Raw genomic sequence first — 72,089 nt, 5'->3', positions numbered from 1 at the left:
ATGTCATGAAAATAACAATATTTAAGTATCATGATGAAAATCAACTTAGATATTTTAATTTTCAATTTAATTAAATGTATTAAATTCAAGAAATAAATAATTAAGTATAGAGAAGGCTTAATTATTAATTTCTAATTTAATACTAGGAAAAATACTCTTAACTTGAATTGTACCAAAATTAATTATTAAACAATTAATTTCACAATCAATGATATTTTCCTATTTTAATATTAGAAATAATAATTAGTATAAAAATAACTATCTAGAAAATATTTCAATTTAACTAAGTATCTTTTCAAGATTTGGAAAATATCTAATTTAAGTTGTTATAGAAAGAATCTAAAATAACCAACTTAAAAAGTTTTCAAATGAAATTTAATTAAATATCAAAATTAAGTGGTAGCTACCTAATTTAAGAATATTCTATTTTAAGTTTAAAATCAATTTAAAAAATATTTTAAGAATCTTCAATAACCAATTCCTAGAATTCCTCAACTTAATATTAAATTCAAAAGATATTCAATTAAGTTAATAAGAAAAATTAGTTAGAAATAACTAATTTATAACTTAAATAGGAATATTTAATGAAATAATTAAAGTAAGTTTCAGAAAGAATCTAGTTAGTTAAAATTCTTTATTTAATTAAATACAAGAAAAATACAAATAGTTTATCTAGAAATAATAAAATTAACTTTAAAATATTAAAATGAAAATAAATTTCATATATTTTAAAAGTTAATTATGTTGCTAATCAATTTTAATAGGTTAAACTAATTTAATTAACCTAATACAGTTATTCAAATCAGGCAAATGGGCCTTCACAATTGAGGTAGTTCATGTGAGGGGGAGCTGGGTTCAGTATGTCGTACCCACTTCTATTGGCCCCCATCTCTCACACAAGACCCAAAAGAGAGGAATTTAACCTTAAAATAAATAACTGTTATTAATTGAATAAGTCCAAAAACTAAATGTACATAATAAAATCTATCAGGGTGTGACATTTTATTTAGCAACAACCTATATGTATCTATAATAAAATAAACATATAGGCTCACACAGGCACTCAGATTTGGATGGACCCTATCATGTTACTAGGTCATACACAGATGAAAGAAGAATGTAAAATTTACCTGTTACAAATTATTTACTTGACCTATTGACAATTGAACCATGGGTTAAAATCAGATCATTGGATCTGTCAACAAGTTAACCATGACAATTTAGATCAAGCAATAATAGGTTTTAGAAAAAACTTACAAACAATCTAAAACACATACTCCTGCAACAAGTTAGATTGGATAGTTGGATGTAGGATTTATTTAATTTTAAATTAATTAATAAAAAGAATTCGAAAAAAAAATTCGATTTAAAAAAAATTAAAATTAAACCTACAATTTTTAAAAAATTAGGTTTCAACTAACCTAAAAATCATTTGAAAAAAAATTGCTAACCACCTTTTAAATTTCATGTTATTTTATAAATTAAATATTCAATAAAATAAAAGGATAAATACATACCCTTTCTCATTTTATAATTTAATTTAAGTAAAAATAACAAAATTTAAAAGTTAGCAAAAATATCTTATTTCTATTTAAAATACCATGATTATAGTAATCTTATTTTAAATCTAAATAAGGTAAAATTACTTAAAATAAAATATTTTATATAAAAAAAAATATTATCTGACCTTAGATTTAAAATTAAGATAAAATAATCAATTTTAAAAAATAAGAAAAAGAAGTAAGCAAAAAATAGATTTTTACCTATTTTCAAATTCAAATTACACTAATATCTAAAATTAATTTTTTAAAAAATCAAATTAATTTATTTCTGATAATTAGATTTGAAATATGAAAAATAAAAATCAAAATACAAAACTACACAAAAAAATCGAAAGTTAATTCCATGAAATAGCATGAAAAATCGAAGAAAATGAAAAAAAAATTGCAAGTTGTACGGATGGTATGCACAGCATACCACCCGCGCGCGCACAAGGGGAGGGGAGCCGAGATTTCACGGCGCTGGAGGCTGCAAGCATCCATTCCGCGCGCGTGGGAAGGGTGATCACCATCCTGATTTTTCTGATTTTCAAAAATTCATAACTAATTCAAATAAAATCGAAATTGAGTTCTGTAAAAAAGTAAATTGCTTAATTATTTTTCCAAACTATCCAATAAAAATAATTCCAGGATCAAAAATTCAATTATTTTTCCTAGAATTTCACAAACATCAATCAATCATCAAATAACATACAAAACAACACACTACAGGAAAAGGACTTTTTACCGGCGCAGTTCGTCAAATGCGCCGGTAAAAGTTGTCGAGGTAAAGCAAAAACTGAAATCCCATTTGCATTTATGCTTTATTTTTGCCGGCGCATTAATGCGCCGGTGTAAGTTTGTTTTGCCGGCGCAACAATGAATAATGCGCCGGTAAAAGTGATGAAATGAAGCGCCAACAGGCGCGAAAAGTTTGCCGCCTTTCATTTCATTTATTGTGGCACTTATATACTTTTACCGGCGCAGATATGCGCCGGTAAAAGTCCCAAAAAAAAAAGAGGGAAACTTCCCGCGTGGATTTCCTTGGTAGGTGGGGAAACTTTTACCGGCGCAGACTTGCGCCGGCAAAAGTATTAAACAAAACGTGTGGACTTTGACGTGGCTAGTGGGTATACTTTTACTGGCGCAATTGTGCGCCGGTAAAAGATGTAAATGAAACGCGCGTTTGACTTAGGTCAAACTTTTAGAAGAACTTTTACTGGCGCATCCAAATGCGCCGGTAAAAGTGTATATATGTTTCAGTCGAGCACGAAGCCCCCCTTCTTCCCCATTTTCATTTTTCATTTCTGAAAAAAATTTCCTCTCAAAACCTCTCTCAATCCCTCTCCGATTCCTCTCAAACCCACTCTCAATCACTCTCTTTCTTTATCAATCTCTCTCAATCCCTCTAAATCACTCTCAATAACCCTTTTTTTTCTTCAAAAAAACCACCACCGCCACTTCGTCGGCCACCACCGCCACCACCACCGGCAGGCACCGTTCCCATCGTCGACGGCTGAGGATAGAAACCACCACCGCAGACCACCTCCTCCAATTTATTTAAGGTATTTTTAATTTTTTTAATTTTAATTTTTTTAATATGGGTATAAATGTATGTGTATGTATAAATACATGTATGTATGTATATGTATGTGTATATATGTTGGATTATGTATATATATGTGTATGTATGTGTATGTGTGTGTGTATGTGTATGTGTATGTGTATGTGTATGTGTATGTGTATGTGTATGTGTATGTGGATGTGTATATATATGTGTGTATATGTATGTATGTGTGTATGTGTGTATGTATTTATGTGTATGTGCATGTGTATGTGGATGTGTATATATATGTGTGTATATGTATGTATGTGTGTATGTATTTATGTGTATGTGTATGTGTATGTGGGTGTGGGTGTGTATATGTATATGTATGCATGTATTTGTATGTGTATATTGGTGTATGTATATATATTTGTATGTATGTTCGTAGGCATATATGTGTATGTATGTATATATGTATATATGTATGTAAATATATATGTATATGTGTGTGTATGTGTGTGTATAAGTGTATGTGAGTGTGTGTGAGTGTATGTGTATGTGTGTGTATATGTGTAAGTTAGTGTAGGGTAATGGATATGTGATTAAATTTTGAAATTTTTATAGGTATTAATTGAATGTTTGGTTTTACTTTTTTATGGAATTAGGTTCGTGTTCGACCGCTTCGGATTACCGCTAGCTGCAAGCAATTGTCATTTTTACACTCGATTCAGGTATGTTGTTTTGCTTTCGCTTAGTACATAGTAGGGTTTGTTACTAGTTAATATGTCTATGCATGTTAGAGAAGTAGGTTCTGTGATACAATTGACTGCTGTTGGATGGGTGAATTATTTTTTTGTTTATATATTGTCTGGAAATATTTGTTTGTGTTATTTTTAGGTATTAAAAATTTTGGGTTTACACTTTTTAAGCCGTTATGCTGCCGAAATTTTAGTAGAGAAAATGTAAAATTAATTGAATGTTTAAATGAAATAAAACTGAAATTGAAATTTAAAACATGTAATTAAAAAGTTAGTAAAATAGTACTCATTTTTTTTAAAAAAAGAAAAACATTTTCAATTTAAATAATAAATAATTAGGAAAATATTTAATTATGAAATGTAATGTATAAATTTAAATATAAATGATTCAAAAATGATTAATAAATTATTAATAATTAATAAATGATTAAAAAAAATTAAAGAATGTAAGATATAATTTAAAATGTAATAAAGTGGTATTAAATTTTTTTAAAAAGTTAGTACTTTTAATTTAAATAATAAATGATTAAAAAATAATAAAAATGAAAAAAATGTAATGTATAATTTAAAATATAATAAAGTGATATTATAAATTTGAAAAAGTTAGTAATTTTAATTTAAATAATAAATTATTAAAAAAATAATAAAAGTAAAAAATGTAACATATAATTTAAAATGTAATAAAGTGGTATTAATTTTTTTTTTAAAAGTTAGTATTTTTAATTTAAATAATAAATGATTAAAAAATAATAAAAATGAAAAAAAATGTAATGTATAATTTAAAATATAATAAAGTGATATTATAAATTTGAAAAAGTTAGTAATTTTAATTTAAATAATAAATTATTAAAAAAATAATAAAAGTAAAAAATGTAACATATAATTTAAAATGTAATAAAGTGGTATTAATTTTTTTTTAAAAAGTTTGTATTTTTAATTTAAATTATAAATTTAAAATATTTGTAATTTTAATTGAAATAATAAAAGTGAAAATGTAATAAAGTGATATTATAATAAGTATAAATGAGCATAAGATATTGTAAAGTATGTGATAAGATATTGTAAAATAGCATAAAATTAAATTGTTTTTTATCTTTTCTTCATCTCTTTGGTTATACACCAAAGATAGGATAGAACAATTGTATTTGTATTATCACATAGTGATAATTTAATTTTTTTTTCAATTTTACACATGCACGAAATACCTTAGACCCGTTTGGAGAGGCTGAGTCAGTAAGGACTCTTAAATACGCTTCTCCAAATTATCCAGGACTGTTTGTCCGCATGGATAGTTTGGGCTTGTTTTATACTTATAGTATGATCTATTGCTTATTTGATTATTTCATTAGTAGATATTTTGGTACAAACGTCTTCTTACACGTTCTTGTAAGTCGGCAAACTTAATTACTACAAGTTTGCTAACTTATAAGAACTGTGGGGAGGTACTGCCGAAATTTTTACAAAAATGAAATAATCTTAAGAGCGTAGATTGCACTATATGTATATTACAAACCTGAATGGGATAGGTTCTTTACCCTTTTAGTAATGGAGTGAGAAGGTGGATTAGGACACTTGCACATTTTTTTGTTTGTTTTTAAATTGTTTTTGTTAAATACTTCGTAGTGGAAGATGCCTGCCAACCGAAGTTGGATGAAGGCGCACCGGCGCTGCGAAGTTTCGATGTGGCGTTGACGAGTTCGTTGCGGTAGCAACGAACCACGTGAACGCTGACGGATTAGCTCGATGCCCATGCATGCGGTGTTTGAATGTGAATTTTCACACACCTGCAACTATAAGGGTTCATTTATTTCTCAGCGGGATCCAACCTTCGTACAACCCCTGGTATTTCCACGGGGAGACTTTCTCTCAGCCCGCAGTTGAACTTCCTGAAAATGATGAACAGGAAGTGGCAGATGTGTTGGCGGACATGTTAAGAGGGGACCCTGGGTTTGACGAATCTGCTAACACTACTGATTCTTTCAATGAACCCCCTATCAACGACAACAACAAGTTCGATGACTTGTTTAAGGAGATGGAGGCTGAGTTATATCCAGGTTGCAAAAAGTCAGCCCTTAATGCACTGGTAAAGCTTATGCACTGCAAGGTTTTGAATAGGTGGAGCAACCACTCTTTCGATATGTTGCTGTCCATCTTGATTGATCTATTTCCAGAGGGGACAAAATTACCGAAGTCGCATTATGAGTCGAAGATGCGATTGCGCAATCTAGGTTTGGGTTACGACTCAATAGATGTGTGCAAGTATAATTGTGCTATTTTCTGGAAGGAGAATGAGAAGAAGGAGTTTTGCCCTGTATGTGGCGAATCACGATGGGTGAAAAGAAAGGGTAAGGGGAAAAAAGTTCCTCACAAAGTTATGCGTTACTTCCCACTCACACCTAGGCTGAAACGATTATATTGCTCAAGACACACTGCGGAGGATATGCGGTGGCATTACTCGCAGAGACCAAAAGAAGACGGTGTGCTTAGGCATCCTGCGGATGCTGAAGAATGGAAGCAGTTTGACCGCCTTCATCCGTCTTTTGCTGTTGAACCTAGAAATGTCAGACTGGGATTGGCGACTGACGGTTTTAATCCATTTGGCAACATGAGCAACTCTTACAGCCTGTGGCCAGTTATTTGTGTCCCATATAATTTGCCACCGTGGAAATGTATGAGTTCTGAATCGTTGTTGTTGACCTTATTAATTCCAGGTCCATCATCTCCTGGGAAAGACATAGATGTATTCATGAGACCGTTAATTGATGAACTGAAACAGTTGTGGGAGACGGGTGTTGAAACCCGAGATGGCTACAACGGAACTGTGTTTTCAATGCGTGCGGCAGTGTTGTGGACAATAAATGACTTTCCTGCTTATGCTCTAATGTCTGGTTGGAGCACAAAAGGGTATATGGCGTGTCCCACTTGCAATGAACATACTCCTTCCATTGGCCTAAATAGTAAGATTGGATATGTTGGCCACAGACGCTTTCTCGAAATGAGTGATCCGAGAAGGAGAAGCAAAAAGTACAATGGTAAGCCTGAGAAGAGAGCACCACCTCCTGTATTGACGGGGGATGATATTTTATCTCAATTAGACCGAATTCCATTGACTTTGCCTGGAAAACACAAACAGTTCGGGGGTGTGAAACGGAAGCGTTCTAGTGAAGAGCTCAATTGGTCTAAAAAAAGTATTTTTTTTTAGCTTGAGTACTGGAAGTCAAAGTCCTTACGACATAATCTTGATGTAATGCACATTGAGAAAAATGTGTGTGATAGCTTAGTAGGTACTCTTCTAAGTATCGACGGGAAGTCAAAGGATACCGACAAGGCGAGAATGGATTTGCAAGACTTGCAAATACGACGAGAGTTGTGGTTGTATGAAGACCGGAATGGGAAGTGGAAGAAGCCTCCAGCTAGTTACACACTTAGTGGTACCAAAATGAACCGTTCATACTTGCATCTCAAGCAAAATTGATCTACTACATTCCTGATTTAAAGAACGGTAAAGACTGGCTGATTGTAAATGAGTACATACCGCGCAATGTTTGGGACTTCCCGGACACGGATGGGGAGACACCCTTTGTACAGGAAAACAATTCAGCTGAAACCGAGTTCGTTGTTCAACTTCCACAGTTGGATGATGTTGACTATGTTCGCCATGATGTCGACCCAACTGAAGTTGCAAACATCCATCGTGTGAATTCACAGCCTCAACAATTAGATGATTTCATTGTCGATGATGACAACGAGGGTCTAAATACCGAAGAAGACAACTCCTTAGAATTAGAGAGTGACAGTGATGATAATGCTGTATATGTAACTGATGATGAGGATGATGAATTGTAATTGACATAGTGTTTTAAATAAAATAAAAATTACAACCCTTCTTCTTTAATATGTTTGCAATATGTTAGTTTATTTTAAATAAACAATATGTATTGTATATGTAGTATGTCTACACCAGGTGGCAGCAGTTCGAAAAAGAAAGGCGTCAGAGGTAAATACAAGGGAAAGAATGTTGAGGAGGAGCTCTCCAAAACACAATCTGCCAAGTTACCGATTGAGGTGCACGCAGAGACTGGCACCCCCGTAGGCAAGAACGGAAAAAAATTCAACAATATGGCCAAATGGATGACTCGGATGTCTATCCCCATTAATAAATTCAAATGGGAAGATGTCAGTAGAGCTGACATCAACGCACTCTGGGATAGACTTGAGGTATGCCTTACTAATTTTTTTAATTTCTAAATTACTATACTCTTATTAAATTGTAATTAATGTATTAATGTGTAACTTTTTGCAGACCAAGTTTATCCTCCCACGAGATAACCCTACATTCGTAGACTACGGTGAGTACGAGATGTCAAAGGGTTTACGTGACTGGAGGGCAGACTGCAAGAAGAAGTGGATACAAAACATTGAGGAGCTTGGACAGGAGAGGGCCGACATGTCACCTCCTGAGGGAGTAACTCAAGAGGTGTGGAGTGACTGCATCGCTTATTGGAGCACAGACAAACAAAAGGTACATTTTTTAAAATTTTAAATTTTGGTAATGTTTAATTTATATAGTCAATAATAAATAATTAATTGTTACAAAAATTATTAATTTCAGGCGAGAGCAGCGAAAAATAAAGAAAGTCGGGGTAAGATGAAATTTTTAGGAGGTCAGGGCTCCAAGCCCATTGTTTCACATGTTGTCGAAGGGGTAAGTTTATATTTAACTATCATTCATTTAACTTTTTCTATTAAAATAACAGTACTAATATATTTTCTCTTGAAAATAGGCTAACCCCGACACAGAGAATCGCTAACCGCGGTGGAAACTTTTCAAAAGTTTCACCATAAAGGCAACGATTGGCGCAACGAGTTTGCGCAACAAGCTTACGTAAGTTTACGTTTTAATTCAATTTTTATTTATTTCTTTCAATTTATTTTGTGTTAAAATTAACCATTTAACTTACTTGTTTAATTGTTTTAGGAGCAAATGGTTGAAATATCGGCAACTCAACCAGCGCCCACTGCAGATGAGCCCGAAGAGCCCGCTCGTCGATCCTACACGCACCCCCGAGACTTACCCGTTATGACGCAAGTACTCGGGGAACGATCTCGGCATCTTAGAGGCTTTGGTCATCTCCCACATCGAAGGGAGTTGGGGCCAAAAGAGCACCTGCCACGCATCCTTCAGCCCAACCGACCGTTACAATGGAACAAGACGAGGCTTTACGAGAAAAAGTGGAGGAAGCGGAGCGAACAACTCAACATACGAGGCGAAGATGAGACACAACAACTCTACCTCGGACGATTCCAAGATCGGTTTGAGTATCTTTCTCGAGCCGTGCCGGGTTTCAACTTGCCTCCCATGGATCTTCCACCATTGCCCACTCCCCGGTGCCGGATCATCGGCCGTCGTCAGTGCCGGATCGTCATCGCAGCGTTTCGAGACTCAGAGAAACAACGATGACGACATTACCCGCCTATAGAACTGTACTTTTTTTATTATCCAGTTCGAACATTTAACATTTTGTTTATATACTGATTTTAGTAGTAATTAATGTTGGTTTATCTTGTAATGTAAATTATATTGGTTTATTTTGTTAATATAATATTATAATTATTTAAAAAAATATAATTAATTATATTTAATTAATTAATATTAAAATTAATTTAATATAATTAATTAAATTTTTTTAAAAATAAAATTTAATACTTTTGCCGGCGCAATAGTGCGCCGGTAAAAAGTGGCAAAAACAATTGGCGCCAACGTGGCGCCGTATGTGGCGCCTGAAAACTATTGGCGCCAATTGCGTTTTGTTTTGCTACGCACTAATGCGCCGGCAAAACCTAATCATAGCAGGTTCAAGGCGGATAAGGGCATTTTTTAACACCGGCGCTTATTTTTTGCCGGCGTTATTCCTCGCCGGTAAAAGGACGTTTTACCGGCGCAGTTAATGTACGCGCCGGTAAAAAGTCCTTTACCGACCAAGCTTCCCAGATAAGCTTTGCCGGCGCACAACTGCGCCGGCAAAGCTTTCCCGGCGCAGTCAGTGATCACCATCCTGATTTTTCTGATTTTTAAAAATTCATAACTAATTCAAATAAAATCGAAATTGAGTTCTGTAAAAAAGTAAATTGCTTAATTTTTTTTCCAAACTATCCAATAAAAATAATTCCAGGATCAAAAATTCAATTATTTTTCCTAGAATTTCACAAACATCAATCAATCATCAAATAACATACAAAACAACATGATACCATCCAAATCACAAACAAATCGTTTTAAGTCCAAATTTCTTGCAAAGAAATCAATTACCATGGCTCTAATACCAGTTGTTGGAATTATTTTACCAGGATCTTAGATCTACTCACAAGTATGTTATTTAACATCCTAATTATGAACTTCTAAAACGATTATAAGTAAACACATATAAAGTATGAGAAACCTTACATTGGGTGCAGCGGAATAATATGTCTCCTTCCACTCAGATCTCTAACCCTTGTATCCTTTTTGTTGCAGAGTATTATCCAGATCTGAGTCCGAATGTCCTTCTCTTGGATTTGGATCCTTCACAATTTTCCAAACTATGATTGAGGTACTACTTGCTGTGTGTGGGCACTACTCATTCACTGGGGTCATTCGAAATTGGAAGAGCAAGAGAAGAGAAAAGGGGTTCAGCTATGGAGAGAAAAGGAAAGGCTCAAATTTCTGAAAGATGCAGTTTCCCGATTGCTTAACTGCTTGATTTGGTGTGAGCCATCACTTTCTATTTATAGACAACTGCTAGGTTTAGGTTAGTAACTAATTGGCATTAAAATAATGAAAATAATAATTGGAAAATGCATCCACAAGTGCCCGGCCTAGGGTGTTAATGGGCCTCACTTGGATTTTGCAGTTTTCACAATATTTATTTCTATTTTCTCAAAAATGCCAACTTTCCAAATTTAACTATTTGAATGTCAAAACTAATTATTTAATAACTAAAATAGATTATTAAATAATATTATCATTTAATATAATTATTAATTAGACATATAGAGTCTCTTAATTAATAAATAAACCTAGAATCTCTTTTCTTTACAATTTCACCCCTGCTTAGTGAAAATTCACAAACTAGACATAGTCTAACTTTAGAATTATAATTGATTAATCATAAATCAATTATTGAGTCTTACAAGCAGTATGGTCTCAACTAGATTGGGGACCATGGATCTATATTACTGAGCTTCCAATAAGTTGAACTGAATTTACCAAGTAAATTCCCTAACTTATTAATTCCTTGTTGAATCCACTCTTAGAACTTGGAATTGCACTCTCAGGCTTATATAGAGCATTCTATACGTTCCACGATATAGATATGCTATCTAATTTAACCATCGTTATAATCTTCATGTCATCAAAGATCCTCTATATAGATGATTTACATCGAGATGGGATAAAATTTACCGTTTTCACCCCTCAATGTATTTGGCCCCTGAAAACACTTAGCTACCTGTAAATGATGTTTTAGTGATCTAAGATATAGTCACTGAAACAAGAGCTCATCCATTTACTTCTATTTAGCTAAGCTCGAAGGAAATCATCACTTGACTTCTATACACCAGTAGAAGCTATAGATTCCATATTTATGTTTAGCGCTCCCACTCAGTCATACTATCATGTTCCCAAAATATACGTATCACCCTGACCCAAAAGTAGGCTTAACTAATAAATAAAAGAACATGAATAACACTCCTAAGATTGAGCCTAAGCATATCAAGATTTAGATTCTTTTAATCTAAGATCAACTAGTGATATTGACTTGGAAAGATACAACGGTAAGTTTATAATATCTTGTCTAAGTTCAATATCGGTCCAGTCCAATGTATACTCTATACATTCAAAACTAGTATACTTTACTAATGTTCTGGAAAGAACATAACACTTACTCCAAGTGTAAGTATACTTCATCGCTGATTATCACATCAGTGTAAATCCGAAACACTGATGAAACATGGACTTAGTCTTTTGAATCATATAATCACAATCACATTCCACTGTGTTGACAACACTGTAATTGTGAATAAATATATGTTCTGGACTTAACTGATTTTGTGCATATATAAAATATATATATATATTAAACCATAAACATGAAAAATATATGTTAACATAAATCACTTCAAATCTCTTAAATTGATAACTAATCAGATTGTAATGGGTTTTATTTAGTGCACAAAACTCAACAGACGGTTCCCCAAAAAAAGCATTTTTAGGATCGTCGCAAATTCTGACTTTTGTAGTAGTGAAGTAAACTACATTGTAGATTATTCTATCAGTTAAACCCTGTGTACTGATAAATAATAGGAATACATTTAATCACACAATCTTGATTACTTTCCACTGTGTTGACAACACAATAAACAAGAATATCAATGTGATAAGAATTTGGATGAATTTATAAATTAAATAAATAAATAAATGATCACATGAACCAAATAACACATTAAATAAGTAATGAAAATAAATCTGTTTCTTTATTGATAAATGAATATAAAAGATTACATTGAAATATAATTTTATTTAGGGCACAAAACTTAACAATTGTAACATTGACAATAACACAATTTTTACATAGCTAACATTTAAAGTGATGTGTTTTCTCAACAACTGTTTAAAACTGACAGATAATCTCAAATATATGTGTCATTTTTAAACACTCTCTTAATTTGAGGATCATAAGAATAATACTTTTTGTAGTAGTTAATTTTTTAATTTAAGATTTAAATATGTTTTGAAATTAAATATTATTTATTTTTATAGAATTAATTAACTAAATAATTTTTTTTTTAAAAGAAACTAAATAAATTGTTTGTTTTGCTTGGTTTGATGTTTTCTTTTTGTAAATTAACATAAGGAATATAAAAAATTATTGTTAACTAAAATTAACATATATTAATTAAAATTATTTATGATATATAGTTTCTAACTCATAATAAATATTAAATTAAAATATTTAAATAATTTATACACACCTAATATAAATTTAAATTTGTATAATTGATATTGTCTTCCATTTTTTTTTTTAAATTAAAGTTTTTATAAATCAAACGTATCATTTTAAGTTGATTTGTACTAGTAAAATTTTCTTCTTTTTACTTTTTATTTTTTATTTTTATTTCTGAAAAAAAAAACTATGTTGTCTTAGTTTCTATTAAATAATTGATATGACATCAATTGGTTAAGAGCATACTATTTAAATACATGTACTATTTTAAAATTGGTTAACAATTTTTTATATTATTTATTAAATTGATTTATGTAGAACCCGATATTAAAATCAATGTACCAATAACTAAGGGTGTACATAAATCGATCAAATCTAATGACAACCGACCGATTTAATTACAATTGACCGCCAAATATTAGATATCTAATTATGATCGAATCAGATTGGGCTATTTTTAAATATCCAATTAGATTTGATCGGATGTCGGAGGTATCCAAAAATCTAATACATCCTATATCTAATGGAACTAATAATTAATTATTTTTATTACTTTGGATGAGTAATTAGATTTGATTTTGTTATACGTAAAATAAATATGTATACATGAAAATTTACATTAAAATTTTACTCTTTTTTTTTTGGATTGGATGGATCCAATCCAATCCAATATATATGGACCAAAAATATTAGATGATTCCGATCCGATTCAAAAAAAAAATACTATAGCTAGGTCTAAAATTTTGGATAAATCCAAACTAAATCAATAAATATATATGTAATACATCTAACAAATAGAACTAATCTAATCCAACATTAAATGAATGTTGAATCGATTGAATGACTGAAATTATTTAAATCAGATCAAATAATAAAATTTAACATTCAATATATAATTAGATTAGATGTGGATATGAACTACCGTACTGACAATAACAATATATCATATGTTATAGTGTTTGACACATTAAATTACTTTTACTATTTCTTCATGATTATGTAGATGAAAAATTACGGCTATGAACGGTGAAAGCAGATATAATAATACACCAAAAAAAAAAAAACATTTTCTTTTTTTTTTAAAATAAAAAGTGGTAGAAGGTGTGTTAGCATACAGTATTTTATAAATCATATTAAAAAAAAACATAGTGGCATGTGATTATTATAAATTAAAATAATAATAAAGAAATGTATTAGCTTAAATTTCTTTTTTATAAAGTTAAAAAGATAATATAGTGTGTAGATGAAAAATTACTTTTACTATTAATTTCATCTGTTATAGTGTTTGACACATTAAATTACTTTTACTATTTCTTCATGATTATGTAGATGAAAAATTACGGCTCTCAACGGTGAAAGCAGATATAATAATACACCAAAAAAAAAACATTTTCTTTTTTTTTTTTAAATAAAAAGTGGTAGAAGGTGTGTTAGCATACAGTATTTTATAAATCATATTAAAAAAAAAAAAACATAGTGGCATGTGATTATTATAAATTAAAATAATAATAAAGAAATGTATCAGCTTAAATTTCCTTTTTATAAAGTTAAAAAGATAATATAGTGTGTATAAAGTTATAGCTAGCCATGAAGTAGTGAAGTACTTTCAATAAGTGAAGAAAATGTTGTCCCAAACATTGTTAGCCATTTTCCTAATCATCGTCGGAACTCTATGCTTCATTCTCAACCGACGTGGCTCCCAAAGCCACCACAAACATCCACCAGGTCCATGGCCTCTCCCAATCATCGGAAACCTTCACATGCTGACCTCACTTCCTAACCGAGGCCTCCAAAACCTAGCAAAAAAGTACGGACCAATCATGTCCCTCAGGCTAGGCCATGTCCTAACCGTCGTCGTTTCAAGCCCGGAAGCGGCAGAGCTTTTCCTAAAGACACACGACACTGTTTTCGCTAGCCGACCCAAAGTGCAGGCCTCGGAGTGCATGTGGTACGGCACCAAGGGCATGGCGTTTAACGCCTACGGTTCGTACTGGCGTGGCGTGAGGAAAATTTGCACGCTCCACCTGCTGAGCGCGTCAAAGATCGAGTCCTTTGCTGCGCTAAGGAAGGAGGAGGTTGGGTCTATGATGGGGAGCCTTAAGAGGGCTGCGGCGGCGGGTGAGGTAGTTGATATCAGTGAATTGGCGGGGAAGACCATCGCTGATATCTCGTGTAGGATCATACTAGGGAGAGTTAGAGACGAAAGCTGTGACTTGAAGGGTTTGGTTAGGGAGGCTTTATCCTTGTTCGGAGCTTTCAATCTTGCTGATTACATACCATATCTTCGGCAATTTGATCTACAGGTTTGTTTGTTATTCTTTCATATCATTATTATTATTATTATGTTAACATTATGGACTTTTTACACCAAGCACCTTTTAATCGATCTATTTTTGCAAAACGGGATTTTCATAAATATTGGGAAAAAAAAATTAAAGTTTACTCTTAAGTGGTATATAAAAAATTATACAAAAGAAAATAAACAAAATTTAAAATATGAAAAAGGTAACAAAAAGTCCTAAATAAAATTGACAGAATTCTGAGGACAAATATCACTGAAAAAGTTGACGGAGTAAACATATATACTGCTCACAGAATTCTATTTCTTCGATTTGATCTGTCCCAAACACACATTTCCTTCTTATAATTTTAAGACCTATTTCTCCAATATGTGCCAATAACCCTTCTATGCCACTTCATGGCCCCACTCTTAGCACCTTTTGCTTGATTTCTCATTGTATTTCCTTACAGAACATAAAACCATTCACCTTTACCTTTCATGACTATCATAGCACAATTAGCCACTTTCATGATTTCATTTTCAATTCTGACCAAGTAACCCTCTTGATCCAACATTGCCACAGATATCAAGTTTCTCTTGATCTCAGGAACATGTTTCAACTCTACAATTGTCCCTCCATCAATATACAACTTAATGTTCCTGATTCAACAATAGGACATGCTCGATCATCACCAAGTCTCACTATACTACCCTCTAGTTTCTGGTACTCATGGAATTGGTTTCTATCAAGACATATGTGAAAAGAACACTCAGAATTCATGACCCAACCATCACTATTGTACCCCTTTGAAACTACCTAGTACATCATAGTCCTCACTTCCTTTCCAATTTGAGACCACATCTGTTATGACATGTGTTTGATTGTATTCTTTTAGTACAGGACAATATCTCTTGAGATGATCTCAGCTTATTTGCTCAAAATGAAATGTTGGACACCACAACACGTGAAAACGTAATTACTTTATTATTGAAAAAGTAATTACACCAAGACTTGAACACTTTTTTTTATTAGACCACAATACACCAAACACTTACTCTTTAATTTAATCACTAGACACCTTTACTACACACTTATATATAACTCACACTTTTGGGACACTTTGTATTTAGACACTTATTAAGAACACACACACACACTTGTGTATAGATAACTTAGCACACACTAAGACTTCACTTGTTTTGTGCACCCACATCCATGAGACCAAGGGTCTATTTATAGTGCCTCATGGTTGGTTGATGAAGCCTCTTCAATTTGCTAGAGAATTCTAGCATTGGGCTTGTCCCAAATAACTAGAAACATCTAGTGACTATTGTTTCTAAAAATTTCTAGAAAATTATTTTCTACTCATTTCTTACATTTATCTAGACTTTTCTACTAATCTTTGGTAATTACAATGGGCTTTGTCTTAAATTAACTAACAAATATGTAATAACTAGAAATTTCTAGAAGTTTAGAGGAGGTGATGACTTCTAACACTCCCCCTCAGCACCGACTCTTCATATTGAGTTGTTCTCTGAGTTTTTGAAATCTCGTTGTGCTGAGTCCTTTAGTGAATAAGTCTGCTACTTGATCTTCTCTCTTCACTTGGTGCATCTCTAATTCTTCCTGAAGTACTTTCTCTCTGAGAAAATGGTAATGCACCTCCACATGCTTTGTTCGAGCATGAAATACTGGATTTTCTGCCAAACGAATAGCAGACTGATTATCACAATAAAGTGGCACTGCAGAATCTGTGGATTGGTGTAAATCCTTCATTAGTTGCTTCAACCACGTACTTTCTTGAGCCGCCATTGCTGCTGCTCTATACTCTGCTTCCGTGGTTGACAAAGACACTGTTGGTTGCCTTTTGCTACACCAAGACACTACTCCAGATCCAATCTTGAATACATACCCAGTAGTTGATCGTCGGGTATCATGATCTCCAGCATAATCAGCATCGCAGTAGCCAATGATCTTAACCTCATCCCCTTTCTTATAGAAGAGACCATAGTTAATGCTATCTTTGACATATCTCAGTATTCGTCGTACTACTTCCAAATGTGGCTTCTTTGGTTGCTGCATATATCGACTTACTACTCCAACTGCATAAGAAATATCTGGTCGAGTCAATGTAAGGTAGATTAGACTTCCCACCAGTTGTCGATACATTGCTCCATCTTGCAAGTCCTTTCCAGCATGAGCACATAGCTTAGCATTAGCTTCCATAGGTGTTGAGATGGGCTTGCACTCGAGCATTCCAAATCTTTGCAGCAAATCTTTAGCATACTTTTGTTGACAGAGAAATAAGCCTTCCTCAGTTCGATCAACTTCTAATCCAAGGAAGTGTTTCAATTCTCCAAGCTCCTTCATTTGAAAGCGTACTGATAGGTTCTCTTTTGTTTGATAAATTTCTGCATCATCATCTCCAGTGATAATGAGATCATCGACATATACCAGAACAATTGCGATCTTTGCTTCCTTTACTTTGACGAATAAGCTTGAATCTGCATGTGCCATGGAATATCCGCTTTCTACTAAAAACTCAGCAATCTTTCCATACCATGCTCGTGGAGCTTGCTTTAATCCATAGAGCGCTTTTTTCAGTTTGCAAACATAGTCAGGATGTGCTTTATCCTCAAATCCTCTTGGTTGCACCATGTATATCTCTCGATCCAGTTCTCCATGAAGAAAGGCATTCTTCACATCCATCTCGCCATAGCCTCCGCCTTTACTAGCCGCAAGTGCTAACGTAACTCGCACCGTTGTAATTTTAGCGATCGGGCTAAATGTCTCGTCATAATCTAGCCAATATTGTTGAGAGAATCCTCGAGCAACTAAGCGAGCCTTGTATCTCTCAATTGAACCATCAGGACGAGTTTTTACCTTGTAGACCCATTTGCACGAAATGGGTTTCACTTCCTTCGGCTTTGGTACCAACTCCCATGTCTGATTCTTTGCTAGCGCACGTATTTCTTCTTTCATAGCTCCTAGCCACTTGGAGTTTTGGTATGCCTCTTCATATGACTCTGGTTCTTTGAACTTTTCTTCTTCAGCTACAAGCGGCATTAGCATATTTTGGATTTGGCTTTCGCGCTCTTGTTGATCTCCGAAGTTCTGGTTGAATATCATCATCTCCTTCTCTTTGATGCACCCCTCGTTTGCCGTGATTCGAGGTGCCTCATCCTCGTTGTTTTCTTCTTCATCTCGTATCTTGTGTTGTAGGTAACTCAACAATTTGCTCCCCCATTTTCTTCTGCAATTCATCTTCCATTTCTTTAGAATCTGGTAATGCTTCCTTTTGCGATGACCACCATGATGATGCCTCATCGAAGACCACATTCCTTGATGTATAACACTTTCCAGTTGTAGGGTCGCAACATCTCCACCCTTTTCGTTGGCTGTCGTATCCCACAAAGATACATCGTATCGCCTTCTTGTCAAATTTGCTACGTAGGTGGCTTGGCACGAATACGTAGCACACACAACCAAATACTCGAAAGTGACTTACTGCAGGTTTACAAGCCCACAGTTTTTCAAAGGGTGAAACGAACCCTAACTTAGCCACAGGGAAGCCTATTGATTACATGAGCGGCTGTCTTCATACCTTCAGCCCAAAATCTCCCTGGAACATTCTTTGCATGTAGCATGCTTCGACATGTTTCTGCAAGATGGCGATTCTTCCTCTCGGCTACTCCATTCTGTTGTGGCGTATTTGCACATGTAAATTGATGGCGTATGCGGCATTCTCGAAGATACTCAGAAAATTCATCTGAGGTATATTCGCCACCGTTGTCTGTTCGGAGGCATTGGATTTTCTTGCCGACTTCTCCTTCTACTATTTCTTTAAACTCTTTAAATTTTGAAAAAGCTTCAGATTTTTCTTTCATAAAGAAAACCCATACGTACCTTGAGAAGTCGTCGATGAATGTAACCATGTATCGCATACCGCTGATTGATGGTTGTTTGACTCGCCCAAACACGTCAGAATGGACCAGCTCCAATGGTGCTTTAGCTTTGAACTTTGAATCTTCATACGGTAATTGATGCGCCTTACCGTATTGGCAGCCAGCACATATAGTCTCTGTTCTGACCTCAAGTTGAGGAAGACCTTTCAGCATAGACTTCTTCATCATCACCTTGAGTTTATGATAACTGACATGTCCTAGCCTTGCATGCCACAAATCTGTTGTTTCATTCTTTCGAGTCTTGTCTACATAAGCGGACTCTGCTGACATTACATAGACAGACTCTAAGCGGCATCCTTTCATCATCGGTGTTCCAGAGATTTCAAGATCTTTGTAGATCTTGACATCTTGAGGGCCGAATACGACATGGTGGCCTGTCGCCGTAAGTTGCGCCACTGATAGTAAGTTTTTCTTCATCCCAGGTACATGGTAGACATCCTGGAGTGAAACTTCTTTTGGGCTGAATCTCGGGATGATTGTTGTTTTACCGATGTGCGCGATCGGTAATCTTGAGTTGTTGGCTGTCACCACAACGCGACCACCTTTATATTCTGTCATATCTTGCAGCTTCTCTTCATCTCCTGTCATATGATTTGAGCAGCCAGAGTCGACTATCCAATCGTTATTGTAGTCGATCTTTCCTGGAACAGAAGCTGTCAAAGCTAATTCTTCTTCCTCCACTGCGAATGATGCTTCTGCGTCCCATTCTTCATCGCTTGTCCTTTCTGCATTTGATGTGGCTGCATTGCCTTCTGCAGTTTTCTTCTTGAACCAACAACTTTTAGCCATGTGGCCATACTTGCCACAATTGTAGCATTTTCCATCAAATTTATTGTTATTCTTTGATTGACCACCCCGTTTGTCTTTATTCTGAGCTCCCCCTGTTTGGGAGCTCCCATGATGACTATCCTTGTCATCATATTTTCTAGTATTTCTACTAGTATTTGGTCGGGGTCGTCCTTTCTTATCTCTACTAAAGAGTGCTTCTTCATCACTCTTTAATGAGACTCCAGACGTTTGCTTAGCTAACGCTTCTTGGTCAGCTAGCAAGTTTTCTAACTCAACAAGAGAAGGTTGGCTTGGCCAACCTTGTATTGCAGCAATAAAAGTTCTATATTCTGACCTTAATCCATGAATAATAATTCTTCTAATTCTAGCATCTGACATGCCAGCACCAGAGTCTAATGCAGAGATTTCGCGACAAAGAGATTTTACCTTGGTGAAGTATTGGTTGATCGTCATGTCGCGCTGCCTGATTGAGAGAAGCTCATTCTCCAGAAGCTGCAATCTTGTATCATTCTTCTTGGTGAACAGCGATGCAAAGGTATCCCATGCTTCCTTCGGTGTCTTCGCCGGCCTGATGTGCTCCAACATCTCATCTTCGACTGTGGTCCGAATAGCAAACATGGCTTTGCCCGCTTTAATCTTCCATTTCTTTAAAGCGGATACATCCTCCGGTTGTGTGACTTCATTGCCACCAACGATCTCCCATAAGTCTTGGCCTTGGAGATATGCCTCCATGTGCATCGACCACGTGTTGTAATTTTGATTGTTAAGTTTCTTAATTCCGCCGACCACTTGAAGGTCATCCATCGTGCAAACTCTGTAGTACTAAACCACACACGATCACTCTAAGAAACTCAACAAAGGACTCTTTCGGAACGGACTCGATCCGGCTCTGATACCACTTGTTGGACACCACAACACGTGAAAACGTAATTACTTTATTATTGAAAAAGTAATTACACCAAGACTTGAACACTTTTTTTATTAGACCACAATACACCAAACACTTACTCTTTAATTTAATCACTAGACACCTTTACTACACACTTATATATAACTCACACTTTTGGGACACTTTGTATTTAGACACTTATTAAGAACACACACACACACTTGTGTATAGATAACTTAGCACACACTAAGACTTCACTTGTTTTGTGCACCCACATCCATGAGACCAAGGGTCTATTTATAGTGCCTCATGGTTGGTTGATGAAGCCTCTTCAATTTGCTAGAGAATTCTAGCATTGGGCTTGTCCCAAATAACTAGAAACATCTAGTGACTATTGTTTCTAAAAATTTCTAGAAAATTATTTTCTACTCATTTCTTACATTTATCTAGACTTTTCTACTAATCTTTGGTAATTACAATGGGCTTTGTCTTAAATTAACTAACAAATATGTAATAACTAGAAATTTCTAGAAGTTTAGAGGAGGTGATGACTTCTAACACTCCCCCTCAGCACCGACTCTTCATATTGAGTTGTTCTCTGAGTTTTTGAAATCTCGTTGTGCTGAGTCCTTTAGTGAATAAGTCTGCTACTTGATCTTCGCTCTTCACTTGGTGCATCTCTAATTCTTCCTGAAGTACTTTCTCTCTGAGAAAATGGTAATGCACCTCCACATGCTTTGTTCGAGCATGAAATACTGGATTTTCTGCCAAACGAATAGCAGACTGATTATCACAATAAAGTGGCACTGCAGAATCTGTGGATTGGTGTAAATCCTTCATTAGTTGCTTCAACCACGTACTTTCTTGAGCCGCCATTGCTGCTGCTCTATACTCTGCTTCCGTGGTTGACAAAGACACTGTTGGTTGCCTTTTGCTACACCAAGACACTACTCCAGATCCAATCTTGAATACATACCCAGTAGTTGATCGTCGGGTATCATGATCTCCAGCATAATCAGCATCGCAGTAGCCAATGATCTTAACCTCATCCCCTTTCTTATAGAAGAGACCATAGTTAATGCTATCTTTGACATATCTCAGTATTCGTCGTACTACTTCCAAATGTGGCTTCTTTGGTTGCTGCATATATCGACTTACTACTCCAACTGCATAAGAAATATCTGGTCGAGTCAATGTAAGGTAGATTAGACTTCCCACCAGTTGTCGATACATTGCTCCATCTTGCAAGTCCTTTCCAGCATGAGCACATAGCTTAGCATTAGCTTCCATAGGTGTTGAGATGGGCTTGCACTCGAGCATTCCAAATCTTTGCAGCAAATCTTTAGCATACTTTTGTTGACAGAGAAATAAGCCTTCCTCAGTTCGATCAACTTCTAATCCAAGGAAGTGTTTCAATTCTCCAAGCTCCTTCATTTGAAAGCGTACTGATAGGTTCTCTTTTGTTTGATAAATTTCTGCATCATCATCTCCAGTGATAATGAGATCATCGACATATACCAGAACAATTGCGATCTTTGCTTCCTTTACTTTGACGAATAAGCTTGAATCTGCATGTGCCATGGAATATCCGCTTTCTACTAAAAACTCAGCAATCTTTCCATACCATGCTCGTGGAGCTTGCTTTAATCCATAGAGCGCTTTTTTCAGTTTGCAAACATAGTCAGGATGTGCTTTATCCTCAAATCCTCTTGGTTGCACCATGTATATCTCTCGATCCAGTTCTCCATGAAGAAAGGCATTCTTCACATCCATCTGCCATAGCCTCCAGTCTTTACTAGCTGCAAGTGCTAACAGAACTCGCACTGTTGTAATTTTAGCGACTGGGCTAAATGTCTCGTCATAATCTAGCCCATATTGTTGAGAGAATCCTCGAGCAACTAAGCGAGCCTTGTATCTCTCAATTGAACCATCAGGACGAGTTTTTACCTTGTAGACCCATTTGCACGAAATGGGTTTCACTTCCTTCGGCTTTGGTACCAACTCCCACGTCTGATTCTTTGCTAGCGCACGTATTTCTTCTTTCATAGCTCCTAGCCACTTGGAGTTTTGGTATGCCTCTTCATATGACTCTGGTTCTTTGAACTTTTCTTCTTCAGCTACAGCAGCATTAGCATATTTTGGATTTGGCTTTCGCGCTCTTGTTGATCTCCGAAGTTCTGGTTGACTATCATCATCTCCTTCTCTTTGATGCACCCCTGTTTGCCAGGGATTCTGAGGTGCCTCATCCTCGTTGTTTTCTTCTTCATCTGTATCTTGTGTTGTAGGTAACTCAACAATTTGCTCCCCCATTTTCTTCTGCAATTCATCTTCCATTTCTTTAGAATCTGGTAATGCTTCCTTTTGCGATGACCACCATGATGATGCCTCATCGAAGACCACATTCCTTGATGTATAACACTTTCCAGTTGTAGGGTCGCAACATCTCCACCCTTTTCGTTGGCTGTCGTATCCCACAAAGATACATCGTATCGCCTTCTTGTCAAATTTGCTACGTAGGTGGCTTGGCACGAATACGTAGCACACACAACCAAATACTCGAAAGTGACTTACTGCAGGTTTACAAGCCCACAGTTTTTCAAAGGGTGAAACGAACCCTAACTTAGCACGGGAAGCCTATTGATTACATGAGCGGCTGTCTTCATACCTTCAGCCCAAAATCTCCCTGGAACATTCTTTGCATGTAGCATGCTTCGACATGTTTCTGCAAGATGGCGATTCTTCCTCTCGGCTACTCCATTCTGTTGTGGCGTATTTGCACATGTAAATTGATGGCGTATGCGGCATTCTCGAAGATACTCAGAAAATTCATCTGAGGTATATTCGCCACCGTTGTCTGTTCGGAGGCATTGGATTTTCTTGCCGACTTCTCCTTCTACTATTTCTTTAAACTCTTTAAATTTTGAAAAAGCTTCAGATTTTTCTTTCATAAAGAAAACCCATACGTACCTTGAGAAGTCGTCGATGAATGTAACCATGTATCGCATACCGCTGATTGATGGTTGTTTGACTCGCCCAAACACGTCAGAATGGACCAGCTCCAATGGTGCTTTAGCTTTGAACTTTGAATCTTCATACGGTAATTGATGCGCCTTACCGTATTGGCAGCCAGCACATATAGTCTCTGTTCTGACCTCAAGTTGAGGAAGACCTTTCAGCATAGACTTCTTCATCATCACCTTGAGTTTATGATAACTGACATGTCCTAGCCTTGCATGCCACAAATCTGTTGTTTCATTCTTTCGAGTCTTGTCTACATAAGCGGACTCTGCTGACATTACATAGACAGACTCTAAGCGGCATCCTTTCATCATCGGTGTTCCAGAGATTTCAAGATCTTTGTAGATCTTGACATCTTGAGGGCCGAATACGACATGGTGGCTTGTCGCCGTAAGTTGCGCCACTGATAGTAAGTTTTTCTTCATCCCAGGTACATGGTAGACATCCTGGAGTGAAACTTCTTTTGGGCTGAATCTCGGGATGATTGTTGTTTTACCGATGTGCGCGATCGGTAATCTTGAGTTGTTGGCTGTCACCACAACGCGACCACCTTTATATTCTGTCATATCTTGCAGCTTCTCTTCATCTCCTGTCATATGATTTGAGCAGCCAGAGTCGACTATCCAATCGTTATTGTAGTCGATCTTTCCCGGAACGTGAAGCTGTCAAAGCTAATTCTTCTTCCTCCACTGCGAATGATGCTTCTGCGTCCCATTCTTCATCGCTTGTCCTTTCTGCATTTGATGTGGCTGCATTGCCTTCTGCAGTTTTCTTCTTGAACCAACAACTTTTAGCCATGTGGCCATACTTGCCACAATTGTAGCATTTTCCATCAAATTTATTGTTATTCTTTGATTGACCACCCCGTTTGTCTTTATTCTGAGCTCCCCCTGTTTGGGAGCTCCCATGATGACTATCCTTGTCATCATATTTTCTAGTATTTCTACTAGTATTTGGTCGGGGTCGTCCTTTCTTATCTCTACTAAAGAGTGCTTCTTCATCACTCTTTAATGAGACTCCAGACGTTTGCTTAGCTAACGCTTCTTGGTCAGCTAGCAAGTTTTCTAACTCAACAAGAGAAGGTTGGCTTGGCCAACCTTGTATTGCAGCAATAAAAGTTCTATATTCTGACCTTAATCCATGAATAATAATTCTTCTAATTCTAGCATCTGACATGCCAGCACCAGAGTCTAATGCAGAGATTTCGCGACAAAGAGATTTTACCTTGGTGAAGTATTGGTTGATCGTCATGTCGCGCTGCCTGATTGAGAGAAGCTCATTCTCCAGAAGCTGCAATCCTGTATCATTCTTCTTGGTGAACAGCGATGCAAAGGTATCCCATGCTTCCTTCGGTGTCTTCGCCGGCCTGATGTGCTCCAACATCTCATCTTCGACTGTGGTCCGAATCGCAAACATGGCTTTGCCCGCTTTAATCTTCCATTTCTTTAAAGCGGATACATCCTCCGGTTGTGTGACTTCATTGCCACCAACGATCTCCCATAAGTCTTGGCCTTGGAGATATGCCTCCATGTGCATCGACCACGTGTTGTAATTTTGATTGTTAAGTTTCTTAATTCCGCCGACCACTTGAAGGTCATCCATCGTGCAAACTCTGTAGTACTAAACCACACACGATCACTCTAAGAAACTCAACAAAGGACTCTTTCGGAACGGACTCGATCCGGCTCTGATACCACTTGTTGGACACCACAACACGTGAAAACGTAATTACTTTATTATTGAAAAAGTAATTACACCAAGACTTGAACACTTTTTTTTATTAGACCACAATACACCAAACACTTACTCTTTAATTTAATCACTAGACACCTTTACTACACACTTATATATAACTCACACTTTTGGGACACTTTGTATTTAGACACTTATTAAGAACACACACACACACTTGTGTATAGATAACTTAGCACACACTAAGACTTCACTTGTTTTGTGCACCCACATCCATGAGACCAAGGGTCTATTTATAGTGCCTCATGGTTGGTTGATGAAGCCTCTTCAATTTGCTAGAGAATTCTAGCATTGGGCTTGTCCCAAATAACTAGAAACATCTAGTGACTATTGTTTCTAAAAATTTCTAGAAAATTATTTTCTACTCATTTCTTACATTTATCTAGACTTTTCTACTAATCTTTGGTAATTACAATGGGCTTTGTCTTAAATTAACTAACAAATATGTAATAACTAGAAATTTCTAGAAGTTTAGAGGAGGTGATGACTTCTAACACTCCCCCTCAGCACCGACTCTTCATATTGAGTTGTTCTCTGAGTTTTTGAAATCTCGTTGTGCTGAGTCCTTTAGTGAATAAGTCTGCTACTTGATCTTCGCTCTTCACTTGGTGCATCTCTAATTCTTCCTGAAGTACTTTCTCTCTGAGAAAATGGTAATGCACCTCCACATGCTTTGTTCGAGCATGAAATACTGGATTTTCTGCCAAACGAATAGCAGACTGATTATCACAATAAAGTGGCACTGCAGAATCTGTGGATTGGTGTAAATCCTTCATTAGTTGCTTCAACCACGTACTTTCTTGAGCCGCCATTGCTGCTGCTCTATACTCTGCTTCCGTGGTTGACAAAGACACTGTTGGTTGCCTTTTGCTACACCAAGACACTACTCCAGATCCAATCTTGAATACATACCCAGTAGTTGATCGTCGGGTATCATGATCTCCAGCATAATCAGCATCGCAGTAGCCAATGACTTCTAACATGAAACACCTTCTTATCTTGACATTTGATATCATTACTTTACTTGATCTTTAAAGCTTCCATGTTGATTCTAGTTTCCCTTCTTTAATGTTTTCTCTTGAACATACAGGCCATCACCATTAGATTCTTCCTTTAACTCTTCTTTTCTTTTCAATTCTTTGGACATTAGGGCATTCTTAATTTCCTCAAGAGTTAAAGTCTCCTTCCCATACATCATTGTATCAATAAAGTGGTCATAATTTTCAAATGGCAAGGAGTTAAGAACTACAATAGCTTTGTCTTCATATATCTTTGATTTTAATATCAATATTCTTTAAATCAAGAATAGTTTTATTAAATAAATCAATAGGATACTACAAGAAAATTGAGCTTTGCCAGTGAGTTTTTGCGCAGGCAAAGGGTAACTAATAATCTTCGGTAAACTTTTGCCGACAGGACATCTCGTCGGCAATAGACAGTCGAGAAAGGGGATTTTGTCGGCGAATATAGTTAGTTCACCGAGAAAAGTAGTCGCCAGTGTAAATGTGGCCACCAGTATTGCCTCACGGGCTGAGCTATATTCTGCCCATCTTTCTCGGCAAGCTAAGTCGGCAGCAAAACTTTTGCGCCAATTTTTGACTTCCTGTAAAAGTTTTGCAAGTAACTTCATCGACAAATCTTTTTTTTTTTAAAATATTTCTTTGATGTTATATGATATAAATATAGAGTAATTTGCGGCAAAACCCCCCCAACTATCAATTTACTTGCAAAAAACCATCCAATCTCATATTTTGGTGGGAAAACCATCCAAAGTACTGTTCCGTTTACATTTTTAAGGTGTCGTCTGTTCAGCCTCGTTAAGTCCTAATTTCGCACACGTGGCAATGACAAGTCACTAAAAAATTATCCTATGTGGCCATATTTTACAAAATAAAAATAAAACTTTAAAAGTAAGTTGCGGCAAAACTCCCCCAACTATCAATTTACTTGCAAAAAACCATCCAAAAATCTTTAAGGTTGGATGGTTTTTTGCAAGTAAATTGATAGTTGGGGGAGTTTTGCCGCAAATTACTCTTAAATTTTTTGTTTTTATTTTAATTTTTATTTTGTAAAATATGGCCACGTAGGATAATTTTTTAGTGACGTGTCATTGCCACGTGGGCAAAATTAGGACTTAATGAGGCTGAATAGACGGCTCCTTAAAAATGTAAACGAAACAGTACTTTGGAGGGTTTTCCCACCAAAATATGAGGTTGGATGGTTTTTTGTAAGTAAATTGATAGTTGAGGGGGTTTTGCCGCAAATTACTCATAAATATAATATAATATAAATTTAAATTAAAACTAGAATTTCATAAATAATAATACAATAATATAATCTCAACTGCATATTATAATGATAAAAAATTCAAATAAATATTGTAAAACTAAGTAAAAAGTCATTCTCATAGTTTATAAAAATTAGTAAAATTTATATTGAAATTGGTAAAGTAAAAAATCAAACTATAAATTAATAGCATCATCGCCATCATCGTTATCATCATCGTTCTAAGTGCATGGGAGAGGCAGCCTGTAATGAAGATCCAACGCCAGTAAAACGTATTGGTGGAATTGGAGTCATCTTGGGCATGTTGAAGCCAAGAATGACGCTAGATAAATACGTGAATTGCTAATGTATTCAGGTATTGCTTTCGAGTCTGCATCATTTGTTGTTGATACGCATTACATGTTTCCTGCTCTTCCACCCTTTGCTTCAGCACCTCATATTCCTCGACCCTGACAGTAGGTTGCCTGGAGGGACCTACCCTCACTACAAGAAATGTCACTTTTGATAGAAATGTCACTACAAGAAATGTGCTGGCAAAAGTTAGTATTGCGCTGGTAAAATAGAATTTACTTGTGATGTGTTGGCCAAAAGGGGTTGGCAAATCAATGTTGGTATTAGAACTTTTGCCAGCATAAAATGAAAAGCGCTGGCAAAAATGACTTTTTCTAGCACGTAAATGCGTTGGTAAAAGTTAGATTTTAGCCACTGCAAATGTACACTTGTAAAACTTTGACCTCTTTGTCAGCGCAGTTTGCGAAATGCGTTGGTAAAAGTTACTTTTAGCAGCGCAGTAGCGAACTGTGCTGGTAAAAGTGACATTTCTTGTAGTGCCTGTAGGAGTTGCCCTTTTGGCCTCGCCTTAAGTCTAGGAAAAAGTGCCCATGCCTCTCAAGTGGTGTGACCGCTCACCAAGAACGCGTGTGATAATAGACATGTCTACAAGAAACTAGGTGAGGACTACATCGTATTGATGAGGGAAATTGCTCGATGCAGATTGAGTTTTGCATTTTCCAATCATTTGGGCCTACAAAAAATATTAATAAATTGTTAGAGTTGAATAGAAATTAAATATAAACAATAGGATTAAAGATAAATAATTACTTACATGCAGTTATTGTGTGTATTCATCACGCTATTTGTTGTTCTTGTAGTGAAACTTTTAAAAGTGTCCACAGGAATAGGAAGTTCTCACGTCTCAGGATTAGTCTATTTTTTTATATATTTATAAATTAGTATTATACTATTCAGAACTTATCAATTTTTAGTCAATAATATTTATAATATTATACCCCTCGACAATAATCTTAGACCCCATCTACTTTTAATCTTCATCTTGCTTCGATTTTTTGTATTCTGTTCGGATATTCTCTATAATTTAGTTCGGCTCTTCTCTGTAATTTAAAAATAAATTTATTTTTAACTAAACGCGCAAAAAAAAAAGCATAAGTTAATGGAAATTTAATTTTAAAAATTTTAATTTTTACTTATTATTTTGGGTCTTTTCAGTAGGCGACGACCTCTTCCCACACCTCCTATGTGACCTCTTGTGGACGTGATCTCCTAGTTGTCTCTGCCTCTCACAGTTCAATAATATTCTTTTTCTATACTTTTTTTTGTGTCTGATCTCTAGTCACGTAACTTTTTTTACTATTGCTAACAAACCGTAGTCCATGAATTTAGGATTCTCAAGTGTGAACTCGAATTTAGTCTAAAAAGATAAACATTAAGGCATATATATTTTTTATTTTTTGTAAAATAGTTTTGTTTGAAGTATTGCAGTAAAAATTAAAATTGACAGTTTTTTTTTTTTTTTCATTTTAAAGTTTTTAATTTGTTAAAATTTTACAATTAGTAATCAATTCAAATTTAAATTAATTAAGGTAAAATATAATTATATGACAAATTAAATTATATTTCTTATTTCTAATTAATTTTTAAAATCTGATAATTAATAAAATACTATTTTTTGTTAACATAAGAGTTACCAATTTATGTTAATTTTAATTAATATAACTTATTTTTTTTTTCTTATTTTATATCTACTAAAATTTCAGCATCATAATGATTTAAATTAGATATTTTCTAATTTTTTAAACCTACAAATAATATATATAACAATCTTTGGATAAATATCTGAGATATTCAAACTCTTCTAATATGTATTTTTATTTTTTAACATTAAAGTAATATATTATAAAATCATACTAACCTTCAAATACAATGAGTAGCGATAATCAATTGGCAAAATGGGTAAAGCGACACCAACGACACCTAAAACTTATTTATAAAAAAATATATTAAAATTAAAAAAAATAATAAATACAATTCTATACATTACTTATATACATATACATATACATAAATATATAGTATACATACACATACACATAACTATATATATACAATAATATACACACATACACTAAAATATATATAACAAAAAAATTATTATACATGGAAAAAAATTAATACATACATATATATGTGACAGTCAGTAGTCTCGTGATATGTAAGAGGAAAGATCGGTTAAGCTGTGCAATCTCACACTGCCTAGGAAGGTCAAGTTTGATGATTCTAAAACTGTGTAGATATGAGACTGCACAGTTAAAAAAGGCTTAAATGGAATAATTGGTACTACCTATATCAATAATGTACATCTTGTTTTCTGGTAGCCCATCACAAAAAAATTCCACAGTTAAGCGTGCTTGACCTGGGGTAATTTTAAGATGGGTGACCTCCTGGGGATAACTCCGGAAGCGTGCGAGCGAGGACAAAGCACGCTGGAAAAACTCGTGTTGTTTGTAGGGCCAGTCGTTAGTCTAGGAATCAGCTATAGTTACGTACTTGTGTATAAGAGTCATTATTCCGTGGGTGTAAGAACCTAATAGAGGCTTGATGCAGGGACATTTCAATTGGTATCAAGCCTTGACCCAGCCGAAAGTGTGTTCGACGAGGACGTCGGACCCTGTAATGGGGTGACTATGACAGTAAGTAGTCCCGTGATCCGTAAGGAGAAAAGATCGGGTAAGTTGTGCAATCTCACACAGCATGGAGAAGGTCAAGTGTGATGATTTTGAGACTGTGTAGATATGAGACGGGACAGTTGAAGATGACTTAAATGGATTAATTGGTACTACATATATCAACAAGGTGCATCTTATTTTTTGGTAGCCCATCACGAAAGAACTCCAAAATTAAGTGTGCTTGACCTGAGTAATTTCAGGATGGGTGACCTCTTGAGAAGTTCTCCCAGGAAGTATGATAGTGAGGATAAAGCACACTAGAAACACACGTATTGGTTGGAGGGTCAGTCGTCAATTTAAGAAGTAGCCAGAGTGACGTTCTCATGTATAAGAACTATCATTCCGTCGGTGTAAAAACCTAATAGAGACTTGAAGCGGGGACGTTCTAATATATATACAAATTAATATACTCTCTTACACACATATATATATTTTTTATATATACACATACATACACACACATAAATATATACATACAAATACATATACACATAGATATATTTTTATATAAAAAAGGAAATAACAAAATTTATTTTAGGGGAAGAATAGGGGTGGTGGCGGCGGTTAGAGATATTCGCGGTGCGGGTGGTGCAGTTTTTAATTATTTTTTCAAACTAATCCGCACATGCAGTTTTTTCAATTTCTCAAACCGCATCCGCACTGCGAAACTAAAAAACCGCACCGCAAAAAATAGTGCGGTGCGGTGCGGTTTATGCGATTTTTACGGTTTGAACTATCACTAAATAATTAAACTATCACAAATACAATAAAGTTTGAACAACACTTGTCAAAAATACCATAAGGCTTGAAAATAAATATGAAAAAAATGTTTCAAGTTTCAACAATACAATAATTAGTAGGCTTAGGTTGGGCCTTCACATATTGGACTTAAATAAATATAAAATATGTTATTTTTATAATATGCGGTGCGGTGCGGTTTGAACCCCTTATTAACAATTCAAAACTGCAAACCGCACCACACCGTGCGGTTTAGGAAAAATTCAAATCGCGACTGCACCGCAAAGAATTTCAAACTGCATTTTCTTGCGGTGTGGTGCGGTGCTGGCGATTTGAGAAGTTTGAGCAGTTTGATGAACACCCCTAGCGGCGGTGGTTTTCGATGGTAGTTTCTGTAGATAGAGAGAGAGAGAGAGAGAGAGAGAGAGAGAGAGAGAGAGAGAGAGAGAGAGAGAGAGAGAGAGAGAGAGAGAGAGAGAGAGAGAGAGAGAGAGAGGAAGAGAGAAAATGGGGAAGAAGGAGGCGCATGCTTTGTTATATGAGGGTCACCTTTTTGTCGGTGAACTTCAGTTCGCCGGTAAACATTTTAAAAAACCCTAAAGCATAAAGCGCACCTTTTAACTAAAGGTTTTCTTACTTTTGCTGGCGAAATTGTTCTCCGACAAAAAGTTTTCCCCCTAATGATTTGTTTCACATGAAAAACTTACCACCGAAATTTCAAGACTTTTACTGACGAAGTTGATCGCTGACAAAAAGTAAAAAAAAATCGCGATAAATAGGTGCCTTTTCGTAGTTGGATTGCAACCTTTTACCGACAAAACTACGTAAATTTGTCGATAAAAGAATCTTTTACCAGCAAAGTAATGCACCAACAAAATGTTTTCATATGTACAAAAAATGGCACACAAATATCGGCGAAACTTCTTTAATTTGTTGATATATATTAACTTTTTTTTAGCAAAATTCATGAATTTCGTCGAGAAAAGTTTCTTTTCTTGTAGTGGGATCCTCTATATTTTTACTTGAAATTATTTTGAATGAGTAGAGTTTTTATACTTTAAGAACAGATGATTTACTATGGACTTAGTGAGGTACAAGCTTTCTAGTTTTGTCCAAAGATCACTTGATGTTGTTTCCTTTGATAACTCTCTCAAAAACTTTATTTGAGAATGATTGCAGTGTGAACCTTTTCTAACATCTCAATCTTCTCATTCTCAAACAACCCTCAGACAACCCTGATGGAAGTTTATCTTCCCCCATTAGAGATTCCTGCAGCTCTTGCTGAACTAGCGGTGCTCTCATCTTTTCTCAAGATTAAACTTGGCATTCCCTATCATCTTACTCAAAAATTCACCTCAATCTTAAACTTTCAATACAGACAAAGATTTTCTTTCAAAGATCAAGAACTTGTATTCCAGCTCTAATACCATTTATTAATGTCAATGCATCTCTGTTTTGATCTTGTCTACACATTCATGTTATAGTTTACTTGGATCGATCACTTAGAATCCAGTTTAAGGGTTACACAAAGAATGATTACAATACCATATTTATTGGCTAACTAACAAAACTGACCCCAAGTTTATTGGTCTTGACACAAAATGAACAATAAAGATACCAACTAACATATAACTTTACTAAACTATACTAACTGTAGCTAACTACATTAACTGTCACTCAAACTAACAAAAAAGAATAGACATTTAGTTTAGCAACAACATAACTAAAAACACAAACCAGTCGTTACAAAAAATCTTACTTTTAGTCATAACAAAATTTGTGACTAAAAGTAAAAAATTGTAACTAATTATAAATCATGATTCTTATGTTGTGACTAAATTAAAGGTCCGTGACTAAAAGTATTAGTCACAAAAATTACAATTTGTTGTGACTAAAAGTATTAGTCACAAAAATTATAATTTGTTGTGACTAAATGTATTTTTAGTCATAATACTTGTTGTGACTAAAATTAAATTAGTAACAGCTTATAACTAAATACTATGTTTTAGTCACGAGTATCATTTTGTTGTGACTAAAAGTCACATTTAGCCAAAAAAAAAAATATATTATGACTAAAACGTTGTCACTAAAAATAGCAATTATTTGTAGTGAGTCTACGTAACCAAAGAGAAATTTATGCATACATTTCATTCAAAATCTAAACTAAAATAATCTAAATGTACCTATAGCTAAAAAATGTAATAATAACAATTCAAAATAATAACAAATTGCTGTTAAAAAGAGAAATGAGTAAAAATTCAAAAAGATTATCATAGATTATATACTCGGTTTTGATGGATAAACACAACACATCAATAATTAAATAAAGATTTCACTTCAAATCATTTTTGACAAACCAAAACTAAAGTTAAGTCAATATGCCAAAATAACTTGATTTTACATAACTGTGTTATTATTAAGTGTCCAACCTAGAATATATATATATATATATTGAATGTGTTGAAAGTCCTGGATTCGAGTCTCAAAGTTATGCATGTAAAAGAATGTATGTAGTACAAATTTTAACACTAGTTTGTTTTATATTACAAGTAATTTATAGTATTACTAACTTCATATAAGAAAAAAAATTACATTGGTAATTCTCTATATTATATTATATGTATACATATAATATTTTAACTACATGATTTTTTATTGTTTGGTTTAGGGTTATACAAGACGTATGAAAAAGGTTAGTATGAACATAAACAAAGTACTAGAGAAGATAATTACTGAGCATGAACAAGAAGCAATGTCATTAAAAAAAGGCCAACATGTAAAACAAGATGGTATCCATAAGGATTTTGTGGACATTTTGATCTCCTTAATGAACCAACCCATGAATTATTCTCAAGATGAGAAAGTCCATATAATTGATCGAGTTGACATTAAAGCCATTTTACTAGATATGATTGCTGCATCATTTGATACGTCTTCCGCAGCTATCGAATGGACATTCTCTGAGCTTCTTAAGAACCCTAGAGTGATGAAAACTCTTCAAGATGAGCTAAAGAGTGTGATTGGGATGGATCAAATGGTGGAAGAAAAGGATATAGGGAAGTTGGAGTACTTAGATATGGTGGTGAAAGAAAGCTTTAGGTTACACCCAGTTGGGCCATTATTAATTCCACGTGAATCTATGGAGGATATTACTATTAAAGGATATTATATACCAAAGAAATCAAGAATTATTGTGAATACTTGGGCAATAGGAAGAGATCCAAATGTGTGGTCTGAAAATGTGGAAGAATTTTATCCTGAGAGATTCATTGGTAGCAATATTAATAGAGACATTACAGGGCATGACTTTAGCTTACTTCCATTTGGGTATGGTCGTAGAGGGTGCCCTGGAATGCAATTGGGTCTTATCAATGTTCGACTTGTTATTGCTCAATTGATGCATTGTTTTAATTGGGAGCTTCCTAGTGGTACAAATCCTAAAGACCTTGATATGCTTGAGAAGTTTGGTTTATCCATGGGTAGAGCTAATCACATGCTTGCTAAGCCCACATATCGTATCCATTTCTAAATTGTGTCTACAACATTGTACTAAATCCAAGCTACAACTAAAAGCTTCTCATAGCATATTTATTGAGTCCTTCTATTTATCTGTGATGATATTATTATATGTGTGCTAGTAATTGTGTATGTGTGTGTTTGTATATCTGGCTTTGAACTTCCTAAAATAAATTACAAAATTGTCCATTTTTTTTGTTAATTACTATCAAAGTCTCATATCATTTAATCATAAAAAAAAAATCATAGCTCTATTTTTTATTTACAATATTATGCATACAAATATGCTTTTTTTTTTATTTCTTTTACTAATCTATAATTATAATTTTTTATATGATTTGTTTATATGAAAAAGACTACAAAACATAGATTAAAATTATATAAAAAGTGTGAATAATTTAATATAAATTAAATTATTTATTTAACCTTTATATTTTTCCATTAAAATCTTTTATAATTTAATATAAATTATATTATTTTGATAACTATATTTTTAGGCTTTTGCATATTAAATTATTTATTTAATCTTTGTCCTTTTTTTATTAAAGTCTTTTACAATTTAATATAAATTACATTACTTTCATAACCATTATACTTTTACAAGTGAGAAATTTTATAAGTGATATTTTTTGTGGATAACTATGTTAGTTAATAATTACACAACTAATTAATATAAATAATCATATTTGTGTTAATGAAACAATATGTGTATATGTATTTATATTATAGTTTATACCTATAAATATTACCATAAATAATTATATATTAACTAATTATCACATAATAAATTAATATAAATAATTATATATTTTTTTTTTTTTTTGACAAAGTGATTAAAATCACTCATGAATTTACGACGCCCACGTCTGCCGCCGGCGCTGGAACCTCTTCGAACCAGGATAGCTTATCGTCTAACCGCAGAGCATGCTTTGCCAACCATGAGCCGCTAAAATCTTAGAGCAAGCCCCATGGGACAAAACTGCTCCCGGAAATTTAGACAATAAAGCTATAACATCTTCAAACAACGCTCCTAACTTAATAAAATACTAAAGTTCCACCTGAAAAAAACATAAAAAAACAGCAATCTTTAATTAAAAAACTATTCAAACTGAAGAGAATCAACCAACCACCAAGACTAGGCAACTAGATCTCCCTATAAAATACTAGAACTAGCCAAAGTGATTACCCTTTGGCTAGTAACAACTAAATTATAGCATTCTACTTCATAACCTTCAAAGGATCCCTATTCCTTACTTTTAGTTTTACCCTTTTAAAATCAAACATAAATAAATTTTCCTTTTAATACCCATTATTCCTTAAATATTCAAAATATTATATACTAATTATTTCATTTTATCTCTTAAAAATATTACTTATTTATAGACTAAAACATGTCAAAATCCTTAATAAGTCAAATTATTTATTATTTTATTTATAGCGTAAAACATGGTATCTATAATCTTTATTCAACTTAAATTAAACCAAAATTGTATTAATATCCTTAAAACTTAAGATTATACTTTTCACATTCAAAAGTATCATTTTCCTAATACCACTTCATCATACATTTAATTAATAATATTAAATTAATATTAATTAATCCAATTCGGTATTATGACATAATACTTCCTTATTTATTATTTAAATAGTTAACCTCCTAATTATTATACCATTCAAATTATTATAAAAACTATTCATATTAGTATCTTCCTATACAACTAATAAATCTCAATACTTCATTAGCATTTACTTCTCATTTATTTCAATATCTTCCCAAAAATAAAAAATAAAATAAAACAAAGTATTCTCAATTCACAATTAATGTCCCTACCTCCAATTTATTACAAAATCCCACATTTATAATTTATATACCAAAATTAATATTACGTTATCTATAATAATCTCATATTTATAATTTATATACCTAAAATTAATATTATGTTATCTATAATAAACTAATAAGGCAATAATCTCATAATTATATACCATATTTGTTAGCTATTACATTTTATAATATTTTACAATTCATGATATCTTGTAATTTTAACCAATTACCCTAAATAATTAGGGGCCAGCCATAAATCATGCGCGAAAACCTTAAAAGGCACCAAAGCCATAAACCATGGCGCAACTCATCCATCAAATTTGTACTTCCATTTCTTCCATAAAAAACTAATACCACTTATCCAGAAATTCTTTAAAAATACAAATAATATAATAATTTTGGTATATTCCCATAATATTAAGAACAAACAAAATTTTCATAATAATTTGACTTCCCAAATATATCTGAACCAATATATTCTCATTAGACCATTAGTGTTTCCACCTCCCTTTATTACAAGATTCTCAAGATTCTTATTCTTTAATTTACTTAATTAATTATAATATTAGAATCTGAATACTCAAATTCCAAACACTTTCCTTTTATGCTGAAAATTCCTAAAAAAATAAAACAAAACATAGCTAATAGGAATTAGCATTTAAAGTAAACCCTCTTAAACCTTATTTCAGTTTAAAATATTCTTTAAATCATACCTTAACCAAAATAATCCTTTTATTCCGACTAATAAATCTGTATAGTGCATAACTTATTAACTTTAAAATATTATTGTGTCAAAATTTTCTTATACATTAAATACCGAAAAACGTGAAAATTAAACAAACTACCCTAAATAATTAGGGGTCCAACCATATAATAGGTGCTAAAGCCTTGTAAGGCGCCAAAGCCATAAATAATGGCGCAAAATAGAACAAAATCAATATAAAACAAACCTATAACAAAAAAAGAAAAACATTGAAAAAAGAAAGAATAAAAAAGAGTTGTGAAACAAAAAAAGAAAGAAAAACATTGAACTCATTTACAGCAACAAACGATAGACAAAGAAAATTAAAATATAAAACTAAGGTAACTTGAACAATGAATATGATTAAGAGGTATTAAACTACAGAAAAGTTGCTTCAGAATCGTGATCACTGGCCCTTAATATAACCAATTCTTTCACGAATCACACAGACATTATATCAAACAGTATATACACCAACTAAAATACTATCACAATTCACATAATATTGAAATACGGCTATATAAAATGGAATGAATTCAGTCTACGAAAAAGAAAAAAAAAACAGAGAGAGAGATATTTACCGTGATAGTTTGTTGGAGGATCAGAACGATGGAGATGCAAGTACTGGGGATGCGATCAAGAACAACGATGAAGAAATAGGAAGGTTGAAGTGTTGTGAGAGGTAAGAGTAAGAAGAAGAGAGGGGACATTGAATTGCAATGGTGGAATAAAGAGAGAGAGAGAGAGAGAGAGAGAGAGAGAGAGAGAGAGAGAGAGAGAGAGAGAGAGAGAGAGAGAGAGAGAGAGAGAGAGAGATATGTATTAATATAAATAATTATATTTGTGTTGATGAAACAATATGTATATATTATAATTTATCTATAAAAATATTACCATTAACATTAAAAAATTATTAAAATATTCTTTTAATTACTCTCTATGAATAATCTATAATCTATAACTATATAAAAAGTGTCAATAATTTTTGAGTTTTTACATTTTAAATTACTTACTTAACTTTTATTCTTTCTTTTTAATTAAAATCTTTTATAATTTAATATAAATTAAATTATTTTGATAACTATTATACTTTTACAAGTGAGAAATTTTGTGAGTGATATTTTTAATTTTTAATCATATATTAGCTAATAATCATACAACATATAAATATAAATAATTATTGTTATACATACATTATATAGTTTATCTAAAAATATTATAATTAAAAACAAAAAATTGTTAAAATATTCTAATCCCTAATTATATAAGCATAATAATCTATTGTTTTAATGACTCTTTATGAATAATTATATATTAGATAATAATCACATAACAAATTATTTTAATAATTATATTTATATATTGATGGATAAAAACTATTTGTATAAATTTGATCATCAAATAAAAAAATTAGTAAAATAATTTAATTTCTTTGTAAAAATGATCATAATAATATAATTATTTATCATATATAACTTAATATATAATATAAAATTTATAATATATAAAATAAAAATATTATTTTTATATATACAGTAGAACCTCTATTTAAGAATACTCTATTCAAGAATAACCTCTAATTTGTTATAAAAAAATCAAGTCCCAATTTGGGCCAGTTATAAATAAGAATAACCTCTAAATTGTAATTAGTTATACATTTTCTAAGTCCCGTATTAACAAAGTATACCTCTATATAAGAATAATTACATCTTAATAAAATATATACATATATTTTGTAAATTTATTTATGTAAAATTAATAATTTTATTTCAAATTATAATACATGTATGAATATTATATTTACTCTAAAATAATTTTTATTATAATATACTATTAATGATTATTTATTGTTATTATTATTACATTGATATTTTTTAGTTTTTTAATTTTTTTTTCTAGTGTAACTCTATTTAGTTATAACCTCTCAATTAGAATATAATTTACTTGGTCCCAAGTGTATTCTTGAATAGAGGTTCTACTGTATTTTTTAATTTTGTAAGTATTAATTTAGGTGTCGTTTGGTAACACTTTTGTTTTTTAATTTTTTAATCACAAAATGAAAGTAAAATTTTTGTTTTTAAAAAATTTATTTTTAAAAAACAAAAATGCGTTCTGTAACCACTTTTGTTTTTCAATTTTAAAAACAGAAAACAAAAGTGTGTTCTGTAAAGTTCATTTTCATTTTTATTTTTTAATTTTATTTAAGTCGGGTCAAGATCCGGGGTTGAATTTGGGTTCGGGTCAGAAGCCGGGTTCAGCGCCAAGGCCGTGAGGAGGAGATTTTGGTGTGGGTCTGGTTGTAATCCAAAAAATTGATTAAGAAAAAAAAAACTGTTTAAAAAAATATTGAAAGTGATTTTTTTTGTTTTTAAAATTTTGATTTCTAATTATAAAATTGAAAAGTAAAAACAGTTTTATATAACATGTTTTTAAAAAATATTTTCACTTTTTCACTTTTAAAAATAAAAAACTGATTAAAAAAGTGTTACCAAACGCCACCTTAGTTGCCGATCACGTATTATTTTACTAGTTATTAAATAATGGTTGATTATTACTATTATAAATATTCATAACTAATTAATCTATGCTACTATACCTACATATTACTTGGTAGAACCACATAGTTGCCGACATCAAAAATAAAAGTTCTTATATTATTGTGTGAGAAAGAAATTATATATATATATGTAATGACAATAAAATAATACAATGCTAATTACTACATATATATATTCAAAAATAAAATCAATGTATATTTAATACTAAGACTTATATTGTATCTTAAGTCTCTAGCTGAACTATAAAAATAGAGAAATGCTTAAATATGGTAGTGGTGTTTAACGCTCTTTTACGTATTAATATCGCTATTGGTGCAATTAATACGTAGTATCGGTTCCCATATAGTTTAATATAATAATTTTTAAAAAGTATCGCTAGCCAATCGTAAAACAACATTAAAAAGTACTAAGAACTATTGGTGCCAACGATACTCATAAAAATATCAACACATTGGTCTTTGAATTTAATTTTTTCGGAAATCACACCAAATTTTAAAGTTTCTTGAACACAGTAGTTTGGTTGGCTTTTATTTATTTATTTATTTTATTTTAAATATTATCTTTTATTACATTTTATTAATTTTTGAAAAAAAATAATAGGTAAACTAATTTGGGAATCATCCCTATATACGACCATTTAGTGTTTATTTTTTCACTTTTACATTTTTTTTTCTTCTCTAACATTCTATTCACTACAAGAAATATTATTTTTGTCAGCACATTTTTATGCTGTCAAAAATTTGGTATAGTGCTGGCAAAACAAAATTTACTTTTGATGTATTGGAAAATGAACGTTGGTATTAAAACTTTTGCTAGCACAAAATGAAAAGTGCTAGCAAAAATGATTTTTCCTAGCACGTAAATACATTGATAAAAGTACTTAAACTTGCAGTTTGCGAGATGCTCTAGTAAAAGTTATTTTTACCAGCGCAGTAGCAAACTGTGTTAAAAAAGGCAAAAGTGACATTTCTTGTAGTGACTTGAGAGATAATCGGAGACCACGTACACCACCATCAAAGAAGTACCATTGGAAACCACCATCGGAGAGCACAATTGGAGACCTACCACCGGAGACTTCCAACTAAAACTACCATTGGAGACCACCATATATCTGCGATTAATAATAAAAACCATTACAGTGCTTCTCCATCTTTGCATCCCCAGCTAAACCCATATCGCAACCCTAAATCCCAAGTTTGGCCAAAAATTAAAACCTAACTTGCAGTACTAAATTCCCATCTAAACCATGTCACAATATTCTGAAAATTGAAACCCAATTCGCAACCCTAAATCACCAATAAGCCATGTAATAATATTTTCATGCCATAGTCACACCTAAATTGCAAGACCATTACATGAAGCTTCCATTAATTTCCTAAACAAAACTGATATTGCAACACAAATTACAACCGATACTACAACCCTTATTGCAACCCTAAATCACTATTAAACCATATCACAATCTTAGTCATGCTCAGTCGTCGTAGTCTAAATCGTAACCCTAAATTACCATTAAACCATATTGCAATCTAAGTCATGCTTAGTCACAACCTAAATTGCAACCCTAAATAACCATTAAACTATATCGCAATCTCACATATACCCCTTCACAACTGGAACCCCAACCTAAATCATAACAATTCTTATTCTTTGTTTCAGTCGTGAGTCAAAGGTCAATAGCTCCAACAATGGCTGTCGAAAACTTATCGAACCCAAAAGAGTAGAAGATTCCGTATACGTGAATGTTCAAACCACTTTTTTTTTCTTCTTTGTTGGAATCACAAGATGATGCGTGATTCCAACCCTAGTATTGATAGACAAATGAGGTTAGATGTATTTTTACAATACGTATATTTATAATAGTAGTGCACGTGAACTATTTATGGTGGTTGAATATATATTTAAAGTTGCATTAGATATCATATGTGATATGTTTAGGGTGGATATATTATTAATTTAATACATATAGATATTAATATAGAAGTATTAGGTGATGACATGATATTTTAAAATTGCTTAAAAGTTATTTTTTTTTTCTTTAATTCTCTCAATTTTTTAATTTTTTTATCCAGGTTATAATAAGCATTAATATTAATTGATTAATTAATAAAATAAAACTCCTCATACAATTTAAAATAATTAATTCTCTCTAAATACTTTTATTTATTTATTTTATTTTTTCCTTAATTATCATACTTTAACATTTTTATGTATACTAGATGAAAGTTACGTGGCGAGCCACGTAAATATTAGTTTTCTTTAAGTTTTAGTGATTTTTTTAAAAAAAATTCGGTAACTAATTGTAAATTATTTTTTATTATTTGTTTTATAAAAATAGACTTGTTAAGAATGTCATAATTGTATATATAAACTTATGATGTACACATTGTTATTAATAATACTAAAAAATTAGTAATATTAGAAGTACTTATGAACTGTACTTATGATTATGATTAAAACATGTTACACTTATATGATTAAAAGAGACTTCATATTAATGATAAATCAAAGAGAAGAGCTTGCAATAAATACATCTTTCAACCGGCTATATAAATATTTATATATATAGTTCACAGGTAAAATTATTAGCTTTGAAAATATATAGTTAAATTTTTGTTGAGTCTTGTTAACTCTCACAGTTGTAGTAAAGAATGGTATGGGTCCTTGGAAAGAGTTCCCTTAGAAAACCTTGCATCAAGACAAACAAGTAGTTAGCTATTGTCACTAAGGATATAGATATTGCAACATCATCAAAATACAAATATTTGTTTATCTTGCTTTACAAGGTAATAAGATTTGACCAACTTCCTATGAAATTAAATCAGGTATCTTGCCTGTAAGTCTAATATCTAATGCCCATCTACACAAGTTATAGAAAAAAGAAAATAACTGGTAAATGAAATATGATCATTTTATAATTCGACAACAAACTTTTTAAACTTATTTTAAATCATGTCATATCATCATGAGAGGGTACATAGAATAAACAGTATACAATTCTTGCAAATTTTAGAGATTTTCAAAGGTAGAAGGAATCTCTCTACTAACCTCACAATTGGTAATACCACTGTCAAGTAAGCAATATAAAGAAAAAAATAAAAATTTATATCTCAAATATAATATATTATTATTTTTAATAATTATAATAAATAATATCACATATAATATATTTAAATGGTAAAAAATAATGTCACATATAGTTAATTTATTATTTTAAATATAATATATTATTATTTTTAATAATTATAATAAATAATGTCACATATAGTAAAAAAAATATTATTGTAAAAGTAGAAGCCATAATAATAATTTTAAATATAATATATTATTATTTTTAATAATAATATATTAAAAATAATAATATATTATATTTAAAAATAAAATAACTAAAATAATGGTAAAAAATAATAATATATTCAATGTCATTACTATAATATATTTAAATGGTTTGATCCGGTGCGCGACACCCCTACGATGATCGACTTTCTCACACTAATGTAAGCATGGTTAGGAGCCTCAACTCCTTTGGTCCTTCGTAGGAGTGTAAATGAATCAAAACGGATCTGATCGATAGCGTACTTTGTTTCCAAATTAATATTTGCGGTAACGGTGTTGGTCCTGCAAAAATTAATAAATAATTTATATAAAAATTAAAATAGAAATATTATCATATTCAGAGAGGTATCTTTAGATGAAATTGAATCAAGAAGACTATAGAACAAGATGAACAAAAACTTTTTTATATATATACTTAGAAGAACAACAAAACTGGGAACATTTGATCATTATGAAAAAAAAAAAAAAAATGGGAATTTTCTCTTTCGTTCACTTTGAACTTTTGGCAAAAAGAATAACCAACCTATGAGCATAAATTACAATGAGAGAATGAACAAGGTAAGGATGCAACTCAATAGTAAGAAAAGCCAGGAATAACTCATCCAACAAAATTTCCTGGAATTGTTTAATCTGTCAGCGCTCAACGCCTTATAAACACTACCCGCCATATCTACGAAAAGCTTAACAACTGCCAACAATGAAAAAATTAAACATAAAAGAAATATCACGATATTCTTATCATCTATCGATATATGCTTCTCTTGCACCTTTTCTACCTCGTATCTTCAATTGAATCCCACTTATTAGAACATCCATATGAATAAGTCGAACAATTTGTTTCATTCTCTTCTCCTAATTTTTAGCATAATTGGTTATTTTTGAATGTTAACCGAATGTGTGTTTTTTTTTAATAAAATAATATTATGTTAACGCATGTGTTTTTTTTAATAAATTTTTGTTAAAAAAATAATATAAATTAATTGAGAATATTCTGTTAAAGTTAACGGAGGAAATAAAACAACATCGTTAAACCAAGAATTGTCCTTAGATAGACACTTTTAATATATAAAGATATATAGCCGTATCTTAATTAATTTTTTTAGCCGTATCCTAATTAAAAAAAAATAAAAGATTTACCCAAAAATATATGTATCACGTTTAAAAAATTATTAATACAAAAGAGCACGTTAACTAAAATTTAATAATAAATTATTAAAAATACCGTAATAATAAATATAAAAATTGATTATTCAAAAAAACACAAAAACGACAAAAAAATCACAAAAATAGAATTGTACGGAATTTACACATTTTTATAGTTTTTACGGTTTTATTTACATAAAATACGCTCTTTTGATGTATTTTTATGTGGTACTCTTTTTATTTTATTCTTTATCTTTTGTTATTGGTATATTATTTTTTTTATATTGTTTTGATGTTGTTTTTCTGTTACTTTCATAAAATTTTCTTGTGTCTTTATAGAATATCATAAAAATGTATATAAGAAAAAACTTTCAACCTAAGAATGTAAAATTTTTACCAAAAATAACTATTTATGTAATTTTTTCATATAAAAACATAACATTTATTGTAATACAAATTTTACATTATTCTATATTTGATCCAAATTCAATTACTTTTTGTTATGTGACTAATTTGCATCATAATTTGACACACTATTAAAGTAAATTTGTTACAAAGTGAACTATAATTTACATTCACATCACTTAATGGAGATGCTCTTTGCAATTTCTTTTATAGAAGTTATTAAATTAAAATAGTTGATATCTAATATTAATATTATATGACACCTTTAAGGGCCCTTTTGGTTGATGGTATTGGGCCTGATTCTTTTGTTTGGTTGGAAAATAACAATTTTGGAAAAGAATTCCATAGTAATGCTATTCCCCCAAACTAACGGAATTGCTTTTCCATTTTTCATTTGGTGGAATTATAATTCCATTCCACCACTTTGGCATATCAACAAATTATCTCTCTTCTACTCCAGCCATGGACCAAGCCCAACAAATCCTAACCCTAGCAAATTGAAGATTAATCTGCGTTGATACCATTGTTGTGACTGTCTTCTTCGATCATACTCACTCTGCAAATTGGTGGTAGCGTTGCCAGAGGTAATTCTCTCTCTCTCTCTCTCTCTCTCTCTCTCTCTCTCTCTCTCTCTCTCTCTCTCTCTCTCTCTCTCTCTCTCTCTCTCTCTCTCTCTCTCTCTCTCTCTCTCCATTCTCTAGTTTGGTGATTCAGAATCTGTTCTTGTTGTTTTGTGTATGAATTTGTGAATCTATTCTGAATCATTCTCATCCTCTTCGCTCCTTAGAGCTTCTAAGGCTACCAGAGAGTCCTTCACCTTCCTCTTCGTGTTCTCGAGTTTGTTGTTCTTCTCGAGTTTGAAGGTATCACTATCGCTCACATATACATTTATATAATTTACTTTGTACTGATTATGAAGCTTGCATTGAATAGCCACCTGGGTCTGTTTCTTAGTTCTAGTGATGACATTTGATTGAAGTGTTCTTTTACATTGTGATTTTAGAAGACCATTTTTGTAATATGTGATGAAGTTGCATGTTTACATTGTTTCTGTTAATCTCCTGTTAATCCTCCTGCTTTGAGTGTTTCTGTTGTCATTGTTTACATAGGTTGTGTGACCATTTTCTTCTGTTTACATGATATTTTGGGTTGTTTTGTAATCTTGTAACTGTGGATTATGAGTTGGGATATAACTGTTATTATCTCTTTTCATTTTGCTAAATGATATTATAATTTGAAAACCTTTTTGTGGTGAACTCATTTTCTTCTGCTAAGCCCTTATCATGCAATAACAACAAATCGAAATCGGAGCAGTTTTGACACATTTGAATTGCATTTTCTCTGTTTTATTTGGTTCAAAATGTCAATGATCATTGGTATTTATTATTTTGTGTATTGCATTTTCTTTGTTTTAAGTGGTGAAAATAGTTTATAAGTGTTGTTAATTTGAAACTCAAGTGCATTGCCTCAGTTGAGGCATACCACATTCATTAACATTACTCAAACCAACTCATAGAAACTCCTCAATGCTTGACATATTTTATATATGACATGACATTTTATTTTCAAAACTAATTTTTATTTTGAGACAACTATTGTTTGGTAATTATAATTATATATAAATTAGATGTACAAGGGCACGTGCGAGCCTCTCTTCACCGAATTTATTTTAAGTTACATATAAATTAAATTACATACTACTTCTTTCATATATACTGACTAGATCTCAAGCCAACTAGGAGTAGTGTGTGTTTTTTAATATAATAAAGATGTGTACATATAAATTACATTGAAATAGATGGGACTTCTTTTAATATAGCCATTTTTTTTAAGTGTCATTATAATTGTTTTATGTAAGTTTAAAGGAAATATTAATTATTTAGAGTGCTGATGAAGAATGTGTGCATATTTTTTTTATTTTCTTTTATGTGATATGATGAAGAATTATTCAGTGGATTGTATGAATAATGGTAAGTTTCTTTTGCTTAATTATTGTCATTGTAGGATAATGGCTCGCTTAACTGTAAGTGAAAGACAAATTTTGAGAAAGAAGAAGATCATGACTCTTTATATATGTATTGGATGAATGTGTTGCATGTAGTGAAATGGTTTTTTAAATTATGGGAAAAATTATTGAATATAGTATTGAATCAAGCTCTTTGGGAAGACAATTATACATACTCGATATTTTTGTCAATAGGCAAGTTATGCACTAAATAGCTTATGAGAGTGATGTCATTTGTTTTGATTAACTTAGGATGAATAGGAAATCATTTAGCACTTTATGCATAATGCTTGAAACTAGGGGTGGGTTAAAAGCATCTAAATATTTACAAGTAGATGATCAAGTGGCTATGTTTTTACATGTAATTGCTCATCATGTGAAAAATAGAGTCGTTAGATTTCGATTTATGAGATCGGGTGAGACAATTAGCAAATATTTTCATAATGTGTTACATTCAATCATTCGGCTACATGGAGAGTTATTGAAAATACCTGAACCTGTTCTTAAAAATTCAACAGATGAGAGGTGGAAATGGTTCAAGGTATAATATATATTTCTTGAATTTCTTGAATTAAAATGGTTTAGGTGGAAATGGTTTGTTTGTTTGAAATACTAATAAAAAAAAACTTTGTTTATATTATGGTAGAATTGCTTAGGAGCACTAGATGGAACTCATATTAGAGTGAGAGTACCTATGAATGATAAACTAAAATATCATACTCGAAAAGGTGAAATAGCTACAAATGTCTTAGGTGTATGCTCCCAAGACTTGCAATTCATATATGTGCTACCTGGTTGGGAAGGCTCTGCAGCAGATGGTAGAGTTTTACGTGATGCCATACGTAGAACAAATGGTTTGTGTGTTCCAAATGGTAAGCTTGGTGTTTTAGATTGTTCATTTTTTATTTTTGATTAGTAGCTCATTAGGAGACAACTTAATCCCCATCTTTATTTTATTTTAGGTTATTATTACCTTGTAGATGCTGGATATACTAATTGTAAGGGATTTTTTGCTCCATATCGAGGCCAACGTTATCACCTCAACCAATGGGAAGATGGGAATCCTCCTAAAAATTTACAAGAATTTTTTAATATGAAGCATTCATCTGCTAGGAATGTCATTGAGAGATGTTTTGGTGCAATTAAGAATTGATGGGCAATTCTTAGGAGTCCGTCATTCTATCCAATAAAGACTCAAAATCAAATCATTTTGGCATGTTGTTTGCTTCACAATTTTATTAGAAGAGAAATGCCTATTGATAATACTTATATGCATTCAGAGAATGAGATTAACAGTGTAGACGAAGAAGATGTTGATGGATCCATAAGAAGTATTGAAGCTTCTGAAGAGTGGACAATGTTTAGAAACAATTTAGCACGTGAGATGTATAATGAATGGAGAGAACGTAGGAGAGCAAGCTAGTTTTTTTTTTTCTTAGATTAAATGCACAATGATTATCTAGGTTTTTATATTTGTTTTCACTTGGCCATGCCAAGTTATTTGATTGGTTGTGTAATTGACAACATTGAAATTTATCCTTGAATTTATGGTTTGTTATTGGTGTGTATATCATTTCAGTTTTGTTTCTTTACTGTTGAATGTCTTTATTTTTCAATCAAGTTCAACATTTCAATTCTAGTTTTTAGTTTTACATTATTTTGATTCCTTATTTCAGCATGGAGACTTCAAAAGGAAGAGGTCCAGGACAAAATAAAAGATTTTGGAGTGAAGATGAAGACAAACACTTGATCGAATCACTTATGGAGCTAAATAATGAAGGGAAGTTTAAAGCCGAAGGAAACTTCAAGCCAGATCATCTTAGAGCTATTGAGATGAAACTAAAAGAGCGAATATCAATTCAGTTTTGTTTTTTTACTGTTGAATGTCTTTATTTTTCACTCAAGTTCAACATTTCAATTTTAGTTTTTAGTTTTACATTATTTTGATTCCTTATTTCAGCATGGAGACTTCAAAAGGAAGAGGTCCAGGACAAAATAAAAGATTTTGGAGTGAAGATGAAGACAAACACTTGATTGAATCACTTATGGAGCTAAATAATGAAGGGAAGTTTAAAGCTAAAGGAAACTTCAAGCCAGATCATCTTAGAGCTATTGAGATGAAACTAAAAGAGCGAATGCCTGGATGTGACATACAAGCTAAGCCACACATTGAGTCTAGAATGAAAACTTTGAAGACTCATTTTCAAATAGTACATGAAATGTTGACTGGACCTTTTTATAGCGAGTTTGGATGGGACAGTAATAGAAAAACTGTAACTATGAAAAAATCAGTGTGGGAAGCATACTTTTGTATATATACTTTAGAGATATGTAAGGTAAAAGATAGGTTATGCAGTGAGACTTATTAGTTTTTATTTTGTATACATGCAGAGTCATAAGGAAGCAGCCCCATTCAAGATTAAGTCATTCCCTTGGTATGACGACTTGTGTGCAATTTTTGGCATAGATCGTGCAACTGGAAAACATGCAGAGACTGTAATAGATGTTGTTGAAGAACTTGAAGCTGAAAAGGAAAACACTACACTTGGAGAAGATGATTTCAGCAATGCTAATAATGTGGATGAAGTGGAATTTATGTCTGTTTCAGATGCAACAAGAGGTGCTCAATCTCACACTAAATCAGATGGGTCTTCAAAGAAGAAAAGGAAAGCTGCAAATCATGAAGAACTTTCAAATGCACTTACACAATCAGCTTGTATTATCGCAGAGGTAATTGAAAAAGCTTCAATTCATTTGAGTAAAGCTATTGGTGAAGACTTGAATGAAAATCATATGCAGCTTGGGAAAGAGTTAGAAAGGACCACTACACTTACTACAACTCAACGTTATAAGGTAGCTCGCATGATTATGCAAGATAATGCTTTGTTTTCTTACTTTTTCAATATCCCAGATGATGAGAAGGATGAATGGGCGAGACTTCTTTTTGATGCTCTCTTTAGTACACAGCTCGGGAAAGAGTTAGAAAAATCATGTTTATTCACTTTGATCTAATATAATTTGCAAGACAATTTATATTGCCTTTGACATTCAGTAGTATACAAATTATAATCTTTTGAATCTAGTATAATGTGTTATGCTTATAATTTTGCAAACAATTGTTTTGAGCATAAATATGAGTATTAGACATGAATACTTATACTTTTCGTAGTGATATTTTATATATGGAAAATGTTTGATCTTATTAATTAAAAAATTATAATGTTTAGTTTAAAATTTTCATGTAATTATATAATTTTTTTTTTTAAAAAAAATATATGTCAATTTTTTTTTTTGAAGAAATAATATTTTATAGTAAATTCAATAAATATAAATTTATATAAATATATATCAGATTTTTTAAATAAATATTATTTTTTTTAATACATATCAGTTTTTTTTTTAAATATATATCAATTTTTTTTAAAAAAAATATATATAAGTTGAATATATTTAATTTAATTAATTAATCATGTTTTAAAAATAATAGTATTTTTGTTCAAAATTAATTTATTTCATTGCATTATATAGTCAACCAAACATAAGAATATGTATTAAATTATTGTTTCCATAAGTCTAACCAAACAACTTAATCCTAATCCTATTCTTATTCCATTTCATTACCATTCTTATTCTTATTCTATTATTTTTATTGCCTCCAACCAAACGCCACCTATATAGTTCTTTATATTTCTCTTTGTAATATCTTCATTGATTAAATTAAAATCACACTATAAATATTAAAAAGTAAAATGATCCAATCTTGCATATTAGTTAGGCGTAAATCATCCACTTCAATCTTGCATGGTAGTTGGCTACGCCCTCCCTAACACGGTTGTCATATTAGTTAAAGGTAACCAATAACCACTAATTAAAGCCTATGAAACCCCAGCTAAAAAAAAAGGAAGTCGTCACAATAAGTAATTGGGAATCAAGTACAGATTAATTGAGTAAGCCTAGCTTAGGATTAAGCTAATTATACTCGTATATACCTTGAGCATGTACATGGATTAAACTTTAAAAACTCCAAATTCTCAAGCTTACTTTGCCATTGTAAATTGACAAAGAAAGCACCAGAACAGAACAGACTACTTGAGCAAATATGATCTAAAGGAATTAAGATGGCAGCTACAGAGCCCTGGAAAATTGATTTCTGTACATAAGTATGAACAACCAAACTACAAGAAGTATTTCATCCGATCATCCCTCCTCATGGCGTTGTATACAGCTTGAACCTGAAAATATTAACAAAATCCCATATCAAATAAGCACAAGAGCCACTAGAAGGGAAATTAACAACAATTCCTTTTAATTTACTTCATTAAACACCAAGTATGCGAAAGAGAGAAGAGACCTGTTCACTAGAAACAACTTGAACTGGTCCTATATTGACAGATACATATTTTCCTCTTGATGATAATTTCTGTCTCACATGGCCCTGTTAGAAAAAGAAACGAAATTAGTTCCGTGTTTCTTTTTGTTCCATTTGTTTTCCACCTATATTATGAATTGATTAGATACAATGTATAACGTAACTGGCAAGCAGATAGGTACAACACAGTTCAACCGTCGAAATTATAAGTTTTGAAGGAGGAAACGGAAAGAGGAGGGGTGGGGGTTTATTTGTTAAATCTCACAGAATTTTCAAGCTAAAATATGAATTTGGGGGGCATGTTTGTTCATTTTTAAAAAATATGGACATCAAGAAGACAAAAAATTGAGGAGGTTAGATCATCAATAAAGGAACTAAGGTTGACAGCTTAATATGATGTATTCTATGTAAAACATTTTGAGCAGAATCCGAGTCCTACAGCAAGACCATAAACCCATCAGATTCCAAAATCTCATCTACACCCCTAGTACAGGGTTGCTCACAGTGATTAGATAAGCTATATCAAACACAAGTAGTGCCCGGTGAAATCCATAGTTGATAGTATCAGAAGATCACTTGGTTTCAACCATGAGTTCAAGCTTAAGCAACTACTTGCACCGGTGAAAGAAAGAACACTGCACAATAGCAAAACACTTCCAGCCCATGTCAACTTCTACCACACTCCAAACCTTATCCCACCTCTTTTAAGATCTAAAAATAATTGCTCACCGCAAGCTGATGAACACTGAAAAACCGAAAAAGGTTACTCATGAAATGTTATTTTTAAGTTTGAGCCAATATGCATACATGTCATAGCTGCCTGGTGGTTTTGAATGTTGGGAGGAATTGTGTTAGATACCCAAGAATCTAAAAATCTTCAAGGGTAAAGCTGAAAACTTTACAAACAGAGATGATTCTACTCCTTTCTCTCACATACCCCTTTATGCTCTAGCAGAAATTTCATCATTCCCCTAAGCAACTACCAGATAGTATATTCACAAAATAAGCAAAACCATAACTGTAGTCAGTGGTATCATTGACGTAAATAAGCATTCATCACAATGCTTCCAAATGAGGTTTTATTGGGTGTTGCATAAATCGAACATATGAGATATCATGTCTAGTCAATGTTAGGCAAAGTAGACTACCAACTAGTTGTCGGTACATTGCTCCATCTTGAAGGTCATGAGCACATAGCTTGACAATTTTTTTTTTTGCACATAGCTTGACATTGACTTGCACTGGTGTTGAGATGGGTTTACACTTTAGCAACAAAAGGAAATTAACTAGAATGTTCTAGTTGCAGCAGAATTCTATTGACTCTAGAGTAGTATTAATAAAGGGACTAGGTCACTTGGTGAGGTATGTGAGCAAAGAGTCAAGTATGTGAGTTGAGTGCTAAGTGTGTGTGAGTGATATCCAAGTGTGTCTAAGAGAATGTGTGTGAGTGAAAAATTATAAATATAAGCGTGGGAGTGTTAGAGAAATAAAGAGCGCGAGTAATTGGTGTCAGACTGTCAGTTGTGGTTATATAAAGTGTTCAAGTCTTGTTGTAATTACTTTTGTAATGAAAAGTAATTACGTTATTTTCACGTTTCACTATGATTTACCTATGTAGCTGGGACGAAATATAAGCTGGATATGTAAAAATCAGCATAACTTGATAATATTCTTTCTACATGTCACCATATGGTTGGTTAAGTTAGAATGACGTTACTCGATCCTTATAATTATGGATGCAGATTTTGGGAATATACTAGCTGGAAGATGTATTTTCTCCGGGGACAGAATCATATCTCTGTTTGTAAAGCTGAAGGCTCTCTCGATTTCTTGAGTCTTTAATACAATTCCTCTCACGCAACATTTAAACCTAGCAAAGCTAGGACACAGATGCACATTGGCTCATACTTAGTCATAACATTGCACGGAACACTTTTTCACTCTATCTTCATCAGCTTGGGGAGAGAAAATATTAGGTAAGACAAGTAGATATCATAAGAAAGGAAAGTATACGACACATTCCTTAGGTCCAATGGGCAGCAATATAAAATGATCTGAAACTATAATTTTAAAATTCAAAGTCCACCTTCCATTCACCTCTTCATCCTACCAAACACACTATTAGTAACTGAACTTCTAATTATTCTACTTTGTTTTTCCAGAATCAAGTACATCCAGTAGATGATACTCCCAGTAGTGGCAATAGATTCTTATGACTAAGGACATATCAAAGTGAAAGCTACACAAACAATGCTCGTAGCCCAATTCAACAATATAGAAAACATGATCAACCAGTTAGTGAAAACTGCACTAACAACAAAAGCATACCTCCGGAATAGGTTGTTGAATAACGGATTCAACGGCTACTACCATAGCTTGTACAAAATCATCACCTCCTGTTCCAATTGCTGTAAACCCTCTCACAGTTGGGTAAGAGTTTACCTGTTCAAGTAATACATAAACAATCCATTACCATATAACAAAAATTCAGAAGAAAATGAAAGCAAAATTCTCAAAGGAAGCAGCAATAAATAACAATACCTTCTGATCCAAAGCGAGCCATTCACGAGTAGAATCGTCAGTCACTGTACCTCCAATAACCACATTCGTCGTTTGCCCAACTCTCCCTTCCGTCTTAGACACCTCTGAGTTCAATAATACCAAACCAAACAACAAAATTTTTTATTTTTATCAATATCAATATGCATTAACAGAAAGAACCAGAAACAACAAAATCAAATGGGAAAAAACCATATGAGCATTTTGACAAAAGGGTAGGACGACTGGGAGGAAAAAAAACCTGAAATTGCTTTGAGAACAACTTCCTGAGGGGGACCCTGTTCGTCCTGTGACGAAGAAGACTCAGGAGTTTCGTTATGGCAGCAGTTGAAGTGAAAATCTCGAGCTCCACTGGTCCTGAGTTTTCCGGTAAGCCTTGAAGGCGCAGGAGGAGTTCCACAAATCCTGAAAGAAGAGCAAAGAGAGGTCCGACTGAGATGAAGGGGTCGCCACGGCTCCGTTAATAGAACAGAACGAAACACAATATTTCTGCACGCCATTTCTGATTCGACTGATTCTTTTCTTTTTCTTCTGTTTCCGGCACCACTTCGTTCTTTTTTTCCCTTCCTTAAGTTAAAAATTAGAGATTTTGAAAGAAAAGATTAGTTTTTTTTTTTTTTTTCCTGATAAGTTGGGACTAGCAAAAACTGATTGGACAAACTTACCCTTCTATTACAGTGCCGTACATACTTTTCAAGCGAGGTCATAATAGTCTTTTCGTAAAGCTGATGGATTCATAAAGGGGCTCTATTGCCAGACCTTTCCTCTTCACTTCAATCGATCTCTCCTTCGATTTTCCGGCGCCTACCGTCAATCGCCGCCGTGTTAATCGCTCCGCCGCTTTCACTTGTAAGTGTACTTGTTTTCGAATCGACAAATGGTTTAGTGTTTTGCAATTTGTTTAACAGTAGTTCTGACCGTATATTCTCCTCCTTTGAAGTTTAAACTATATACTGTTTTTCTTTCTATTGTTAATTTATTCAAATATTCGTTATTCGAGGTATCCAGTGTGGCTGAAATTCCGTGAAGGCAGTAGACGACGCCCAAAAATGGTACTTGATAAACCCCAATTCGATCCAAAGGGACTTCCTTCTCCTCCTCTTCACCAGAGTGATGCAGACGAAGACGACGACAATGTGAAACAACTCAAAGACTGTTCTTCTCTCTACTTGGCATTACAGGTAATTTAAATCTATCCCCCAAACCCTAAATTGTGTATTTGTATTTAAATTGTAGAACCCTAAACCTAGAGTTTTTTCTTTTTCCTTCCCCATTGCTTTACAGGATTGTCTTGTAAACACAAATAGGAATTGGAAATCTTGCCAACCAGGTATAATTATGTGTAATGTATTACATTTTCTTTCCTTTGTTTAAATCTTTGATATATACGTATATGTATAATCGCTTAACAGAAGTTCAAGCGTTGAAATCATGTAATGAGAAGAAGAAGAAAGACAGAGGCAAGTGAAGGCAGAGAGTTGAGAATAAATTTAGCTGGAAGATATACGTTAGGAATATACATATGATTGACTCATTTGAGATCATTCTTTTAACATATTATGCTTCAAAGAGTTTATGGTCATTTCCTTAATGAGCAAATGAGCTCTAAAGGAGAAAATAATGGAACATGTCAAATTTGCATTTGATAATGTTTAATGCAACTTAATCAATGTTTTGGGGCGAAAAACTATAGAAGGAAGTGTTTATTCTGTATTCTAAGCTTTTAATGGCTGAAATGGGTATGTGTTCTTTGAGTTTTAAGAGATTTTTAGCTCTAATAGATCAATATATCTTGAAAAATTGAACAAAATCCCTCGACTTACTTAGAGCTGCAAATCGAGGTAGGGTTGCAATCGGGCAGGCTTGATCGGGGTTTCGAGACTTGGGTTTTACAAACTATTACACTAAAGCCACCCATTTTAGGACTAGGTTTTTGGTTTGGGCATGGGTGTGGTTAAGTGTGGGTATGGGTCTAGGTGTGAGTCGGGTTGCACTGATTGAGTTTGACTAAGGTTGGGTTCGAGTTTTGAGTTGAGGAAAACACTTACCAAACATGCCTGTTACAGTGAATGGTGAGAGGGGGCTTTGCTTGTGATGACAGTGAGTTGAGGAGACTGCGTGAGATAGTGAATGGGTGAAATCTAAGGAGAGATTGAGACATTGAGAGTGAGAGGGTGAGATCGAGAGGCCTAGAGTGAGTAGATAGGTGTTGTACTCATATTTCGAGCAGTAAATATGGTTGCGACACGTGTATAAGAACCCGAAAATAAGTAGGCTCGCATGTTAAGAGAATTAATGTGTTATTTTAATGCATTTCGGATAATACCCACATGACTTAGAATTTAAGTCTTTCTTTAGTCCAAAGGAGTAAGTCAAATTTACTGATCATAAAGTAATAGGCAAGCAAGACGAAAGACCTATACTATAGCCTCCTCGGGATACACTGTACGTACAAAAAATGGCCTCTAGAGATTCGTATTAATAAAGATGAGTTCAGCGAGTAGAGAAAAGCTAAGTTGGTTGTAAGATTGAATGTTTTCAACACGAGAAGCACAAGTGACACAATTTGAAAGAGTTTGCTTATAAGGATTATACAAAAAGGATCAAAAACCTCATTTAAGATAAATTCCTACGAGAAGAATGTTCAAAGAGCCATTATATTATTTTTTTAGAGACAATTCAATATAATGATTTGATGATTAGTATATATATTATGATGCTAAAACTTTTTATATTGTTAAAACTTTATAGATTGATTTTAAATTTTTATTATAATATTCGATAATGATGATAGTGTAAATCGCTCAAACTGCAATACATTGAATTTTCACGGTGTGAATTTTGCGGCTTTAAGATCTTGCAGTGTAGTTGCGGTTTGAGAAATTAGAAAAACTGTATATGCAATTTGGTTTAAAAAAATAGTTGCAACCCGTACCACCCGCACCGCAAATACCCCTACAATCTACCCACCTTATATGAATCTCGTCCTTGAAATTTACTTACCATAGAATAACTTGGGGTACTATTTCTGCATGCTTGTCTCCAACTCCTATGTCGCTTTTCTATCAAACTATAAACATTGGGCTTAACTTTTTCCTTTCTCCAAAACGCATAATCCCCTTCATTGGTGATACTTTTAAGAACACCAAGTCCCATACAAAAAACTCAACTTCCCGTCTTTTCAGATTTACATAACTTTTCTATCTACTTTGGGCAGTGAGCATCCTTTGTCGTATCTTTTCAATTACCTCTAAAGCTTCTCTTACTGCTTCTGTACCTAAATACTGTCTTTCTTCAATCTCATCCTAGTAAAGCGGTGATTTACATTTTCGTCCATACAACATCTCATATGGCGTCATTCTGATTGTGGCTTGATAGCTATTATTATAAGAAAATTCAATTAGTGGTAAATACTTATTCCACAAGCCAGTGAAGCATCGTGCACATGCTTGAAGCATATCTTCGAGTATTTGGATGGTACATTCAGATTGTCTGTCTGTTTAGGGATCAAATGTCATACTAAGTTTTAATTGCATCCCCATTGCCTTGTGTAGACCCTCCAAAAACTTGGAGGTGAATACTGAACCTCTTTGGAACTCCCTGCAACTTTAATATCTCTTGCATGTACAAGTCAGCATATTGCTCTACATTATAAGTAGACTTTACCAGAACAAAGTGAGCTGACTTTGTGAGTCTATTTATAGTTGCCCAAACCAAGTCATGTGGCTTGGTTGTTCGGGGTAATCCCGTCACAAAGTCCATGTCCATATCTTCTCCTTTCCATTATGGTATTTTTAAGGGTTGCAACATTCTTGTTGGTCTCTGATGTTCAGCCTTAAGTTGTTGGCATGTGAGACATTAGGATACAAATTAGCTACATCATTCTTCATTACTGGCCACCAGTTCATGGTTTTTAAATCGTTCTACATTTTTGGTTGACCCTAAATGCATCGAGTAGGGTGTAGTGTGTGCTTTCATCATGATCTTTCTTTAAACTCTATGTCGTTGGCTATACACACTCTTCACTTATACTTCAACATGTTGTCTGTACCTACAGAGAAATTCTCTACCTCCTTATCTGGCAAGCCTGCTCTTTTTCTTTTGTAAGATTTCATCAACAACTTGTGTATCTTTAAGTTCTTGTAGCAACGTTGAGACAATAGTAAGGTAAGCTAGTCTTTTTGTAATCATCTCTATACCACTTCTTTGGAGTTCCCGTTGTAATGGCTTTTCCATTTATGTCAGTATTTCCAAGTTGCATAATTGCATCTGCTTAGCGCGTCTGGCACTACATTGGCCTTCTTTGGGTGGTAATAGATTTTGCAATCAAAGTCTTTAACAAGCTCTGGCCATCGTTTGTGCCTTGTGTTGAGTTCCTTCTACGTAAAGAAGTACATTAGACTCGTGTGGTCAGTATAGATTTCACATTTCTTCTCGTAGAGATAGTGCCTCCATATCTTTCATGCAAAAATTACTGCTGCCAACTCGAGATCGTGTATTTCATACCTTTGCTCATACTCCTTAAGTTATCTTGAGGCGTACGCTACTACTTTCTCATTCTGCAATGGCACTATAACGCCTTTACTTAAAATAAAGTGCAATAAATAAACTGATGTTAAGATACTAATGTTGCCTTTATTTAAAAAAAAAAAACAATTTTCAAAACATGGGTACCCAGTTGAAAACAAAGTATTACTATTTAAATAAATGTAATAGAAAATTAAACGACAACATCCACAATATGTTTTATAAATTTAAAAATGACTTTCAGCGGAAGATGACCAAGACCACACGCAGTTACATGATCTCACGTGATACACCCCATGCTGCCCAAACTCAACTTGTCACCGAAAGCTTACATGCTTACTTATCTGCACATAGGGAGTAAATAAGGGGTGAGCTGCAAAGCCAAGTAAGGAAAAACAAAATATCATGTACCAGCATAGCACAATCACATACATCAACCATACAACAAACTCATCATGTTTTTAAATAGAGGTAGCCACACTAATACAGAAATATCACACTCACACTCCAGCTTCCATACAAATCTGGAGTGTCTTACGTTCGTAACCAGAACGTAGTACCAATGACCAGTGCACCCTTACGTACATTATCTCACTTACTACATCACCATACATGTGTGGTTTTCAAACACTTCCAAGTACCTAGATCATGATTAAACAACCATATACAATCCATCAACAAAACATTATTTCACCGAAACTATCACATTTCACAGTTTCAATACAATTTATTCAACCAGTCTCACTAAGTACTCAAGCCATATAAAAAGCACAAGTATAAAGCATAATTAATTTTCCTTACTTCAACTTTGCTGTAATTAACTCTTACGATACCTTCTAGGCCCTCAAGATTTCGAAAACACGCAACGATGATCAGATAAGAGTGGTTGATCGCTGACTCCGAAGCTCTTAAGGTTAGAACTATTAATTTGGTGAAATAAAGAGGGATGAAAATACGATAAATATATGGTTGCTAGAGTTCTAAAATTATTTATATATAATGAGTATATACGTATATATGAGATATCGTATAGTACGTTTAAATTTTAAAATAAAGATCTAACTAATCAGATAAAAATCATGATAATATAATTTAAATTTTAAATTTTAAAATAAATAATTTGATTCCTCACTACCTATTTTAACCATATATCACTAATTTGGCAATGTAATAGTCATGATATTTTGCCTCCAGTTTATGGTTGAGGAAGGTTCTCACACCTTGCTCATTCATTCGTAAATCCTGGAAAGAGAAAGTGTTGAGCAATCTCTCAATTGACTCTTTATACTTGTTATGTTCTGAAATATAACCGATTCCGTTCACTTGTCTCCATATTCGATCTAGGTGAGCTCTTGCTTCCTCAAACTTTAGTGAGTATGCCATAACTATATATTTCTCGTGTGCCATTAACATCATACGCTCTCTCTTCATAATTATCCCCATGCCTTAATTAATTTTATCCATATCCTCTATTATTTTCCTAAGTTTACTTCTCTCGGTAGATGTAGGCAAGCGTCTCAGGCCTTTAATTGTCTTAACTACGTTTGGATTCATTATTAACTCTACACAACCCAAAATAAATATTAGATTGAATTTGACCAAACTTAACATATAAGACATAACATAAATAATGCATACATACTTGATGACAAGTTGATCCTTTGCAGCGATGGTGTGTATGTCGCGTGAATTCAAGATCAATGTAAATGTGGCTCTGATACCATTTGTTACGCCCTTACTTAATTAAAATAAAGTGACATAAATAAACCAGCGTTAAGATACTAATGTTGCTTTTTTTTTAAAAAAAAAATAACAATTTTCAAAATATGGGTACCCAGTTGAAAATAAAGTAATACTATTTAAGTAAATGTAATAGAAAATTAAATGACAACATCCACAATATGTTTTATAAATTTAAAAGCGACTTTCAACAGAAGATGACCAAGACCACACCCATCTACATGATCTCACGAGATACACCCCATGCTGCCCAGACTCAACTTGTCACCGAAAGCTTACAAGCTTACTTATCTGCACATAGGGAGTAAATAAGGGGTGAGCTGCAAAGCCAAGTAAGAAAAAACAAAATACCATGTACCAGCATAGCACAATCATATACATCAACCATACAACAAACCCATCATGTTTTTCAATAGAGGCAGCCACACTAATAGAGAAATATCACACACTCACACTCCATCTTCCATACAAATCTGGAGTGTCTTACATTCTTAACTAGAATGCAGTACTAATGACTAGTGCACCCTTACGTACTCTGTCTCACTTACCACATCACTATACATGTGTGGTTTCCAACCACTTTTAAGTACCTGGAACATGATTAAACAGCCATATACAATCCATCGACAAAACACTATTTCACTGAAACTATCACATTTCACAGTTTCAATACAATGTATTCAACCAGTCTCATTAGGTACTCAAACCATATAAAAAGCACAAGTATAAAGTATAATTATTTTTCCTTACCTCAACTCTACTGTAATTAACTCTTACGATACCTTCTAGGCTCTCAAGATTTCGAAGACACGGAACGATGATCAGATAAGAGTGGTTGATCACTGACTTCGAAGCTCTTAATGTTAAAACTATTGATTTGGTGAAATAAAGAGGGTAATACTTTTGAGAGATGATGAGAATACGATAGATATATGGCTGCTAGGGTTCTTAAATTATCTATATATATATAATGAGTCTATACGTATATATGAGATATCGTATAATAGGTTTAAATTTTAAAATAAAGATTTAACTAATTAGATAAAAATTATGTTAATATAATTTAAATTTTGAATTTTGAAATAACTAATTTGATTCCTCACTATTTATTTTCACCATATATCACTATTTAATATATATATCATATTTCTTAAATGCCATAATGGCTTACACACACGTGCACTAATACCATAATGCATAATATAAATATATATATATATATATCTATAATATAGCCAAATAATAATAATTATTATAATAACAATAAAATTGTATCACACACTTAATATATCAAATATCAATGTATGTGTATAAATTGGATATTACAGGTACACATCCTAGCCCTTATTTCGATGCATTGCAGTACACCATAACTTGTCCTTGTACATAATACAGGAGCTTTTATTAGTTTGTCCTTAAGTGTTTGAGAGTTTTCCTCACACTTATCTAACCACACAAACTTTTGCATCTTCCGAGTTAAGTTGGTTAGATGAGTTGCTATCTTGGAAAATTCTTCAACAAAATGTCTGTAGTAACCAGCTAAGCCAAAGAAGCTTCTTACTTCATTTGCAGTCTTAGGCGCTGGTCAACTTTTCACCGCTTTGATCTTTGAAGGATCCACTTCGAATCCATCTTTGGTAACTATATGGCCTAGGAATGCCACATTCTCTAACCAGAACTCATATTTCTTAAATTCGCTGTGAAGTTGGGTGTCCTTAAGTCGGTTCAGCGTGAACCTTAGGTATCCTTAACATCCTTCCACTAGTTGAGGTACAGAGAACGTCATCAACAAATTTGACAATAAATTTTTCGACTTAATTTTGAACACTCCATCTTTGGGGTGTTTGACTAATTTAAGAAGGTGTCACAAATATTCTTAGTGCCTCGCAGTGTTTTGGGTGCCGCTTTAGAGGCTAAAATCATTTTATACTTCTTCTTCTTGGTGTCTAGGTTTAAAATTTAGTCACGTCATCAGAATCATTGTTGCTTATTCATTTTGAAAGCTTATTCGTAAGTAGAGAAAGAAAATATCTTTCTTATTCATTTTGTTGGGTTCTTAATGCATAAAGAAAGTCAACTTTGGTCATAAGAGACGATGATTAAACAGCCATATACAATCCATCGACAAAATACTATTTCATCGAAACTATCACATTTTAAAGTTTCAATACAATTTATTCAACCAGTCTCACTAAGTACTCAAATCATATAAAAAGCACAAGTATAAAATATAATTATTTTTTCTTAGCTCAACTTCGCTGTAATTTACTCTTACGATACCTTCTAAGCTCTCAAGATTTCGAAGACACGAAACGATGATCAGATAAGAGTGGTTGATCGCTGACTCCGAAGCTTTAAAGGTTAGAACTATTAATTTGGTGAAATAAATAAGGTAATACTTTTGAGAGATGATGAGAATACGATACATATATGGTTGCTAGGGTTCTAAAATTAATTATATATAATGAGTATATACGTATATATGAGATATCGTATAATAGGTTTAAATTTTAAAATAAAGATCCAACTAATCAGATAAAAATCATGCTAATATAATTTAAATTTTGAATTTTAAAATAACTAATTTGATTCCTCACTATTTATTTTCACCATATATCACTAATTTGGCAATGCAGTAGTCATGATATTTTACGCCCAGCTTATGGTTGAGCAAGGTCCTCACACCTTGCTCATTCATTCGCACATCCTGGAAAGAGAAAGTGTTGATGAATCTCTCAATTGACTCTTTATACTTGTTATGTTCTAAAATATAACTGATTCCGTTCACTTGTCTCCATATTTAATTTAGGTGAGCTCTTGCTTCCTCACACCTTAATGAGTATGACATATCTATATATTTCTCGTGTGCCATTAACAACACACGCTCTCTCCTCATAATTATCTCCATGCCTTGATTAATTTTATCCATATCCTCTATTATTTTCTTAAGTTTACTTTTCTCGTTAGATGTCAGCAAGCGTCTTAAGCCTTTAATTGTCTTAACTACGTTTGGATTCATTATTAACTCTACACAACCCAAAATAAATATTAGATTGAATTTGACCAAACTTAACATATAAGACATAACATAAATAATGCATACATACTTGATGATAAGTTGATCCTTTGCAGTGATAGTGTGTATGTCGCGTGAATTCAAGATCAATGTAAATGTGGCTCTGATACCATTTGTTACGTCCTTACTTACTTAAAATAAAGTGACATAAATAAACTGGCGTTAAGATACTAATGTTGCTTTTTTAAAAAAAAATAACAATTTTCAAAATATGGGTACCCAGTTGAAAATAAAGTAATACTATTTAAGTAAATGTAATAGAAAATTAAACGACAACATCCACAATATGTTTTAATAATTTAAAAGTGACTTTCAATAAAAGATGGTCAAGACCACACCCAGTTACATGATCTCAAGAGATACACCCCATGCTGCCCAGACTCAACTTGTCACCCAAAGCTTACAGGCTTATATGCACATAAGGAGTAAATAAGGGGTGAGCTGCAAAGCCAAGTAAGAAAAAACAAAATACCATGTACCAGCATAGCACAATCATACACATCAACCATACAACAAACCCATCATGTTTTTCAGTAGAGGCAGCCACGCTAATACAGAAATATCACACACTCACACTCACACTCCATCTTCCATACAAATCTGGAGTGTTTTACGTTCTTAACTAGAATGCATAACCAATGACTACTGCACCCTTACGTACACTGTCTCACTTACCACATCACCATACATGTGTGGTTTCCAACCACTTTTAAGTACCTGAAACATGATTAAACAACCATATACAATCCATCGACAAAATACTACTTCACTAAAACTATCACATTTCACATTTTCAATATAATTTATTCAACCTATCTCATTAGGTACTCAAACCATATAAAAAGTACAAGTATAAAGTATAATTATTTTTTCTTACCTCAACTCTACTGTAATTAACTCTTACGATACCTTCTAGGCTCTCAAGATTTCGAAGACACAGAATGATGATCAGATAAGAGTGGTTAATCGCTGACTCCGAAACTCTTATGGTTAGAACTATTGATTTGGTGAAATAAAGAGGGTAATACTTTTGAGAGATGATGAGAATACGATAGATTTATGACTTCTAGGGTTCTTAAATTATTTATATATAATGAGTATATACGTATATATGAGATATCGTATAATAAGTTTAAATTTTAAAATAAAAATCTAAATAATCAGATAAAAATCATGTTAATATAATTTAAAATAACTAATTTGATTCCTCACTATCTATTTTCACCATATATCACTATATAATATATATATATATATCATATTTTTTAAATGTCATAATGGCACACACACGTGCACAAATACCATAATGTATAATCTATATATAATATAGTCAAATAATAATAATAATTATAATTACAATATAATTGTATTACACACTTAATATATCAAATACCAATATATGTGTATAAACTGGATATTACAGGTTCGCATCCTAGCCCTTATTTCGATGCATTGCAGGACACCATAAACTTGTACATAATACAAGAGCTTTTATTAGTTTGTCCTTAAGTGTTTGGGAGTTTTCCTCACACTTATCTAACCAGACAAACTTTTGCATCTTCCGAGTTAAGTTGGTTAGATGAGTTGCTATCTTTGAAAATCCTTCAACAAAATATCTGTAGTAACCAGCTAGTCCAAAGAAGCTTCTTACTTCACTTGTAGTCTTAGGCGCTGGCCTGCTTTTGACCACTTCGATCTTTGAAGCATCCACTTCGAATCCATCTTTGAAAACTATATGGCCTAGGAATGTCACCTTCTCTAACCAGAACTCATATTTCTTAAATTTGGGGTAAAGTTGGGTCTTCTTAAGTCGGTTCAGCGTGAACCTTAAGTATCATTAACATCCATCCACTGGTTGAGGTACAGAGAACGTCATCAACAAATTTGACAAAAAATTTGTCCACCTTATTTTGAACACTCACTTCATCTTTGGGTGTTTGACTAATTTAAGAAGGTGTCACAAATATTCTTAGTGCCTCGCGGTGTTTTGGGTGCCGCTTTAGATGCTAAAATCATTTTGTACTTCTTCTTCTTGGTGTCTAGGTTTAAAATTTAGTCCCGTCATCAAAATCAATATTGCTTATTCATTTTAAAAGCGAATTCCTAAGTAGAGAAAGAAAATATCTTCCTTATTCATTTTGTTGGGTTCTTAATGCATAAAGAAAATTAACTTTGGTCATAAGAGAAGTATTCACTTGTAAGAAAAATCTCTATTTATTTAAAAGCATAATAAATCTCTACTTACATAATCACTAGATTATTGGAATATGAACAAAACTCTTGTCCTTGGATAAAATTGGACAAGCTAAACGAAACTACTAATTATCCTCCACGCATGACTCGGCTTCGGATTCTTCAGGGTCTTCTTCTCGGTCCTCTTCCTCAGAATCGATTGTCATTTCTACATTTGCTTGGATTGGTGTTGGTATATTTTCAGATTTTGAGGCTAACTTATTGATTTCTACTTCAGAATGATAGTCTAGTATGTCACCTTTGGTTTATCGATACTTATTGTGCTTTAATCTAAGTCCTCGCTCTTCGACACTATAGGGTAATTTGGTTCGTTGTACCCTTTTGACATTTCCCCATCTTCGGGTTCTTCACTTGAGGGTAATCTAGTTCGTTGTACACTTGAGGGTAATCAAGCTTTTTGTACACTTTAAGCGATAGAATGCTTTTGATTTTCGATTCCTCAAGATCTTAAGTATTATTTCATTTGACACCTTAATTCTAAGAGATATCTCCTATATCTGCAACAATTTATCCTTTAACTATTTAGTAGGAATTAACATAAGATATATTTTTTTTATATATTTACCAGATAGAATAAAATTTCTTTATTTATTTTTGGATTCCAAAAGATAATAAGCTAAAGAAGTTACACTAAAAATTCTAACTAAAGTGGAGCCATACTAAAACCCCTTATTACATAAATAAATAAATACATGAAATAAAATACAGCTTCACTATTTTAATCTTTTATGTTTAACCATTTCTTTAACATATCTTCTATAAAATCTATATAGTCGAGTTCTAAATACACCAGGTTTGACAAGATTGGTAACTTTTGAAGGAATTCAGACTTGACAACATTATTGGATTGATAATATATTTCTTCTTTAGTGCCATTACGATGGTATATCGTGTCAGTAATTTTGTATTGATCCTCTAGGTTAATCATAAGTAGGTTATATCTTTCGGTTTCATCTATCCTGACATGCCCTAGATTTTTCTAGTTCTCTTAGACTACGTTGGACATGTGGCATATTGAGTGCGTGCATCCGGGCTACATACTTCTCATGTGACTTTAATAAACAGTTCTAGTGGTATATTATCTTATCAATCCCTCATGTATTTTTGTTAATTCTATTAAACACTTTGTCTTCTTCATGCATGGGTGGGGTCTTGGGAAGTCTTGTTAAGGCTTTAATGTGCCTAACAATGTGTTCTACTTGCTCTGGTCTCATGATGTCGGAGCTTAGTTGGTTCTAGGGTTCTAAGAATGAACAGAAATTTTGAAATTACTAAAATGCACATAACATATGAATTTGCAAAAATAATACTTACTTGGTAGTGAGCGGAGTCTTTTTAGTTAATATCTGTGACTCGTGATAACGTTCAGGGCCGATATAATCGTGGCTCTGATACCTTTTGTAATGTTCTCATTTCAAGTCTTCATTGGGTCCTTACACTCACAAAATGATGGCTCTTATAGACGCGTACGTCACTCTAACTGCTTGTTGGAATGATGATTGGCCCTACAAACCAACACGATTACTTCCAACGTACTTTGTCCTCACTCACATGCTTCTTAGGAAAACTTCCCACGAGGTCACCCATCTTGAGATTAACCCAGGTCAAGCACACTTAACTGTGGAGTTCTTTCATGACGGGCTACCAAAAGTAAGATGTATCTTGTTGATATAGGTAGTATCAATCATTCTATTTAAGCCCTTTTCAATTGTGTAGTCCCATACCTACACAATCTCAAAATCATCACACTTGACATTTTTCAGGCGATGTAGGATTGTACAGCTTACCCGATATTTTTTTTGTACGAATCACAAGACTAATGACTGCCACAATCACCCCCTTACGAGATCTGACGTCCTCATTGACCACACTTTTGGCTTGGTCAATGCTTTGATATCATCCCATACGTACACAGTCTTAGAATAATCACACTTGACCTTACTCAAGCGATGTGGGATAGTACATCTCCTAGTCTTTCCTTTTGCATATCACAGTCTTTAGTATGGACTCATGTATTAGAGGCACAATTATATTAGTCTCGAACGTTCTTGAGAGTTACACAAATCGGCTAAAAATGTTCTGCTCGCTACCCAGTATTATTGATGCATGTTCGTATGTTATATGTAATATCCATTATGTCGAAAAGGGAAATTTTGTCAATTTATTAGTGAAGATGTTATTTTTGTTACTAAAGAAATTTTTATGGTTGCCATGATATTATTATTTAATTAAATTAATTTTGTGATAAAGACTTCTTATTAGGATGATAATGGTAGTATCAATTTTGATAAAGGTAGCCTTGGAATTTTTTTTTTTTCCATTAAGATATATTTAGAACTTTCCATTAAGAAAATTTCCATTAAGGATGATAATGTGAATACGTGTGCTTATATCATTATAATAATAATAATAATAACATTAATAAGATGAAGAAGTGGTCAATCTCCACGTTTTTTTTTTCTTTTGTGGGCTTTGAGTATATATTTGAAATGGTCAATGGTTATAATTGGAAATGAAGGAAATAAGGGTAATTTAGTAAAAGACAAAAACCCATTACTATTAATCTATTTAAGAGAAAAGTGTTAACATTGGGAACCTTAGTTTTCTTTCTTGGCTGCCGTGCATAAGAAAAGAGAAGAACTAGTGCTCATGGTGTGATTGGTGTGATAGTGATTGACTTTTCTATTAGTAAGAGTTTATTTTATTTTATTAGTACTTTTGTTTGATTCCTAGTTTCTATTTGTGTGTATATATATATATATATATATATGTGTATGAAAGGAAGATGTTATGTTATTTTATTATTATTTTGTTTGATTCCTAGTTTTTATTTGTGTGTATATATATGTATGAAAGGAAGATGTTATGTTATTTTATTATTATTTTGTTTGATTCTAAGATGGTACTCACGTTTTTTATTTGTGTGTGTATGTATATATATATGTATAAATGGATATTTGTGTTTTGGGTTATATATACATTTACATGCATTTTTTTTTTTTGGCTTCTCACAGTTACGTTTTTTAATAAATACTTGGTTTTATTTTTGGGTTTTGACTGTTACTGTGTATTTATATAATGGCTCATGTCACTTTTGAGTTGTAGGGATATATATATACTGGGTTGTAATAAAAATAATACTATTTATTAGTATATAGCTTAAGTTATATGGGTCATATATATGCTAATTGTAGTAGGACGATCATGTTTATAGATATACTACTTACTGTTATGAATAGTTTAATGTGGTTAGATTAAAGGATGATTTTTGTTAGGTGTAGGGAATTTAAGGAGGATCAGCTAGGTGTACTTTGTGCATATTTGTGGTGTTTGATGGTTGAGTTAAAGAAAATCAATAGCATTTAATGAATAAAGTAAAATTCTAACATCTGTATATGTACCTTATTAGTATATATATATATCAGTTTAGATGAGTTAAGTTATCTATTATATATCATGTATTTATATAATATGAATAAAGATATATTTAATTTAAAACTGTATGTAATTATTTAAGATGATATTTAATGGTTTTAGACAATATAATAAATGAGTATGACACAAGGATATCTTTAGGGTGCATGTGGTAGTAGGATCATTTTTTTGGTGCCTTAATTATGTGCCTTTATAATTTTGTCATGGGAATACGGCTTTACTCCAAAGGTGGTGATTCATTGGCAGGGAGAGTCTAAGGTAAGAAGAGTAGACATCTGTGCACAGGGTATAGATTATGCTTGTTTTCTTGTGTTTAATCATGTATTTATTTTTATGTTGCGACATGATTTGTTACGCTAGATTGATTAGTGTGAAGACAATGCTACCGATTTAAGTAGTAGACATGCTTAGACAATAGAGTAGGCGTGCTACTAGATTATAGTTGCAGGAATTATCTTGGGTGTGCATAACTCATGGTAATAGGATGCCACCACGGAACTGCTGAGTGTGAGTACAACGCAGGCAGGGCAACGATGTCTCGTGGGAACGACCGAGTGTGGGTACAGCGCAGGCTAGACTAGATGCCACCGTGGGAATGCCGAGTGTGAGTACAGCACAGGCAGGGCAATTTACATTTCATGTCCGATCAACATGACTTGTTAGTAGTAGTGTGTATGTGTATGACACGTATCATGTTGGTGTGATACATATTTCACAATGATATAGTTATGTTTATATATTTATTTATGTTTAGTTGGAATTTTATGTTTTCGGGTATGGGGGGTTATGTCCTATATAGCTCTTCTTACTGGGCGTTAGCTCATGGGTACTCTGTGTGCAGGAAAAGGCAAAGCAAAACAGTGAGCGGTGCGGGCTCGAGGCGTGGACAAAGCATGTTAGAGGCTGGGCACAATTATTTATGTTTTAGAATTAAATAACATTTTTTTTTTACTTTTAGATTTTAAACTATTATTTTCTTATGTTGTTATTGAACTTAGAGTCCAACATTTTTTTTTATTTATTTTTTTAAAAATATGAGATCTCATTGTGCGTCTTTTAAATTTTTAAATAATATTTTATTTGGTATATTAAAGAATTTCTTTTATAAGATTTAAATGGACTCTAGAAGTAACGTCTCGAGAAATCGGGGCGTTATAATATGGTATCAGAGCAAAACGGTCCTAAAGAATCTGTGGTAAGCCCTAACATGTGAAGTTCATCGCCATGGACGAGCTCGACCAACCGTATTGTAAGCAGATAAAGTTTACTTATAATTTTGCTTGTTGCTAATGCACATTTACGTATTTAGAGTTCTCTTTTATTGATCTCTTACTGCAATAACTCCTTTTCATTATAAGTTATTTATGTGTATGGTTCAGGAAGTTCAGAATGCCTCCTCGAAGATCAATCAGAGTAGGTCATGGTCGAGGTAGGGGAAGAGCTGCAGTAAATGCAGCATAGCCTTAACCACCGCAAGGATGGGAGGAAAGTTTTGCGAGAATGGAAGAGATCATTCAAAGGCAAAATGCAGAGATCAATCAATTTAGGCAGCATGCTGGGCCACCTGCAAGGCGAGAAGCACCTGTTGATAGGTAGCCACCTGCCATTGTAAGGCTACCAGTTGCGGAGAATCATATGGAGCCCTTGTTTGAAAGGTTCCGGAAGCAACATCCACCAGTTTTCGAAGGCAACACCGATCCGGTTGAGGCAGAGGAGTGGATTAGCGGGATGGAGAGGATCTTGAACATGATGGGGGTTCAAGGCAATGAACGAGTGGTGTGTGCATCTTTTATGCTTAGAAAAGATGCTCGAATTTCGTGGGAGGTGGTGGAACAATCACGGGACGTCAACACTATGCAGTGGGATGGATTCAAACAAATGTTTAATGATAAATACTATAACTTGGCAGTGCTAGCAGCAAAAATAGATGAATTTACCAAGTTGACTCAAGGTAATCTCTCGGTGACAGATTACGCACAGAAGTTTGATCGATTGGCGAAGTTTGCCAAGGATCTCGTACCTACTGATAAGATACGAGCAGACCGATTTGTGAGAGGTCTAAAGCCAATGATAGCTCGAGATGTAGAGATTGTTTCTAGAGGTGCTTTCACCTATGCTGAAGTAGTAGAAATGACTCTTATGGCTGAGAGGAGCGAAGAGAGAATATGGAAGGATAATGCCGCTAGAAGGGATGCCAAAAAGAGTGGGGCAGCGACCTCTAATGACAACAGGAAGAGGGGACATGAGCAGCCTAGCCAAGCCAGAAATGATAAACGACCCAAGCCCAACAATGACAATCGTTATGGTGGAAATGGTGGCAAAACCATCCCACCTTGCCCTAAGTGCACAAAGCGTCATTCTGGTGAGTGTAGAGCTGGAGCTTGCTACAAATGTGGGAAAGAAGGTCACATGAAGTACAACTGTCCAACATTGGCTCAATCTGGACATAAGGAGGAACAGAAGGAGAATGACAAGTATGTTCCAGCCAGAGTCTTTGCCCTCACCCAAGCTAAAGCTAACTCAAGCCCTTCCGTCGTAACAGGTCAGATCCCTATGGCCAATACCTCATGTAAAGTTTTATTTGATTCTGGGGCATCACATTCTTTTATTTCTAGTAAAACTATAAATGTTGTTGATGCACCTAGAGAATTATTTAATGTGGGGTTTGAAACTATGTTACCTTCCGGGGAAATTGTAATATCTAAATATTGGGTTAAAGCAGTGCCTTTAAGAATAGATGGTAGGGAATTGTTTGTAGACCTAATTGTATTAGAATTATCTGATTTTGATGTAATTCTGGGGATGGATTTTCTTTCCAAATACGGAGCATCTATTGACTGCAAACGCAAGAAAGTGGTTTTTGCACCAGAAGGCGAAGATTCGTTTGAATTCGAAGGCTTACGCAAGAAACCTAGAACTCCATTCATTTCAGCGATGAAAGCTAGGGAAATGTTGCAACACGGATGTTTGGGATATCTAGTGAATATAGTCAATGAAGCCAAAGAAATAGGAAAGAAACCGGAAGAGACGAGAGT

General features: G+C 33.2%; 5 protein-coding genes across 9 annotated transcripts; 4 read left to right on the top strand and 1 right to left on the bottom strand.

Annotated features, from left to right (window-relative positions):
- The first annotated feature begins 14,382 nt into the window (after positions 1-14,382).
- LOC115713986 (cytochrome P450 CYP736A12) lies at positions 14,383-35,283 on the top strand. The gene is made up of 2 exons (XM_030642486.2): positions 14,383-15,126; positions 34,234-35,283. Exons 1-2 carry the CDS (start codon positions 14,446-14,448, stop codon positions 35,092-35,094), a joined length of 1,542 nt encoding a protein of 513 aa, XP_030498346.1. The 5' UTR covers positions 14,383-14,445; the 3' UTR covers positions 35,095-35,283.
- Positions 35,284-45,329: 10,046 nt separating this feature from the next.
- LOC115712083 (uncharacterized) lies at positions 45,330-50,250 on the top strand. Of its 4 annotated transcripts, XM_061114826.1 has the most exons (4): positions 45,343-45,674; positions 45,878-45,953; positions 48,772-48,957; positions 49,056-50,250. In XM_061114826.1, exon 4 carries the CDS (start codon positions 49,481-49,483, stop codon positions 50,105-50,107), a length of 627 nt encoding a protein of 208 aa, XP_060970809.1. In that variant the 5' UTR covers positions 45,343-45,674; positions 45,878-45,953; positions 48,772-48,957; positions 49,056-49,480; the 3' UTR covers positions 50,108-50,250. The 4 variants fall into 4 exon arrangements, with proteins under 4 accessions (XP_060970811.1, XP_060970809.1, XP_060970808.1 ...); XM_061114828.1 differs by lacking the exon at positions 45,878-45,953 and having other exon boundaries at positions 45,330-45,674; XM_061114825.1 differs by having other exon boundaries at positions 48,772-50,250.
- Positions 47,349-48,518, top strand: LOC133036779 (uncharacterized). Its single transcript, XM_061113513.1, has 4 exons — positions 47,349-47,636; positions 47,742-47,967; positions 48,058-48,231; positions 48,376-48,518. Exons 1-4 carry the CDS (start codon positions 47,349-47,351, stop codon positions 48,516-48,518), a joined length of 831 nt encoding a protein of 276 aa, XP_060969496.1.
- A 735-nt stretch (positions 50,251-50,985) lies between the features above and the next one.
- LOC115712520 (uncharacterized) lies at positions 50,986-54,634 on the bottom strand. Its single transcript, XM_030640807.2, has 5 exons — positions 54,265-54,634; positions 54,006-54,109; positions 53,793-53,906; positions 51,447-51,530; positions 50,986-51,327 (listed from the first exon to the last, which is right to left on the bottom strand). Exons 1-5 carry the CDS (start codon positions 54,521-54,523, stop codon positions 51,271-51,273), a joined length of 618 nt encoding a protein of 205 aa, XP_030496667.1. The 5' UTR covers positions 54,524-54,634; the 3' UTR covers positions 50,986-51,270.
- An 89-nt stretch (positions 54,635-54,723) lies between these two features.
- Positions 54,724-55,784, top strand: LOC115712521 (uncharacterized). 2 transcript variants are annotated; one of them, XM_030640808.2, is made up of 4 exons: positions 54,724-54,872; positions 55,032-55,204; positions 55,308-55,353; positions 55,436-55,784. In XM_030640808.2, exons 2-4 carry the CDS (start codon positions 55,073-55,075, stop codon positions 55,489-55,491), a joined length of 234 nt encoding a protein of 77 aa, XP_030496668.1. In that variant the 5' UTR covers positions 54,724-54,872; positions 55,032-55,072; the 3' UTR covers positions 55,492-55,784. The 2 variants fall into 2 exon arrangements, with proteins under 2 accessions (XP_030496668.1, XP_030496670.1); XM_030640810.2 differs by having other exon boundaries at positions 54,735-54,872; positions 55,024-55,204.
- Positions 55,785-72,089: the final 16,305 nt, after the last annotated feature.

This window comes from Cannabis sativa, chromosome 4 (assembly GCF_029168945.1).
Source record: "Cannabis sativa cultivar Pink pepper isolate KNU-18-1 chromosome 4, ASM2916894v1, whole genome shotgun sequence".
Taxonomy (NCBI): Eukaryota; Viridiplantae; Streptophyta; class Magnoliopsida; order Rosales; family Cannabaceae; genus Cannabis; species Cannabis sativa.
Note: the sequence above shows the minus strand (reverse complement) of the source record. Positions and strands in the feature narration are given on the sequence as shown.

Excerpts from the sequence above, each read along its gene's own strand:
- LOC115713986 (XM_030642486.2), top strand. The coding sequence starts at position 14,446 with ATGTTGTCCCAAACATTGTTAGCCATTTTCCTAATCATCGTCGGAACT. Across the intron at positions 15,127-34,233 it reads TTCGGCAATTTGATCTACAG|GGTTATACAAGACGTATGAA; the intron begins GTTTGTTTGTTA and ends TGTTTGGTTTAG.
- LOC133036779 (XM_061113513.1), top strand. The coding sequence starts at position 47,349 with ATGAATAGGAAATCATTTAGCACTTTATGCATAATGCTTGAAACTAGG. Across the intron at positions 47,637-47,741 it reads AGAGGTGGAAATGGTTCAAG|AATTGCTTAGGAGCACTAGA; the intron begins GTATAATATATA and ends ATATTATGGTAG. Across the intron at positions 48,232-48,375 it reads TGTCATTGAGAGATGTTTTG|AGAATGAGATTAACAGTGTA; the intron begins GTGCAATTAAGA and ends ATATGCATTCAG.
- LOC115712083 (XM_061114827.1), top strand. The coding sequence starts at position 49,481 with ATGCAGAGTCATAAGGAAGCAGCCCCATTCAAGATTAAGTCATTCCCT.
- LOC115712520 (XM_030640807.2), bottom strand. The coding sequence starts at position 54,523 with ATGGCGTGCAGAAATATTGTGTTTCGTTCTGTTCTATTAACGGAGCCG. Across the intron at positions 53,907-54,005 it reads GGCTCGCTTTGGATCAGAAG|GTAAACTCTTACCCAACTGT; the intron begins GTATTGTTATTT and ends TTACTTGAACAG. Across the intron at positions 51,328-51,446 it reads AAGTTGTTTCTAGTGAACAG|GTTCAAGCTGTATACAACGC; the intron begins GTCTCTTCTCTC and ends TAATATTTTCAG.
- LOC115712521 (XM_030640808.2), top strand. The coding sequence starts at position 55,073 with ATGGTACTTGATAAACCCCAATTCGATCCAAAGGGACTTCCTTCTCCT. Across the intron at positions 55,205-55,307 it reads CTCTCTACTTGGCATTACAG|GATTGTCTTGTAAACACAAA; the intron begins GTAATTTAAATC and ends ATTGCTTTACAG. Across the intron at positions 55,354-55,435 it reads TTGGAAATCTTGCCAACCAG|AAGTTCAAGCGTTGAAATCA; the intron begins GTATAATTATGT and ends ATCGCTTAACAG.